Here is a 72,089-nt window from a genome sequence, read left to right as displayed (position 1 = left end):
GATAATGTAGATGGTACAATCTATCTTACAAATGAATAATTCTAAAACCTCCGAAAATTGGCACTGTTAGGATAAAATTGCCAAGATTCTTGGATTTTCTTCCACATGATGTTCTCTATATTCCCAACCTGCAAAGGAACTTGCTATATGTTGTGCACATTTGATACCAAAGCCACTGTATTCATATATTTGACGTAAAATTTTAAATAAGGAAGACTTCCAAGAACATATTCATTATTATAGGAGTGGAGGATGAAAGATTATTGACGTTGAAAGGGACATCTACTCATGAAAAATATTCTATATACCTTCCACACCATGATGAAGATACATTGTGATATAGTCTCTTATGGCATGCCAATTTGGCTAAATTAATTATTATAACTGTTTGTTTGCTGAAAATGAATGGTGTTTTTATTTTTCCTACTATTCCTAGGAAACTAAAGCAATGCAATATTTGTTTCCTTAGAAAACAAAGCAAACAACCTTTATATGATTCCACTTCTAGGCATGTAGGAAACTTCGATTGATACATTTTTATTTTTGTGGCCCCTTTCCCATTCTATATACTAATGGAAATAAATACATCATATCCTTTATTGATAATTACACCACAATGTGTTGTATATACTTGTTGAAAGATAAATCACATGCTTTTGGATCTTTTACAAATTTTCACATATGGATTGAAAATGAAGCACACTCACATATTAGCACTCTTTGTATTGGTAACATAGGAAAATATACATCTAATGAATTTGAAACTATCTTTTCCAACACGAGATTCAACATCAAACCACAATTTCATACAATTATCAATGGAATGGTGTAGTTAACAGCATGAAAGGGACTCCCTTAAATATGGTTTGCTCAATGATATTTTAAAAAAAATGAAATTTTTATGTTTTTGGATTAATGCCATGCTATGAGTAGTATATGTGAAAAATAGATGATGATTTCATGCTCTTGGGAGGAAGACTCCTTATGAAATGTGGTATGGACACATTCTTTTAGTGAAGCTTCTCAGGGTCTTTAGTTCAACTTGTTATGCCTTAATTCCAAAGGTGCAAGGAAACAAAGTTGATGCAAGGAGTCAGAAATGCTTCTTCTTCGGGTGCTGAGACTCAATCAAGGCCCTCTAACTAAAACTAAATTTATCATATAATTTCACAACAAGGAAAATAACATATTCATAATGCAACAATTATTTGACAATAGCATATAAATAAAATTTGATTTACAACATATTAAAGATGTAAAGAATTTGATTTGTATCACTTTACATAAATAAAAAAGAAAATGAAAGAATGTTTGATCCAATGGCTCAATTAAGGTGCTCCTATTAAGACTGTCTAACTAAATTTTCCACATTTCCAACTAAGAATGTCTATTTGGCTTCTTAGCTTAGGGAACCTCCATAGGGTTCCTAGCCCTCACAGCCTAAGTCCAACAACGACTATCGTAGTGTGTCAAAAAATAGGCCCAATACTCTCCAACCACAACAAAAGTCAATCTCAAAACCAATATCGTCAGTTCTCATTCCTTCCGTACTCCTCTAATTCCTTCCTCCAATGCCTAAAATAAAGATCAATGATTTCCTTATCCTCTCATCCTGCTTCCTTTTATGTCTCCCCCGCTCATCCACCTCGACCACCTATCATTAAGTCCATGAATACACCCCCATATTTTTAATTTAATGACCTTAACTTCCCCCCTATATCTTATCCAGAATTAAGTTTGAGGAAGCAACTTGTCAAACTCTGGGAAATGAAATAATAATAAAATAATAAATATTAATATTAAGTCATATCAGTAAAATTACATATTCACAAGAATCTAATAAATTTAATACTAATAAGTATATACCAATATAATTTAATAATTATAAAATAAGATTTTAAGGTTAATTAAACATTAATAAATATTAACCATTAATCAAGCTTAAGCATTTATTTAATCACCTAACATTTAAAGCTTTAGAATACTGGTGTATTCATGCAAGATATGGGTATGTAGCTAGCCTACACATACCTTGTATCTATAATAATAATATTTATTGGAATCAAGCACAAAAATTCAATAATTCAATACTTAGGTTAATAAGATAATGTAAGTTAATAATATTGATCCATATTTATGAAAGAATGAAATGAAATACAGATTCAAACCAAAGTCATAGAGAGACAACAAAAAAGAACTTCAATTAATAGATATCAATTGTTGAAAATTGTTTACGGGTCTAAGCATGGAATCGGTTTACACTTTTTAGGAAAGGGAGGGCTTGTTTAGGTGAAAAAAGGGAGTTCGATCGAGCCATTTTAAGCCCTTGTTCGAGCCATTTTTAAGCACTCGATTGAGGTGCTTGGGGGATAAGAAATAACTTGATCAAATGTTTAAAAAAACACTCCATTGAGCTCATGCGTAACGTTAGGTATAGGAGCTCGATCGAGCCGTAGAGCTTGATCAAGCCATGATTTCTTATTAAAAAAACCTAGCCACAGTCTACGCAGACCATTTTGTGCGGATTGCAAGAAAGAAGAAACTCGATAAAGGATTTCTAAGCTCAACCAAGATGGATGAGCTCACTCCAACTGCCCAACAATCTTACCAATATCCCATAGGCTCAAGACAAGGCAAGTTTCCTATCTTTTTTCTCTTTTATTTATTGCCAATGTCCCATAGGCTCAAGCCAAGGTAGGTTTCCTATCTTTTTGTCTCTTTTATTTATTCTTTCTTGCACAATATAATAAATTAATTTGAAATAAAAACCCATCATGCAGAAACTACAAAAAACAACCACGAAAACCACCATGAAAAGCACAAAAAAACAACCAAGAAAACCCTTGAAAACCATAAATAACCACCAAGAAAACCCTTGAAAACCACCAAAAAAATATTATGATTTTTTCTATTGTAAAAACGTTATCTTTTAATTATTCTAGGTTTTAAAGTTTTTCTTAGAAATTTAGTGAAATAATTTTTCATTTTTTTTTTGTTATTTAAAATGCATTTAAAAAATATGCCCAAAAAGATTCCAAAATAGAAAACAACCAATAAATAAATAAATTAGCAGCTTGAGATTGACATGATGAAAATGGTTGTTCATGGTGAATGTCTATTTATCAAATACACTTTTTTTAATTTAAATTAATTTATATTTTAAATATTTTTTTACTAATAAATACTGTAATTTATTTTAAAAAATTAATTGTACATAAATAAAATATTAATTAAATTAAAAGTCCAAAACCAGATTTTTTTGTTATTATATATATATATATATATATATATATATATATATATATATATATATATATATATATATATATATATATCAAAACATAGAGCGCTCTCTCTCTCTCTCTAACATAACATAGTTATATCGCTCTCTATAACATAACATAGTTCTATAACTATTTAACATAATTTGCTCTTCATAATAATATAAGATGAGTGATGCTCAACAACTTTTTAATGCTTGAGTTTATCTACAAAATGTGATTTTCCTTAAAATTTCCAATACTCATATTTGTAAAATTATTTTAATTTAATGATATGGAAACTATACATATCTTAGTTCCCATTCTTATTAAATTTATTAGCTGACTAATGATTTTGTAACTTACACTTCCTATATTAACAATAGATTTTATTTATTTATTTATTTAACTATATTTAACTTACACTTCCTATATATATATATATATATATATATATATATATTATATATCCAAGTTTCAACAATGTACCATTGATACATACATTAAATCCATGATGAAAAGTGCATTTAAAGTGAGTAAACACATTTTGACTCTTTTGTAATTTGCATTAAATTGTTTTATTATGTAGTGTGTTGTATCATAAACATTGTTAATGTGCTTGCACCTAGTACATGTCATGTGTCAAAGTCAAACATTATAAGAAATTGTCTTATGGAGTATTTGGTTGGCATGAAATTTTATTAGTTTTGCAAATAGGTTTATTTTAATTTTTTACATATATTTACATATTTATGCTCTATGAATAAAATGAATTATTTAGAAATGGAAAAAAGTGTGAAGTTAGATTTGATCATCTCTTTCAATTGTGTTTACATGAAACTCAATACCTTGGATGATAAATTATAAAAAAAAAGACTAAAATTTAGGACTTGAGGCTAGATTATTCTACTTGAGTTTAGAAATAGTTTTCTTGTCAATATTCTTTCTAAGTCAACATTTCTTTCTTGGATTAGATTATATGTATTATATATAATATTTTTTTTTATATGTAGTAGTTTAGTTAACATTTTTTTCTTGGGTTAGTTTATATATGTATTATAGGTAATATGTAGACAGCCCCAAGGGATAACTCAGTTGGTCGAGTTCCTGTTTCTAAGTAACTCACCTATCAAGAGGTCACGAGGTCAAATCTCCTCGATTCCCTTGGGGTTAGGCCTTGCTAGTTTTGCTGGCAGGTAGATGCCTTCAGGTTGATCTACCTGGATTTTCCCATGGATGTAGCAGCCGCTTAGTGTCTGTGAACCACCTTAAAAAAAGGTAATGTGCAAACACATCTCCTATATGCTCCCTAACCGCAGGGTTTCAGAGTGTGGGGGAATCTGGTATACATGGTCAATCTCATGATAGATCATGTAGCCCAACTAGAGTTTGTGTTCCACTCAGAGATCCTAGCTCCGACACCAGTCGGAGTGTCAAAGGCAGTGTTTCTGACTCTATGGATGATCGTGTTACATATAGTGGACCTTCTTAACCAGTTGTAGGTACACCTCCTACATTTTTAAATCCTCTTTAAATTTTATGTGTTTATGTCTTGAAATTGCCTTTAATTTTTAAATCGCCTTCAATTAATGTGTTTGAATTTAAATTTTATGTTATTATGCTTCTAGTTTGTTATATATGTTAAATTATGTTTACGATTTTCAAACCCCCAGCAGGGAAAAGTTGAGGATCACAGTGAAACATTGATCCCTCTATGGAACAATGTTATAGCTAATACCACAGTTGAGGATGTTAGGGCCCAACATAAATGGGTCACATGAGAGATAGGTAAAATATATGCTAGTTCACTTACTAGGCGTAGTTTGTCTTTGATGTTGGATAACATCAACAGGTTGATCGAGACATATCAAAGGGTGGGCCCACAAAGCCACCTCCTACATTCCATACATAGGATTAGGAGGCTGGAGGTTAGAGACCCACATACTTGGGAGGTGGTGAAAGATGCCACCAAGGACATTGATATTCGTGGGGAGTTTCTTGACATCCCTTCGAACTGTTATGCTAGACATGTCAGTCTGATTCTTCTCAAATATTTTAAGAATGTTGATGCGGCCCCTTTTGTTCATGATCGATTCATTGGAGCTTGAGGCCAGCTCCCCCACCATGACCAGGTCCCTATTTACTTTGCAAAGCATATATATGTGGAGTTCGTGCTACATATGAGGCCATATTATACCAACACTAAATTTGAGTTTTATGGACCTAGTATGATCATGCCATAGCTCATAGCGACCTTGCGCATGTAGTACCATGTTACGAACATAAATTGTATAAAATAAAAATAAAAATAAATAATGAAATGAGGATTATGTTAAATAGTCATTAGTTAAGTGAAAATGGATGTCTAAAAGATATGCCCGGTCATGAAAGGACACCTTCCTAGGTATATATGCGGGTCCTCATTGTAACATTCTACATCACTTATACATTTTTATATATAATAAATTATTATTACAAAATACCTCTCATGTATTTTACCTCTCACTGCACAATATGCCATTACGTTCACGTCCTGAATTCATGGAGTAGTTTAGTAAAATTCAAGAAGCATTTTAGTGTTTAGAAAAATCATATGCAGAAGTTAAAGCATGTCGAAGGGAAATCCATAATAAGGAAGATGATAGCGATGGTGTAACGAAACAAGGTGAAGCAGGAGAAGAAGATTTTGATCAGAATGATGATAATGAAAACAAATATGTAATAGATAATGATCCAGATGAACAATATCATAACAATGAGGAAAATGTTGAAGAAGACATTAATGATGATGAAGAGAAAAATTTTGAAGAAGATGACAAAATTGATGTTGCAAGTCATTGTAAAAATTTTGAGAGTGTAAAAGATTCTATGAATTACCTGAATGAAACAAGCCAACATAGAGAAGACGAGGATGAAGAGCAAATTGATGATAAGGAAATCGATGCAACAACATCTCTTTCTGATTCAAGCAAAACATGTGAAGGGAAGGAAGTGATGCTTATGGATACACCCACATCGACGGAAACTCTCATGAATTCAAGAGACAGACAAGATAAAAAGGACAATAAATCAACTACAATAGAGAAGGACTGGGATTTTTCAAATTGTATTAAAGAGAACAAATTTGTTTCAAATACCAGAGACACAAATGCAAATAATAAATTACAATTCAATGGACATAATTTCTCTACAGACGATGAAGCACTGCCTCCATATATGTATGATCCATCTTGGTCAAGTCCAGGAGGAAGTTTATTCAATCAAATTGGCTTTGAAAACCTATCTGACAATGAGCACGACCATTCTCAAAATCTCAAAGCATTGACATCATTGAGTACTCTTTTCAGAAAAAATTTCTAGTTAGTGAAATCTGTCAGATTGCACCATAGTGGGTGTTTGAATACAAAAGACTTGTGCAGGATAATAGTAGACAGGTTCGGCAGGCAACACATGACGCTATGGCTAATCTTGATTTTACTATTGGGAGAGGTCTTGCTCCACATTTGAGGTTTGTAATGGGTGCATCGTGGTTAGGTTAGTTTGACCCCTTCACAGGAATATCTGAAGCTGCAAAGCGGTCCTTCCAGGTGGCTTTTCCAGTCTAGGAGAAAAGATTAGAAGCTCTGATTTTATGTGGAAATGAGATTTTTCACTACGTGGATGAGAATTTGAAGCTTACGCCGCAAACAATATATGACAAAACAACTCCAATAGAAGAATTGGAAGAAATGCTTGAGCTTGTTGTGTCGTCCTCTTTTCTTGCATTAGCATCTATTCTTGATGTTTTTATTGGGACATATTTACAAAGGTCAGCATCTGAAAATGGAAGTTGTTCTGATGGTCTTGATCTAAAGAATGTTGCAAAGGCAAGATCTGGAGCTATCACAGTAGCAGAGAGGATTTGTCATACTCACAAATTCTATCAGGGAATTTTGAAGTCGCGAAGTTCTAGAGTTTGTAGTGCTGTCTCCCAAGTGTTGTTGAGTTTTGTGAAGTATGTTCCAGAAGTTTTTAGTGAAGGAGACATGAAGATTCCAACAAGTATTGTCCTTGGGTCATTTCAAGAAAAGGATCCAACCTGTCATTCTTCCATGTGGAATATGTTGTTGTTCTTTACAAGAAAGTTTCCAAAAGCATGGAGGGCTACTCCTCTTCAGAAAGTCATATTACCTCGACTATGGTGTTTTCTTAGATGTGTTTGCTATGGGTCACAACAAAAATCATATCCTTGCCTACTTCCTATGTTAATATATATGCCTCCTGGTACAAATTTAGCAGAACAATTCTTTATTGATTTCTTTCGAAGCCTTTGGGAAGGGAATTCTGTGTGTCTTAATTCACCAATTGATCAAATTGCTCTTTTTAGAGCCATGAAGGAATGTTTTATACTGACTGTAAATAATGCATCAAGATATGTCGAAGATGGGTATGCTCAAAATGGTGATTTGAGTGAGGCCTTTTCACTCTTCAATCAAATGCAACTCTTAGGTATAAAACCCAATTCGCTGACTGTGGTTAATTTATTGTCCACGCTAAGTTGTTTGGGACCTTAGAAATAGAGCAAGGGTATCCGTAGTGATGTAACATAATGTGGATTTGAGTCAAGTGTTTTTGTAGCGACTGCCATCATAAGCATATATGCCAAACATGGGAGAAAAAACTATTCAACCTGAGCTTTTCATAACATGTGTGAAAGAAATGTGCCCTCGTGGAATGTTAAGCTTGCAGATTTTGATGACCCCAATATTTTCTTCGACATGTCAATAAAAAATAAAAATAAAAATCGATGTCTTCATCACAGGTTATGTCCCCCGTTGACGTTGGGTCAAACGACGCGTTCCCCAGAGTCAAACGCTGGGTCATACGATGTGTTCCCTAGTGATAAGGTTCACATGTTTTGATATATATATGTGCGTCGGGCGTCAGTTCACATGTTTCTATATATATATATATATATATATATATATATATATATATATATATATATATATATATATATATATTCAAGCTTCCACCATTGTCCATGCTGCCGTCAACCACGCTGCTAGGCACATCATTCTCAGCTGACACCCTTTTCTCTGCCACGACGCTGACCTCTGCCTTGTCATATGTTTCGTTACCTCCAACAACCTAGTTCCTTTCCGCCGACGGGCTGACCATTTATGTTCAACTAGGCCAAATGTAATTTTTTTAATAGTGTAACAATCGCATCGCTTCAGTTCAATGGTTGTTGGTCATGAGTCAAGAGTTATAACAACATATATATAAGTTTCATAAGGTTACTATATAATTAATTATATAGTTAATCAAAATAATAATAATAATAATAATAATAATAATTTATTATATATATATATATATATATATATATATATATATATATATATATATATATATATATATATATATATATATATATATATGATTAAAAAAAATAGACATAAACCTGGGCTCAAGAGTAGAAATAATCTTAGACTCAAAACAAAATTACCAACGAATTATAGAAGCTAATCTACCAGTGACAATGAGTTTCCATATGCCTAGATGACAACCGTAAAGACAATTGTCAGCAATATAGATTTGAGGACAAAGCTTTTGAAGGAAGGGAAAATGTTACGAACATAAATTGTATAAAATAAAAATAAACACAAATAAATATAAATAAATAATTAAATGAGGGCTATGTTAAATAGGCATTAGTTAAGTGAAAAGGCATGTCTAAAAGACATCCCTGATCATGAAAGGACACCTTCCTAGGTATATATGTGGGTCCTCATTGTAACATTCTACATCACTTGTACATTTTTATATATAATCAATTATTATTGCAAAATACCTCTCGTGTATTTTATATTAAAGTCAACAAGCTATAGGTTTTGTTGCTTCACACCACCTCTGAGATTGTTTCCATGACCGTCTTAGAGTGTGGTATTGCCGATGGAGCTAGAGCAGGCATCATAACTTGATGCTGAGAGTAGGCTTATCATTGCAGATACAATGCATAGGACATTGGCCAATGTGCATGTTGCATTTCATGGAGAGATGAGCAGACCACCTTCGTTACCTCATGACCCACTAGTTCCATTATACGATGATTCATATCTTGAGAGTCTAGGGCGTGACCATCTTTTGTCATATGCACGTACATATCGTGATACCATCTGTGGCACTTGGAGGGTGCACGAAGTACGTGAAATAAACCAGGTACATATAAATGGAACATTTGAATCTTATTGTCAAATCATACACTATTTATATTAATAAGTTTGTATCAGATTGAATTTATATTAATAAGTTCATGATAACATGCATACACAACCCATCTACATGGATGAGCTTCTAAGGGCATTTGAGGGAGAAGTTGATTAGCTAGAGTAGCCTTCTCTAGTGCATGTTTCCATGGCTCAGTCTCCTCCACCTCCACGAAACATGGCTCAGTCTCCTCCACCTCCACCATGTGGAGTAGAGTCACTATATACAATCACATGGACCAACAGTTGAGGTAAACTTTTTTATTCCTAAGATCTCAACATTTTTTTTAAGTTACATGTATGCATGCTAATTAATTCATATATCAATTATGATTTGTATTTTCCATTGTATACACAAGACCAAATGCAGAGTGGTGTAAATGTCGTAGTTATGTGAATGCATGAATGGGATGTTGGGTATGAAGGGATTGACGATGCAAGTCCATCTACGCAGGCCCTAATCTTTGAGCCACGGGTAGGGGAGTACCAAACCCAGATTGATCAAACCCCCATCCCACCTAAATTCCATTTGCACTTAGTTGAGCCACAGACAGGGGAGAACCAAACCTAAATTGATCAGACCCCTATCCCACCTGACTTCCCCACCTGACTTCCATTTGCACTCAACTGAGCCACAAGCATGGGACTAATTAAATGCAAAGTTTGAACTCATTTATTTCCAAATTATTTATTTTGTAAAGTTAATGTTCTAATTAATTTGAATTTGAATGTGTTATATTGCAGTACCATATTATGGACATTTACTTTGCGTAGTAGAACTAACTGAAGATTTCTATAAGTGATACTTTCTAGAGTGGATCATAGATAATTTGCATATTTTCAGGGCCATTTCATAGGGCACATTCACATGTGATACAAACTTTGTGTATTTTCATACATGATTTTTTTTGGATGCATGAAAATTATTTCAGTTTATGGATGCTTATTATTTTAGTTTATGGATGTTCATGTAATGTAATTTGTATATATTTTCATATGGACAGTTTACTGATACATTCATTATTTTATTTTATGGATGTTTATTAATCTTGTTTATGGATGCTCATTAAATTTCATTTTATGGGCTATTAATTATTTCGCTAGTTTAAAAAAAATTCTATAGTATATTTTTGTTAAAAAATATAACAATTTTGATTTCTACTTGCATAGACTAAAAAAATAAGTACAATCTTACTATAATGAAAGTCACTTTGATACTTAAAATGAACTAAAATATATCATGTACATCAATTTAATATTGAACTTGTAGAAAGTGTCTTTTAGTGCAATCAATGTATGTTAATTGATCCATATTTTGGAGTTGCATTCAGAGTGGGCCCCACTAACATGGTTAGTGCATGAGGCCTAGATGTTAAATAATCAAAATAAAATTTATCTGGTGTAGGGCCCACTATGGGGATCATGGTTTTGGAGCCAGATTTTGTGTGAGTACTAGGGTGGGAATGGTCAGGTGGAATCATTGGCACAAGCCCATATTGTAATGGAGCCAGATGTTACATTTTTTGGTAAGAGAATTTTGATGTGGGCCAGGGGTAAGATCACCTCGTGAATGAAATGATTATCTGGGAATCTGAGAGTGCAGGAAGTCTACTAAGTGTAAAAATTTGGTGTGCACTAGATTTCTTCAAAACAAGATACAATGTGTTTTCACTGAAAACACAAAAGAATTAGCTTGGTGGGACCCACATTTCAGGCTGAGGTAGCAGGTGTCACATAGGCCAAGCAACACTATGTGGTAACCACGTGCATGGTGACGTGAACTATTGCTGATGTGGTGCCTCTAGGAGTGACATGTGGCAAGTTGAATCGACCCTATTGGATGGCTAAAGAGTCAATTTTTGGATGACTGGAACCATTAGGGGATTCCACGTGGTAGAACGACATCACCTTGATATCAACAAGAAGCAAAGGAGACATGTGACATTGCACTAGATGACTTGGCTACCGAGTGGCACCATGGGTCACACCACATCAAACGTGACAGAGGGCACGATGTTAAGTTTGGCATCCATAGATAGAGAAGTTTCTTTTTGCACCTTCTGTTTAGAGCTATGTTCTTTGGAATCACTTTGGGAAATGGACACAAACTAATGGAAAGCACTAAACGAGGAAATCCATGGTAATTAACATAGAATTTACCATCTCATTGTGTCGATGCAAAATGGAAATTACTTCTCACCTTGGCATGATAACTTTGGGTATGCTAATGTGGCAGATCCATGTTGGTGTAAAAGAGACGTGGTGGAGCTACATATACCACTTGGTAGTGCCATGTGGTGATACATGCTAATGTGGTAGGGATTAATGAGAAAATCTTCAAATGGGCATAACTTTCAACCCCGAAGTTTGATTGAGATAAAATTATATCATTGGAAAGCTCTTAATGAGCCAAACATGATGGTGGCATCGATTTTGAGTTCCGAGGAGGTTTAAAAAAGAATATTTTTGTGACCCCATATTCATAATAGACCTTAGAGATTGGGTTAATTTTAAAGTCAAACCTTCCACAACTCGAGAATGACCTAAGGGGGTGGGAGGGATTGTTACAAAGTAGTATCAAAGCATCTAGGTTCAACACTTGGGCTGGTGATCCAGTTGTATATTGGTGGCCACCTGCCTATTCCACTTGGACCCCCACCATTGTTTCTTTTAGCTTTTCAGTTTCCTTAATTGTAGCACAATTTACTACTTTTGGTAGTTTTTCGGGTCCTGAACTTCCAGAGCTGTTTTGAGGCCCTAAACGACGTTTTTTGGAAAATCACTAGTGGTAAATATAAAGTTTCAAGTTGATAATCACTATTAGAAGTTGTAGTCCTCAGATATATCTTTCTAATGAGGTATCATGTGCCTCAAACAGAGATCGTATGCCAAAGTTACAACCCCAGGAAATAGATGTACCAATTTACCCCACCGGGCCCATAGTTTGGCGTTTCATCTCCTAGGGTTAGGTTTTTGGATGTTTTGGGGTTTTCCATTGTTTCTCAACAATAAATAGGCTTTCAACCCTCATTGTAACACAGTTCAGAGGCATGTAGCCACCACATCTCTTCTAAGAGATATGCTACCATCGCCCGAGCTAGTCTTATTTCGATTCTGTTTGTAAGCATATTTCAGTATCTGATATTAATGAAATGAAGTGTTATTTTGGATGCATCTCTATATTTATGGTTATATTTGTAATTTTTTGCGTTCTTGTTTAAATTTGGATTAGTGGTATCAGAGCAATCTACTCTTTCTCGATCCTTCTTGCATGTCCCCAATGAGGTTGGGGTTTAAGGAGTTAGGGCTCGATCTGGTTGAACCTTTGCAAGATCAGCATTGCAAACCCCAATGGCCGCCCATGGGAGAAGAAAAAAAAGACGAGGGAGCAGGAGATCCTATCAAAATATTGCTCGAGGAGGCCCTCAAGAAACAAAGGAACACGATGATGGATAACTTTTCCCAGATCCTTCAACAATCGCCCACCAGCGACGCATCCACATCCAACAGCCACTCTGGAGGCACCACTCCTTTTAAGGTACAAGTAAAATTTGACATTCCCATATTTGAGGGCCAAATAGATGCAAACGTCTTAGATAACTAGTTAAATATGCTAGAAGGATATTTTTTCTGTTCATGATTTTTCCAGCCGGGAAAGGATTACTTTTGCTCTTCTCAAAGTTGCCCCCCATGTCAAGGACTGGTGGGAAACCTATTGTGAGCAAAAGGATGAAAGTACGCCCTCACTGTTTTCAGCCACACCCACTTGGAATTCATTTCGGGATGCCATTAAGGAGTAGTACTACCTTGTTGGGAGCTATGAGGATAAATACATAAAGTGGACCACGTTGCAGCAGGGAAGGGACCAAGACATGCTAGAGTTTACCAATGTTTTTAATACCCTTCGCATGAAGTTAGGTATCAAGGATTCTAAGAAACATTTGGTACTCAAGTACTGACTCCCTACACAGGTACATCCAGGATGAGATGGAGTTCCTAGACATCTCCTTGCTCAACACGACGTACTGACACGCTGTTAAGATCAAGCAGAAGCTTAAACAGAAAAGTGAGACTTTGGATCTGCAAATCCGAAGCAAGGGAAAGCTGCCACCAAATAATAGAACAAACGAAAAAGCCAAGGAGGGGTGGCCAAGACAACCTACTAAAGTGTCATGTCCCTTCTCAAACACATTAGTAACAGGGTGTTGCTACACAATTTTGCACATTTTTGACTAAGGAAGAGGACCCCACACTTTCAACTTTGGGACTTAGGGGCCAAATCGACTTTATTTAGCTGCTAGTGGAATGTGGGGGCCACCTACATAGGAGTTCGAATTAGCCATTCAATATGCTTGGAGGGAAAATCGAATGGGTGGATGGAGGGGCCCACATGAGGCTAAGGGGGCCCAAGGAGTTATGAATAGAGATCAACTCTCATTTTGTTTTCATTCTGAAAATTTGACAAACAAACTTACTCTTGTACACACTGTTGCTTAGCGAGTCTACCGGCTGTTTAGCCACGAGTCTTCTGCAAGGAAGATTCAACCTCTACTTCGAGGGACCATCCGTGCCCACCCTAGGGAGGTTGTTCCACAGAGATTGTAGGAGTTTCTAGCAGTGATTCATAGCTCAACCAACCACGCAGAGGAAGGGACTGCATGTTTTCTAGGCAGCGAGAAATACGCAGAGGCTGATTTAGCCACCCAAGAAGCCAAAAATCCAAAGTCAAAATCAGAGAAATTCCCTTCTGGGTTTTGTCCAAGGAGTCTAACGCTAAAAGGGCAGAATTTTCTAGGTAGTTTTTGGGCACTTTCCAGCAGGCCAAAAGTCAACAAATGTAGCTGGAGAGCAGCTCCCAAAAGGCTGAAAATCCAAAGTCAAAATCAAAGAAATTCCCTTCTAGGTTTTTTGGGTTTTGTCCAAGGAGTCTAAGGCTAAAAGGGCAGAATTTTCTGGGTTTTGGGCACTTTCTAGTAGGCCGAAAGTCAGCAGATGTAGCTGGAGAGAAGCTCCCAAAAGGCCGAAAGTCCAAAGTCAAAATCAGAGAAATTCCCTTCTAGGTTTTCTGGGTTTTGTCCAAGGAGTGTAAGGCTAAAAGGGTAAAATTTTCTGAGTAGTATTTGGGCACTTTCCAGCAGGCCGAAAGTGAGCAGATGTAGCTGGAGAGCAGCTCCTAAGAGGCCAAAAATCCAAAATTAAAATAAGAGAAATTTCCTTCTAGGTTTTTCTGGGTTGCGTCCAAGGAGTCTAAGGCTAAAATGACAAAATTTTCAGGGCAGGTTTTGGGCACTTTCCAGCAGGCCAAAGTCAATAGACCAACAATTTACTAGGACAACGCAAAGCATAGTAGAGCAATAGCTGAAAAACCATATTTCCAGCTATTCTACCACCTGGGTTTGGTCCAACTTGTCCTTGAGACAAGCCCAGGTGCACTAGTCCATTTATATATTGTACTCATGCTCTCATATTTCATAATATATGGCTCAGTAGTTCTAGTATTATAGTGTTTCATGGGTGGTGGCTAAATGTTTTTAATTTTCTACTGTTGCACTGTTTGTTTAATTGGTTTATCACTTAATTTCTTATTTAGGAACATTATAGTGGTATTAGAGCCATAATATTGGCTCATCCTGTGGGAAAGATTAGAATCAAACAACATGGCGGTCACCTGGAATGAGGTGGTGAGGATACAACAAATGATGATTGATGTTGGGAAGAAGTTGATTCATTCCTCAGTTGGGAATCCTAACATGATTGAAACTGATGTGGAGTTATTGGGGAGGAAATGGAGGGCATATCAATCATTGGGTCATGGCATTCAGGCATCCCTCTCTTTCTGGGAATTTTGTGAACTAAGGGGTATGCACAAACTAATGGAGATTCAGTGGGATTTTGTAGGGATGATGAGCAATATTAAGAAAAAATATGAAAGAGTAGTTGAAGGGGCCATGGTTGGAAAATAGATAGTTGAACATACACCCATTGATGAGGCGTCATCCATTGATGAGGTATTTGGGGTTTTGACCATTTTCTCAGGTGATAACAATACACCACAGGTCGGTGAGGTGCGGAAGACAACTCCACTGTTGTTGAGGAGTTGATAGGTACAGAGGCCTCTAGATCTATGACAAAGTTTCCAGACGATAGTTTCCTATAGCTGACTAGTGAGCATATCGTGCATATTGGGTTTTCTATGGAGGAGCAGTCGAAGGCTCATGTTGAGCCCGTGATGGAGGAGGATGTGCAACCATCCCCTGGGCTAGCCATTGATGAGGGGCAACATAGAGACCACACGTTGGGATTTCAACAAGTTCGCTTCAGAGGCACACTAACAGGATCTACAGCACTATCAACCCATCCTTACACATTGGATTGAGAGTGCAGACACTTTGGCACATGCAGGATACCATATGTTACAGGGTGGTATGATAGTAGGCAGTGGTACACAAGATTACATAGAGTCAGGTCGTAACTTTCAATGTTATATAGAGGGATGTGGCATGATGCATACAGACCCAATTCTAGGCCATAACACCCAGTGGTGTGCAAGGCTATGCAGCGAGGAGCAGTGGTCTGCAGAGGAGCATGGAGATACATGGTGGTATACCATAGCATGTCGGTTTACACTGTGGAGTAGGAGTGACTCGCATCGCATTGAGGACGTGCGGGGAGTGACAGGTACAGCAACACAGGAAGGACACAAGAGGGTACATGATGGTATAGTCGTATTCAGGGGTATCTAGTGGTGTACAGGGATAGGTTGTAGCATACAATGACATTTCATGGAGTTGAATGGTACTTGGTGGTATGCAATGACACATGATGTGGTGAAATGGGCTCTTGGAGATTTGCCTCCAAGGAGACTTATAGACATGGATAGTGGGTGTACCATTGGGCGAAACTCACCTAGGATCGATGAGGACATTGTCGAGAATTTGGGGACACCATGTTTAGTGGAGGAAGGGCCTCAAGGGAGTTATCAGCAGTTCCGAGGCAGAGAGAGGGTCATCCATAGGATTACTCTTGAGCATTCCGGCTACTCTTGATCATACTCTTTAGGACATACCCACCCATCATCCTCCAGTGTTGCTTACAATCGCAAAGAGTTTGGTTGTTTCACTTTGACACTCTCCATTCAGGCAACAGGGCATGGGGGACTCACCCTAGGCACTTGGATGAGACACCACATGTCATGGGCCGAGAGGAGACTCTCCAGTTGAGACACTTAGTAAGTGCACAAGTTGACGGTTACAGACTTAGGGATGGCATGGTTGATTGTCGAGGTAGCATATGTTCCACCCCTAGGTTCACACTTGGGGAGGTGACCGAGAGGGAGTTACATGGTGCTTTTTCAGTTAGACAACTTGAGGCGTTAGGGGAGCATGAGGTGCGGAGGACAATAGTTTGTGTTGGCAGGATGATGCCTAGGCTTCTGGCAGTACCTGAGCACATCATCAGGAGCTGGGATAGCATATCTCGTTGTGTGATTTGGCAGGCACAAAACAACTGGATATTTGCGGCATGGGTTCTTGATGCTCAGTGCCTACCTATTGGATACCTACAGGAGGCAGAGATGGGGCACAAAGGGGTCCCAACAACTAGCAGCATATCACAACAACAGACAGAGAGGATTGGGGTTTGTGGACCTCCAATATGGTTATGGACCTCCAATATGGTTATGGGATCCAGGGATCCAATGGATTGGTGGGATACTCCACTCCTCAGTGAGCATGGTCGAGATAACAAGTGGACTGATTCATTCACAGGCAGACACATGGGCGATCACCGAAGTCCTCACTATAGGACAAGGCAGATTGTTGCTCAGGATTTGGGCTAGCCATGGAGTGATAGGCGCTCACATTGTTGAGTCACTTTGGCAATATTGGCCTAGCCTCGACTATCGCATAGATTATGGCCGAGAATTATGGGAGAGGAGGTTATGGTACGAGCATGCTAGGTAGTCATTCATGACCAGAGTGTCACGATGTCAATGGGATATGTTCCTTCTACAATGGGCACAGGATTCTCGCATAATAGGGTTGAGCAGTTCAACTACCCGTAGAGGTGAGCTGATCTCTACATGGGAGGGTCATGCAGATCTTCCATTTGGTTATAGTGATTCATTGATGGTGTGGGGAAATTCATTGGTGTGGCAGGGTGATCGATAGGAGGATATCAGGGGAGGCCAAGGTAGATGAGGGTTCAATTTCACCAGGATTGGATTGAATATTCAGGAGTTTATCTTGTAGTGCATGAGATGGACTATTCGGTAGAGCAGCTTCATGAAGATTTGGGCAGAGTTTTACTTCGTTAGGATGCTCTACTTATTGGGGATAGAAACATGGGTTCTAATGCCCATATCTGGCAGGATATTGAGTGGAGCAAGGGGGGATTCACGTTGATCAGGTTGGCTTGGGATATTGGTATTGAGGGACTCCTTCACTATAGGATAGTACAATGATCAGGGAGGATCCAATGGCACATTTGGGACCCTGGTGAATTTTGCAGTGATAGTGGGGGTCCATAGTCAGAGAGGGTGTTTGTTCAGGCATGGCTTGAGGGCAAGAAATGTTTGGTGCATTGGAAGAACTTGCCAGATGAGGATGTGACTTGGGAGGGTGAGCATATTTTGGAGCACTTAGCTTTTATGTTGCTTGAGGGCAAGCAACATTTGGGAGGCGAGCACTATCATGTCCCTTCTCAAACACATTAGTAACAGGGTGCTGCTACACAATTTTGCACATTTTTTACTAAGGAAGAGGGCCCCACACTTTCGACTTAGGGGCTTAGGGCTAAATCGACTTTATTTAGCTACTAGTGGAATGTGGGGGCCACCCACATAGGAGTTCGAATTAGCCATTTGATATGCTTAGAGGGAAAATCGAATGGGTGGATGGAGGGGATCACATGATGCTAAGGGGGCCCAAGGAGTTATAAAGAGAGATCAACTCTCATTTTTTTTTTCATTTTGAATATTTGACAAACAAACTACTCTTGTACGCTCAGTTGCTTAGCGGGTCTACCAGTTTTTTAGCCACGAGTCTTCTGCAGGGAAGATTCAACCTCTACTTCGAGGGACCATCGGTGCCCACCCTAGGGAGGATGTTCCACAGAGATTGCAGGAGCTTCCAACAGTGATTCATAGCTCAGCCAGCCACATAGAGGAAGGGACTGTGTGTTTTATGGGTAGCCAAAAATACGCAGAGGTTGATTTAGCCACCCAAGAGGCCGAAAATCCAAATTCAAAATCAGAGAAATTTCCTTCTGGATTTTCTTGGGTTTTGTCCAAGGAGTCTAAGGATTAAAGGACATAATTTTTTGGGTAGTTTTTGGGCACTTTCCAGGAGGCCAAAAGTCAATAGATGTAGCTGGAGAGCAGCTCCCAAAAAGCCGAAAATCCAAAGTCAAAATCAGAGAAATTTCCTTCTGGGTTTTTCTGGGTTTTGTCCAAGGAGTTTATGGCTAAAAGGGAGGAATTTTCTGGGTAGTTTTTGGGCACTTCCCAGCAAGTCGAAAGTCAGCAAATGTAGTTAGAGAGCAGCTCCCAAAAGGGCAAAAGTCCAAAGTCAAAATCAAATAAATTACCTTCTGGGTTTTTATGGGTTTTGTCCAAGGAGTCTAAGGCTAAAAAAGTGGAATTTCTAGGCAGGTTTTGGTCACTTTCTAGCAGGCCAAAATTGAGTAGATGTAGCTGGAGAGCAGCTCCCAACAGGCCAAAAATCCAAAGTCAAAATCAGAGAAATTCACTTCTGGGTTTTTCTGGGTTTTGTCCAAGGAGTCTAAGGCTAGAAAGGTAGAATTTTCTGGGTAGTTTTTAGGCATTTTCCAGTAGGACGAAGTCAGCATATCAATAGTTTACCAGGACAACGCAAAGCATAGTAGAGCAACAGCTGAACAACCATCTTTCCAGCTATTCTACCACTTGGGTTTGGTCCAGCTTGTCCTTCAAACAAGCCCAGGTGCACTAATCCATTTATATTTTATACTCATGCTCTCATCTTTCATAATATATGGCTCAATAATTCTAGTATTACAGTGTTTCATGGGTGGTTGCTAAATGTTTTTAGTTTTCCACTATTGCACTGTTTGTTTAATTTCTTTATCACTTAAATTCCTATTTAGGAACATTACTTAAAGACGCAAACAAAGAACAACACCGCGAAACTGAAGAAGGACACAGGAAAGTGGTGTGAGTTCCATAAGAGCTCCACTCACAACACAAGTGATTGTCGGGCCGAGTAGTCACTAGTGGCCGATCTAAAGGCTTTTGAATGCGATGCATGTTCCGACTCTGAGTCAGAACCTAACAAGGGGAATGACAAAGGGAAGAAAATTATTGATCCAGAAGGAGGAACCCAAATATCCAAAGGAGGAGGAGTGCCTCTTCCACTCCCACATGTGGGTAAAGGGTTCCCCGCTATAGTTCATTGTCGACAGCGAAAGCCAAAAGAACCTCATTTCAATAGAGGTCGTGAAGTGGATAGGCTTACCGAACACAACACACCCACAACCGTATACCATTGGGTGGCTTCACCAAGGACGAGATCTCTGCGTCAACCAATAGTGTAACCTTCCATACAACATCAAGCCCTTCACAGATGAAGTATTATGTGACATTGCTCCTCTTGATATTTGTGATGTATTATAAGGCCAACCATACTTGTGGAAGCGACATGCTATGTATGAGTCAAGGCCTCGTGCTGTTATGTTTTCCTTGGGAAATAATTTGTACAGGATACTAGAGGTAGCACCACTTACCTCCATCTCTTTGGTTACTGTAAAACAATGCAATAAACTCATTTCCAAAACGGGGATTTTTTTTCTTTCCTAATGATACACCCTTAGGGAAAGAAGAAGACGGTGGCCATGACCTCTAGATAGGGCCCCTCCGCACAACAACAACAGATGGACAAGGTCATGAAGGAGTACGAGGGCATCTTCACCTCCCCTGCAGGGGTGCCTCTACACTGTCAGGTCAAGCACTTCATCGATCTGACCCCAGATGCGTCATTGTCCAATGGACCAATCTATCGACGCTCTATTATGGAGAACAAAGAAATCAAGAGGTAGATTCAAGAGCTGCTGAAAAAAGGTCACATTCGGCCGAGTTCATCGCCCTGTGGGAGCCGATCGTATTGGTAGTGAAGATGTTGAAATATGGAAACTAGAATATTCCAATTTAATTTGTCCTTGAATTAAATTGTGAATTAAAATCAAATTTAGTCTTAACAGCTACTTGGAAATAATTAATTAATTTATTTTAAATTAATAAGTTGGAGAAATTCAAGTTAGAAGTCTTTCTGAAGTCATGCAAGAGTTATCCCTTAAATTAAGGAGATAAGATTGAGTTATATTTGAGTTGTAATTAGTTAACTCAGTTTACTGAGTTAAGTCCAATTAAATTAGTTCCAATCTGTCTGAGGAACTAATAGTGAGTTAACAGTCAGTTGATGCATTAATGCACTCAACTAGTGCTACTCTGGTTAACTGAAGATTCCCTCATTAGAAACTCATGCATGTATATTCTGAGAAAGACCCAGTTGAGATTAATGTTCAAGGACAGTGTACTATTAGTTGCATGTGTTTTCTCATGGAGAACATGCATGCATGCAGTCAAGGATTTATCCTTGAGGATTGCACAGTTTTGAAGAGAGGTTTTCCACTTGGTAATAGGAAAATCATCCACAAGGAATAGCGCAAGGAAATAGGAGCTTGGAGGGCAGAGAGGAAGGATGGAGAGAAGCCAATATTGCTTGTGAGCATCTATGAGGATTGTACTGAGAGATAGCTAGATGTGAGAGCTAAGGCTTTGTATAATTCCTATGTATTTCCACCATGTATGATAATACAATAGTGTGGGGTTTTTAGCTGAGGCTTTCCCCAAAGTATTTTCATGGTTATTGTGCCATTGATTCTTCTTCTTCTGGTTATATTGTTCAGCTCGATCTCTAAGCTTCTGCAAATTGATAGTAGAATTAGGTTATAGTATTCTGCTTTAATTTATATTGCATTATCGAGTTAACCTACCATCAAATTTTCTACATGGTATCAGAGCTAGATTGTAGAAATTATTCTACATGGTATCGGAGCTGTGAACAGTATACTGAGAAGAGAATTCGAAGTTTGAAGTTCGGGGTTGCAGGTGCAAATCAAATTCATATCATACTTCAAGGTTGGCCAATGGCGTTCTATGGCTTGAGACTCGAGTATGCCTTGGAAGGTAGCTCAAATTACATAGCATGGAAAGATAGAATGGATGTTGTATTAGAAGACAACGACTTGAAGGAATTCATTGATCAAGAAATCCCAAAGCCAACTTCAACTAATGCACAAGAGTTGGCTGAGTGGAATAAGTGTGTGGCGAAGGCGAGACAAATCATCCTTGAGGGAGTTCGAGACCATATTATCTCGAGTCTCCATGGGAAGGATACTCCATTTTCAATGTGGAAGACATTGAAGGACCTATACCAGAACAATAGCGACCAGAGGAAATTGGCGCTCAAGGATAAGATTCAAAGAATCAAGATGGAGAAGGGCGATACTATTTCCACATATCTAAACAAGCTCACCACCTGCAGAGATGAGCTTGGCAGTGTGGAAATAACTACTGCCGATGATGATATGGTGAGCCTCGCTCTCCTTGGCCTTCCAAAGAGTTGGAATAGCTACCAAGACTTTGTGAATGGAAGGGAGAAACTGCCGGATTGGGAACGACTATGGTCGGATCTTATGCAGGAGGAGATCAGGAGGAGCACACGAGATGGTTCTTCATCCAAGAATGATGATGAAGAAAATCTAGCCTTAGCAAGTAAGGCAAGGAAAGGGAAGGGGAAGGCTTCCCATTTCAAATCAAATTCTTCTCATGGAGGGAAGAAGGGTGACATGTCTAAAGTAATATGCTTTAATTGTCACAAGATGGGACATTATGCGACTAATTTCCCATCAAAGAAGTCCAAGAAGGGATCCTTGGAAGGATTGGAAGGTGAGGCATTAGCCTCTCAGTTCGAAATGGACTTTATCCTCATCACATGCATGGTGTCATCGATGATGGGTTGTGTCTGGTATCTTGACAGTGGAACTTCAATCCACATGACCGGTGATAAAAATTTATTCAGTGCCTTGGAGGAGAAAGACCTCAAGATGCACATAGAGATGGGTGACGATGGAAGGTATAGTGTTTCAGGAGTGGGCACGGTTGCTTTTCAGAGGGAGCATGGAGCTCCTCTCACCTTGATAGATGTGATGTATGTGCCTGGACTGAAGAAGAACTTGGTATCGGTCGCGATGTTGGAGGACAAAGGCTACGATGTTGTCTTCAGTAAAGGAAAGGCGTTCCTAAGACACATAGACATGGGTCAGACCAAGAGGATATGGATTCGGGTGAAGAATCTCTATAAACTAGAGGTAGATGATTGTGCAGCATTGAGTACGAAAGCAGAATTGGTGCAAATCCAAGACATTGGCGAGTTGTGGCACAAGCGGTTGGGCCATTTGGATCACGGGGCTTTGAAGATAATGCAACAGATATCTACAGGACTTCCCAAAGGTAAACTTAGGCAAGTTGACACATGCAAAGGTTGTACCTTGGGAAATTACACCAAGTCTTCCTTTCATGATCGAGACAGTTGAGCAGAGGCTATCTTAGAGCGAGTTCATATTGATTTGTGTGGACCATTCTCGATGACATCCACAGCGAGGAAAAGGTATTATGTGATTTTCACTGATGACTATTATCGTAAACGCTGGATTTATTTCATCTAGAAGAAGGACCAAACTTTCACAAAGCTTTGGTCGAGAAAGAGTTAGGGAAGAAGATCAAGGCCTTGAGAAGTGACAACAGTGGAGAATTTGTCTCTCAAGAGTTTAAGGACTTTTGTGCAGTGGAAGGAATTAAACGAGAGTTGACGACACCTCATAATCCATAACAGAATGGGGTGGCCGAGATGAAGAACAGAACTATTGTAGGGGCAGCATGGGCAATGCTGCATGACAAAGGCCTACCACTTCACTTGTGGGCTGAGGCATGCATCACAGTGGTCTATTTGCAGAATAGAAGCCTGCATCACATACTTGGGATGAAGACACCAGAGGAAGCTTTCTTCGGTAAGAGACAAGATGTGGGTCACTTCAGGATCTTTGGCTCAGCGGTATATTGCCATGTGACAAAGGATGCATGGAAGAAGCTTGAGCCGACAGCAGAATTGGGGATATTTGTGGGGTACACTGATACACCACACAACTATCGGGTGCACTTGCCTACCAGTCAGAGAGATGATTAGCTGTGAGAGCTAAGGCTTTGTATAATTCCTATGTATTTCCACCATGTATGATAATACAATAGTGTGGGGTTTTTAGCTGAGGCTTTCCCCAAAGTATTTTCATGTGTATTGTGCCATTAATTCTTCTTCTTCTAGTTATATTGTTCAGCTCGATCTTTAAGCTTCCGCAAATTGATAGTAGAAGTAGGTTATAATATTCTTCTTTGATTTATATTGCATTATCGGGTTAAGCTACCATCAGATTTTCTATAGAAGAAGGATGGGACTTGGAGACTCTATATTGACTATCGGGCACTGAACAAGATCACTATTCAGAATAGGTACCTGATCCCATGGATTGATGAACTTCTGGACCAACTCAAAGGGGGAAAATATTTCAGCAAGATTGACTTGAAGTCTAGATATCTCCAGGTACCAATCGAACCCTGCGATGTGTGGAAGACTGCCTTCAAAGCCAAGGAGGGCCTTTTCGAATGGATGGTTATGCCTTTCAGGTTGACGAATGCTCCTGCAACCTTCATGAGGATGATGGATGACATATTGCGGTCATTCACTAACTCATTTGTAGTGGTATACTTGGATGACATCCTGATCTTCAACCGAAGTTGGGAAGAGCACCTCCACCACATCCGACAGGTTCTCCAAACACTGTGGCAACACAAGTTGTGTGCCAATTTAGAGAAATGAAATTTTGGCATGACCCAAGTTCAGTATCATTATGATGAATGAGGGGTGCATGTGGATCCAGTCAAGAACCAAGTCATTCGAGATTGGCCAACCCCAACCACTCTGACAGAGCTCCACAACTTTCTGGGTCTTTCTAATTTATACTGCAGGTTCGTGTTACGGTTCTCTCATATCACTTTGCCCTTGAGTCAAGTCACCAGGGGAGGAGCGAAAGAAAAATTCTTTTGGTTTGAATCTCAACAGAAGGCGTTCGTAGAGTTGAAACATCGTCTCTGATCTGCACCAGTGCTCACATTACCAGACTCGCAACAACCATTTGAGATCAAGACCGATGCCTCTAACTATGTTATTGGGGCAATCCTTACTCAACAAGGGCATCCCGTGGCGTATCCATTAAGGGAATTTTGAGGCCTAAAATGGGCCTCCTAAGAAAAATGTACAACCAAAATAAACTTTATATGAACCAATAGGATTCGATATGATGATGTTAACCATGGGGGATGATTCACCATTTTTGGAGTTAAAAAGTAAAAAGATTAAAAAATAATAAAATAATAAAACTACTTTTTCAACTCGTATTTTCAACTTATCTCCCTAAGGTTTTACTCAAATTAAAAGTAGGAGTACTCATTGGAAACAAAATTTAATTCCTCATCCAATGAGTACCAATGCTAGATACTTTCGATGGACCCTGCTACACGAAAAATGAGAAATACATGAAAAAACATGATTGCAATCACATTTTTCATGTCTTTTTCATTTTTCATGTAGTAGGGTCCATCGAAAGTATGCAACACGGGTACTCCTTGGATGAGGAATCAAATTTTTTATCCAACGAGTGTTTCCACTTGAAATTTGAGTAAACCCATAAGGAGATAAGTTGAAAATATGAGCTGAAAAAAAGGTTTTTCTTTTTTCCCTCTAAAAGTTGATGATGTAATCTAATCTTATTTTATTATTTCCGCTATTATTTTATAATTTCCTTAGGAGGCCCATTTTAAACCTCAAAATTCTCGTAATAACAGTGAGACACTTTCAGACACAGTCCGGAAGTATCCCACTTATGACAAAGAGATGTATTCCTTTGTGTAGGCCTGTCGACAATGGAAGCATTACATTTTAGGGAAGGAAATGGTCATCCACATAGACCACCGATCCCTGTAGTTCATACAGATGCAAGGGAAGTTGCAGAATGATCGTCATCTGAAGTGGTCCACATACCTACAACAATTCCATTTGAATATAAAGTACAACAAGGGCAACATCAATAATGTTGCAGACTGCCTTAATCGACCACTGATCATGTCATTAACCACCGTACTCAACTCTTGTGGGCACAATACTTCTAATTGGCCACTTCTCTACAAAAGTGACCCAAAATTCGGCCACACATATCAAATGCTTTTGGAGGGTCAACAAGTTCCAGATTTTCACTTCCAGGATGCATTGTTATGCCACCTGGGATGCCTTTGTGTTCCTTCAAGAGAGCGTGGCAAGATGATTTGGGAAGCGCACTACAGTCGGATCTCTGGGAATTTAGGGGTCGAGAAAATATTGGCAGTACTGAAGAAGTATTTATGTTGGCTAAATCTTCGACAAGATGTCAGGAAGTACATCAGATCCTACACTGGCTACGCCATTTCCAAACTGACCATTAAGAAGCAAGGCCTCTATACTCTGCTGCCTACCCCTATTCGACCTTGGGAATCCATCTCCATGGATTATATGTCATGCCTTCCTTCTACTAAGCATGGTAACGACTGTGTTTTTGTGGTCGTCAACAGATTCTCGAAGATTGCCATTGTGGAGGCATGAAAAAAGAATATCACAGCAGAAGCCATTGCTAAACTCTTCTTTGAACAAGTGTGGGTACACTTTCAGACCCCAAATTCTATCATCTTAGATCGGGACATCAGGTTCCTCAGTAAATTTTGGTCTAGTCTCTGGTCGATGTTGGACACCAAGCTCTCTAAGTCCACAACTTTCCATCCCCAAATTGATGGCTAGAAAAAGGTCATCAATAGGATGATCATACACATTCTAAGCATGTACAACTCAAAGCATCCAAGAACATGGGATGAGAGCCTCCCTTATGTCCAACACAACTATAACCGGGCTCTCCACAACTCGACTGGCCATAACCCTTTTCAGGTGGGCCCAGGATTCCATCCATTATGTCCCATTGATGTCACCATACCATTTGCAGCTAATCAGGAAGATTACACTCATGTCCAGTTCGAATCTGATAAGGTAAACGACTTCATTGAGCACATTCAGCACATCTGCCAATAGGTCCATGACATATTGGACAGAGCCAATGTTAAGTATGAGTAGCGACATGATCAACATCGGGTGTGTTATCACCCTAAAATCTTTGCTTCTAAACTTTGGAAAGTTCGCCTTGTTTCTAGTCATAGTCTTATAATAGGTTTTGAATCATCTCATATCAATAGTGTCATTCTCTTTTCCAAATAAAGTTTGACAACCTCATTCCATGTCCTAGAAACCTCACCATGTGTTTAGATGTCATATCTCACATCATTTTGAAAAAAATTTGAAATTAGCTACGAATCCACGTTTTCATAGCGCAGACAGTGTAAAAATCCTGTTTTGCGCTATGAAATCACTAAACTAGGAGTTTTCGTAGCGCGCTACGAAACCCCTGAAAAAGCCTGTTTCAGCATAAAAGACTCTGTTTTCTGCTTTTACTAGTCAACTTCCAGAAGGGTTCCTGAGCAGCTGAGAATTCAATTTTGAAAACTGAAATATTATTTTCTTCCTAACATACTGAACTACAAAAAACTCTTTCAATTTCTTCGAATTCGTTCTGAGGTGGGAGGAATTTATGGTTAAACTTGCATTACGAAACTGCTGAAAGTCAAGCTTTGTCTTCTGGTTTTAGCACTCTTTTTCAAGATCAGTTTCTGGTCACAGGAAAAGGTATTTTGGAATTTTTAAGGAGGTTTCTCTTCATCAACTCTCTAGCTACAATAACCTATCTCAATTTCTTCATAAGTCCTTTCAGTTGGGAGATAATAAGCTTTCTTTAAAACCCTAATTTCAGAGAACAGATTTTTCCTGTTTTACATGTGTTTTTCAAGGACAGATTCTGGACAGTTGGAGAAGTGTTTTAAAAAAAAAAGGAGAGGATTTTGTTATAGACAGCATGGAATACAAAAACCTCCTTCAGTTTCATAAAATATGTCATGGATGAGAAGATAAAGGCTCTGTCCCACGTTCCAATTTTCAACGATCCTAAACCTAAAAACAGGGAAACATGTTCCCTAATTTCTAGGGTTTATCATCAGCAATAAGGTGACAACGTGGGAGGCTTCATCAAATTCGACCTCATGAGGTTACAACTGTCAAAGAATGCATTCAATGTTTAGTTAACGTAGTTTAGTCATAACAAGGAGTTGTACTCCTAATTGTATTAGGACTCTAGGATTGCTAGTTAGCTGTCATTTGTATTTAATAGTTTGTTTTATGGTTAGAATAGGTGTCACTCATAGCAAATTCAAATTCTCTTGATGAGGGATGAGGGAATCCATATTTTAAATGCTATATATGAAGCAAGAGGTTGAATTAGCAAGGGGTTGGGGGGACTTTTTGGCTCAGCTGCTACTCTATGTGCAGACTGTGTATATTTTTAACCTAATGCAGAATTTCTACTTAGACAACTCGAGATTCATGAAGATTTCTTGTATGTTCTTATTTTGATGGCATCTTCCAATACTTACATTGCAGTGGTGTTTACTTATGATACTCAGAACTCATCAATGATGCTCTGACTTCCTTCATAGATAAACTAACTATGTTTCACTGTTTTATATTTGCATTTCTGCACTTGAAATCTATAATGCCTTGACTTCCATGCTAGGTAGAATGTTTTGGCTTCACTACTCAGGATTCAAAGAGAGTTTTTAATGTCCTATTGTCTCATAGCTTTCCTCTTTCACTTACTTACATTGGTATGAATACATGTTACTTAGAACTCATCAATGATGCTCTAACTTCCTTCATGTATTTATAAACTGTGTTTCCTTGCATTGTATCTTTGTTTTGTTGATGTATAAAAACTATCTATGCCCTGACTTCATGTTAAGCTAATCTTGTTGTGGTACTGAAACATACTTTGACTCCATAGCCCAATGGTAGCCAACCTTCATCTTTCAACCTATAAACATATACAATCACAAACCATAGAGTTAGCCATCTATCCATATCTTTAATCAAAATCATTAACCCTTTGAGAGAGCCCTCTCAGGCTGAGGAGGCTAAGCCTTAGCTAAAAGATTGGTTTGAAATAGTTACACTGAGATAGTCTGATCAGCAGCCTATCAAGGTCCTATTTTGGTGATAACATTTTGGTGCGTCTACTAGGAGTCTGAAGATTATTCATTCCCGAAATCAAGAAAGATGAACTTCTAAAGGTAGCAGGAGCTCAGAAAGTTTTCGAGGCCGCAATCTACCTTGGCGACTCCACACAACAAATAAAAAATTGGAAGGTGACTCCACTGCTAGAAGATCAATAGCTTGATGAAGTTTCAAGATGAGTTCCATTGCAAGAATGAATGCCAGGTATTCCCCTATGAATCAGTCTCATATCACTGGTTTTCCAAATCCTATGCCAAAGGTTGATTGGTTAGATGATCTTCCAATATTCAAAGATGAAAAGAAAGACAATGCTACTCTTCATTTGGTTGCTCTTCATTTGGTTAGGTTCCATATGCGTGTATGCAGTCTTAAGGTTTAGTTCCCTGAAGATTGTCTCATGAAGATGTTTATGACCACTTTAGAAGGAAAAGCATGGTCTTGGTATAAAAGCTTGGAAAATGGTTCATTATATTCTCTTGTTGATTTCCATGATGTATTCTATGACATGTATAAAGAGTGTCATCCCTCCTTATTGTTGGTCAAAGATTGTTGTAAACATTCTGTGAGTTTTATTCAATATTTGGAGGATTGTTATGATGATGATGAATTCATGGATGAATAAATTTTAGAAGCTCTTCATAACAATACATTTCAACACCAAGAAGAAAGGATAACATCCAATGAAATGCAGCATGAAAATCAGCAGGGGTTTACTTATGAAAATCATATTACATCCTCCGAGATTAATGTAGATATGCAACAGACTTGTCAGTCTTTAGATCATAATGAAGATGAAAATAATTGCAAACACCAGGAATAAATACTGGAAGAAATTTTTTATAACCCTCAGGCAGAGGAAAAGGTTGATCATTTATGTAATTCCTTGCAATAGATTACTTCAAAGAATGATCATAATAGTGAGGAAAATTACATTGTCTATGGGAATCATGCAGAAATGCAGTTGGATAGCATATCAAAGGAATTTTGTGTGGTTGAGAATCAGTTGTCTGAAGATATAGAATGTTATGATGATCATCAAAATAACCATGTCCTCTTTGACCCTATAAATGAATACATGGCAAAGTTTTGCACATCAGTATTTCATTTTCATTTGCATTATGAAGGTCATATACATTATAAGTTGATTTGGTCATCTCACTATCATGGTTATTTTGAGGTTGAATGCAGTCAAGAGATTCAAGTATCAGATCAGATCGATGACTGGCTTCATTGGAAATTTCATGTTCCTTGAGCTACAAGTGGAGATTGCAGCTGATAGGGTAGGTAGGAATGTGCAAATAAGCTCAGGGTAGGTTGGCTGAGCATCTATTTCAGTAGCTGCAATTTGAATTCTTCTTACATAAATCTTTAAAGGCTTGAAGAGCAGATTGGGCAGAAGTTCAAAGTTTTATTCTAAAGGATGGATAGCGGCACTGGAGCTACAGGTTCTTAGTGTACCACAAGGGCACACTATCCCTAGTGGAGCCATTGTTATCACCCTAAAATCTTTGCTTCTAAACTTTGGAAAGTTCACCTTGTTTCTAGTCATAGTCTTATAATAGGTTTTGAATCATCTCATATCAATAGTGTCATTCTCTTTTCCAAATAAAGTTTGACAGCCTCATTCCATGTCCTAGAAGCCTCACCGTGTGTTTAGATGTCATATCTCACATCATTTTGAAGAAATTTTGAAATTAGCTACGAATCCACGTTTTCGTAGCGCAGACAGTGTACAAGCCTATTTTGCGCTACGAAATCACTAAACTAGGAGTTTTCAAACCCCTGAAAAAGCCTGTTTCAGCATAAAAGACTCTGTTTTCTGCTTTTACTAGTCAACTTCCAGAAGGGTTCCTGAGCAGCTGAGAACTAAATTTTCAAAACTGAAAGAGGCTTTTCTTTCTAAAATACTGAAATACAAAAACCTCTTTCAGTTTCTTTCAATTCGTTCTGAGATGGAAGGAATTTATGGTTAAACGTGCGCTACGAAACTGCTGAAAGTCAAGCTTTGTCTTCTGGTTTTAGCAGTCTTTTTCGAGATCAGTTTCTGGTCACAGGAAAACGTATTTTGGAATTTTGAAGGATTTTTATCTTCATAAACTCTCCAGATACAATAACCTATCTCAATTTCTTCATAAGTGCTTTCAGTTGGGAGATACTAATCTTTCTTTGAAACCCTAATTTCAGAGAACGGATTTTTCTTGTTTTACACGTGTTTTTCAAGGACAAATTCTGGACAGCTGGAGAAGTTTTTTAAAAAACCAAGAGAATTTTTTGTTATAGACAACATGGAATACAAAAACCTCCTTCAGTTTCATAAAATATTTCATGGATGAGAAGATAAAGGCTCTCTCCCACGTGCCAATTTTCAAGGATCCTAAACCTAAAAACAGGGAAACATGTTCCCTAATTTCTAGGGTTTATCATCGGCAGTAAGGTGACAACGTTGGAGGCTTCATCAAATTCAACCTCATGAGATTTCAGCTGTCAAAGAATGCATTCAATGTTTAGTTAAGGTAGTTTAGTCATAACAAGGAGTTGTACTCCTAATTGTATTAGGACTCTAGGACTGCTAGTTCGCTGTCATTTGTATTTAATAGTTTGTTTTATGGTTAGAATAGGTGTCACTCATAGAAAATTCGAATTCTCTTGATGAGGGATGAGGGAATCCATATTGTAAATGCTATATATGAAGCAAGAGGTTGAATTAGCAAGGGGTTGGAGACTTTTTGGCTCAGCTGCTGCTCTATGTGCAGACTGTGTATATTTTTAACCTAATGTAGAATTTCTACTTAGACAACTCAAGATTCATGAAGAGTTCTTGTATGTTCTTGTTTTGATGGAATCTTCCAATACTTACATTGCAGTGGTGTTTACTTATGATACTTAGAACTCATCAATGATGCTCTGACTTCCTTCATAGATAAACTAACTGTGTTTCACTGTTTTATATTTGCATTTCTGCACTTGAACTCTATAATGCCTTGACTTCCATGCTAGGTAGAATGTTTTGGCTTCACTACTCAGGATTCAAAGAGAGTTTTTAATGTCCTATTGTCTCATGGCTTTCCTCTTTCACTTACTTGCAGTGGTATGAATACATGTTACTTAGAACTCATCAATGATGCTCTAACTTCCTTCATGTATTTATAAACTGTGTTTCCTTGCATTGTATTTTTGTTTTGTTGATGTATAAAAACTCTCTATGCCCTAACTTCATGTTAAGCTGATCTTGCTGTGGTACTTAAACATACTTTGACTCCATAGCCCAATGGTAGCCAGCCTTCATATTTCAACCTATAAACATATACAATCACAAACTATAGAGTTAGCCATCTATCCATATCTTTAATCAAAATCATTAACCCTTTGAGAGAGCCCTCTCAGGCTGAGGAGGCTAAGCCTTAGCTAAAAGATTGGTTTGAAATAGTTACACTGAGATAGTCTGATCAGCAGCCTATCAGGGTCCTATTTTGGTGATCACAGGGTGCCACACAAGTTACAGGTGGGTGACAAAGTTTGGATACATTTTCATAAGGAGAGCCTCATTGGGCCCCACCGCAAGCTTCACCCATTCCGATATGGGCCATACACCATCACCAAGGCAGTAGGGGACAACTCCTTCGAGCTTAGTATTCCAACATTCCTTGGTATGTGCCAGTGTTCAATGTGGACTCCCTTCGGCCCTACTTTCCACTATTGTTGGACACATCCGACATTGCAGAACATGGAAAATTTTAGGGGCGAATGTTCGCCCTTTGGGGGAATTAAGGGGTTTTAAATTTTTAGTGAGTGAATATTTTCTATCATAGTACATTTTTACAAATCACCTCAAATAGCCCACCTTATTTTAAGGGAGAGGGTAAAAAAGGTAAATTTAGCCCTTGAAATTAGGAGTTACAACCTTCCATTCGCCCTAATTTTCAAGAATAGGTTTTATTTAAGTGAATCCTATGGGCCAAATACCATATTTATAAAAGAGGTATGGTAAATTAATAAAAAAATAAATAAATGAGAGGTATGGTAAATAAATAAAACATTTTTTATATTTACTCCATAAGTCACCTTATATACATGCAAGGGTGTAAACAAATAAAAATATAAGTAAAGTGGAGGTATGGTAAATAAATAAAACGTCTTTTATACTTACTCAAAAGGTATGGTAAATAAATAAAAATATAAATAAACTAGACATATGGTAAATAAATAAAACCTCTTTTTATATTTAGTCCATAACCCTCGTTCTATTTATGAAGGCTCAAAAAAGAGGTTTTATTTAAGTGAATCCTATGGGCCAAATACCATATTTGTAAAAGAGGTATGGTAAATTAATAAAAATATAAATAAACGAGAGGTATGGTAAACAAATAAAACATTTTTTTATATTTACTTCATAAGTCACCTTATATTTACGAACACTCAAAAAATACGTGAAACCTATGGGCAAAATACTATGGGACAAATACCATGGGCTAGATTATTATTAATACCATGCAAAAAAACATTATTAACCTAATAAAAATAAAAATGGCACATGGTATTGACCCATGGTTTCACCAAAATGACACATGGTATTGACCCATGATATTCACCTGGAATGTAGCCTATTTAAATGGGGGAATTAAACCAGCATAGATCCATCTTTACTCTGGATCTAATAACCCCCAAGAGGTATCAAATATCGTGATATGCAAACTAGCATAGAGTGAAAAAGTATTTGATCCCTCTCGGGGCTTGGTGGATCAAGAGTAAAAATGGATGTTGTAATTTAATGTATGTTAAACATTTTAGCTTGGTTAAAATAAAAAATAAAATAAAAATCAACTATTAATTTTATTAACCTTTTATCAATTACTAATAGTAATTTTTAAGCTCCAGGTTTATGATAACCCATGGTATTGACCCATGGTAATACCATGGTATTCATGTGAGCATAGACTATTTAAAGGGGAAATTCTATCATCTTAGATCCATCTTAATTATGGGTCTACCAATTGCTCAGAGGGATAAATAGATTTCATCCCCCTAAGAGTGGTAGATGTGGAGTTAAGATGGATATAGGTTGGTTTTTATGATAATGAAAATATTAAATATACTTAGGAAATTATATTGTAAAAACATCTTAAGGTGAATGGTTAAAACATAGACATTGGACAAGTATATTTGTATACTTCTATTTTAAACTGAAACAAATCTAGGGCTAAAAGGAATGGATTGATTGCACTAGTCATCCTTCTATAACTTTCCAACATAGGCTGGAGTAAACGGATTGATTGCACTAGTCATCCTTCTATAACTTTCCAACATAGGTTGGAGTAAACAGTTTGTAATTTGGGTAATTTTTCTAACTGCAAACAGGAACATACTTGTGTATTGGTAGGGTGGTTACGAGGCCCCTAGAAGTGATGAATTTGAATTTTTCTTGGTTTTATATATAGTATTAGGTTTTGTCTCATGCTTTTTGTGAATGACACGGGAGAATTTTATCCTACACCCACTAGGTTATCGATATGTAATTTCGGTAATTTTGATTTCAAAAGATATTTTAAAGAAATGCAATGATTTCATTTGTGTATTCAATAAACACAATATTCTAATGGAATTTTGCATTTGTGGTTTACCTATACAGATTCCATGGAGAAGTAGTAGTGGTGTGACATCAATTGTCCTCAAGTAGAGGCTTTAGTTTTACTCTTTTCTGGAAGTGTCATGGGTCCCGAAATGTTTTTTTTTCAATATTGTTTTATATATAATGTCTGCCAGACCCACCTAACAACAATTTATTCTACGGTAACTTGACATTTATAAGGGTTGTCATGCTACGTACTCTCATATATCTACACCCTCGAATTCAGTCCCATGGTTTGATTTCATTTGGCTGATGTGTAAATACCGTATCGCCTCCCACACAGGGTTAACTGATCAACCGAACCTACAAGAGATTGCCATGAATCTCAATCGTCCATTTGTGTATATTTGATAGATGTCCTCAAATTTTCATTGCATAATTGATTAATCTGGTTGTATGGTTTGTGTGCATTTACTGTCTGTCCCGCTTGGCACATGGTGTGGGCAGACAACAGCTATCTCCTCGGGATCATCCTAGCATCTACGGCTATGCGGCTTGGACGTCGATCCAACGGCTGTGATGTGGATCTATCGGTTTACCCTACCCTCATGCCAACAGCCAGTCTCATTTTCGTGTGGAAAGCTCTGGAGAGTTTCTCCTACCCCCGTTTCGTCTACAGGCTTGTTCTGTTCGGTTCCAGAGTTTTGTTTGCTGAGGTGATGGTGCATGGAGGTTCTGAAGCTTCGCTTGGTCATCGAGCTGCAATACCAGGTACAGCAAGAGGGTTCCCTAATGCAACTTACTCTATTTCATTCAAAGGTGATAACTGGTTCATGCATACTAATCACAGCTTAACCTATGGCCATATTTCACAGGTATCTCCGGCCAGTACTGTTGGCGGTCGGCGCTGGATGGTGAAGCATTCTTCGGCCTCACTGCCTGCCCCGAAATCTCCAGTATGCAACAAAAATTGTTCTCTTGTTGAAGCTTTTTTCTTGTTAAGAGTTCATAGGCTGGCTAAGTCTAGGTCTTTACTTTGATACTCAGATTTCCATGGCTGGTGTTATCACTTAAGAATTCTAATTTGAAAACCGCTCACATTAGTTTGATGGTAAAAGAATTCGGTGCTAGTCTAAGTTTGATTTTTGTTTTTAGAGTCTTGAGTCAACTATGTATTCTCATTCATCACCGGTCATTCTCATTCATCCCCGTCTCATAGCCATGTGTCAGTTTTGTTCAAAAGCTACTATGTGTCACAAAGCTCTTTAGGTTATTTCGTAGCTTATGAAATAATTTTGAAGTGTTTCCGCAGTGCATAAAGCCTTTTTGTAGTTTCGCAGCGCAACATGTTTTAGGCTGCGCTACGAAATTGAGGATTTGTTCGAATCCATAACCAATATTTCACAGCTGTCTCCTATGGATTCTGTGGGAATATCTGACTCGACATGTCACAGTGCTGGATCTTATCATCAATATACAAATAATACTATTGTGTTTCATTCTCAAGGTTTTTCCTATAATCCCGCTACATTGGCCGAAGTTCTGGTATCCAGTGGAGGTCAATATCCTAGCATGCCTATTGTACAGAGTTCTGCTTCCCTCCAGAAATCTGCATCTAGTGAAAATCTCACAGGGGAACATACATCAGGTTACCTAAATTTTCTGTCATCAGATTACCAAAGAGGAGCTATACATGGTAGTATCTTTGATGAAAATCCAGAATACATCAGGCAATGGCTGCAAGAGTTGGAGAGAGAACTTTTTAGTGATATTGATGAAGCAAGTATCATTAGCCCCGCTCAAAGCACATATATTGACAGGGAATGGGCAGACACAATAGAAAACCTCCTGTATAAGGATTCCCCTATGCATTCTCTGATGGAGAGCAAAACCTTGAAGGATTATTCTAATGGAAGCATAGATTATCCCAGTGTTGCAAATATCTCTGATTCATGTTCTGTTTCACAAACTAATTCTTTGCAACAAGAAGCATATGCATCAACTAGTCACCGGCAAGATAATGTTCATACAGGAAGCTCTTCCAAACAGCTGTTAGTTCAATGTGCAACTGCAATATCTAAAGGTAAAGAAGAAATGGCATCACATATAATCACAAAATTGAGAGAGACAGTCTCAATTCAAGGAGACTCAAATTCGATGGAATTTCTCGGTGAAATTTATGCAAGAGGTTCTGGAGTTGAGAGGAATTTTACCAAGGCACTAGAGTGGTTCAAGGCTGCCTCTAGGCGAAAGCGTTTTTCTGCATATAATGGCATTGGCTATTTGTATATGAAGGAACATGGAGTAGAAGAAAAAAAAAATTATACAAAGGCAAGAGAATTCTTCAAAAAGGCAGAAATAAATTTATGGCTGTGAAAAGTTATTGTCTCCCACCAGATGTTTATGCCCTGAAATCGATGAGGAATTCAATGTAGGTGTGTATTGCTGAGTTATATATACACTGGGTCTCTTGAAGGTAATATATCCGGTGAACGCCTCGCAGGAAAATCTCTGGGAGTTGCAAAAACTGAAAATTGGACCGGATGGGTGCATTATCTCATATAATCTGTGTAAGAAATTTAATTCTGAAGCACGTGAGGATGCAACCGCCACTGATAGAGCGTGGCTATAACAGTCGGTATATGTGTGAGGAAGCGAAGGGCACCTTTTTGGACAGGTCTCAAGTCACAGACAGAGTCATTTCTGTCATTAAGGCATCTCAGAAGGTCGATCCTGCCAAGGTTTCTATGGCTGCTGATTTTCAAAAGGATTTGGGATTAGATAGTTTAGACACTGTTGAGCTTGTAATGGCTCTCGAGGAAGAGTTCGCTTTTGAGATTCCAGATAATGAAGCTGATAAAATCAGCTGAAAATGACGACCCCAATGGTCATGGGCATTACAATCTAGGAGTGTTGTACTTTAAAGGACTGGGTGTGAAGAAAGACATTAAAGTAGCTTCCAGGTATTTTATAACAACAGCTAATGCTGGTCAACCAAAGGCCTTCTATCAATTAGCAAAAATGTTCCAGAAAGGGATTGGTCTGAAAAAAGATTTTAAGATGGCCACTACATTCTATAAGCTTGTTGCAGAGAGAGGACCTTGGGGATCCTTGTTGCGATGGGCATTAGAGTGTTCCTTGAAAGGGCAAACAGGCAGAGCTCTGCTCGAGAGTTGCTGAGCTTGGATATGAGGTTGCACAGAGTAATGCTGCATGGATTCTTGATAAGTTTGGGGAATATGATATATGCATAGGAAAGTCAGGTTTCTGCAGTGATGTTGAACGACATCAACGTGCACACACCCTTTGGTGGCATGCATCAGAGCAGGGTAATGAGCACGCGGCACTTTAAATTGGGGACGCCTATTATTATGGATGAGGAACATGTGGTTCCAACACATATGTTTCGTAAAGTCATTAGCATTACAAAGTCTCATTGTAAACTTGGGCTTACAGCTACACTTGTCCGAGAGGATGAGCGCATTACTGATTTGAACTTCTTGATTGGGCCCAAGCTATATGAAGCCAATTGGTTGGATTTGATGGAGGGAAGAGTTCAGATGTTTGTGTCTCAGGTTGTCATAGCAATAATATTAGGAATTAAATTTGGAGCAAATGGAAACAACTCGCAGTTTGAGCATTTTTATAGAGGACAATCAGGGCGGTGCCGACATTACACAAAGTCAGAAGCTTGTCCTATATGGGAGCATCGGTGCTCACCGTGCTATTCTAGCTGCTAGATCACCTGTCTTTGAAAATATGTTTGCTCATGACTTGAAGGAAAAGGAATCATCGACAATTAATATCGATGACATATCTATTGATGCATGCAAGGCTGTTTTGAGCTATATATATATGGATGTCTTACTCCTAATGAGTTTTACACACACAGGTTGGCTCTGCTTCGAGCAGCAGATAAATATGACATCGGTGATTTGAAGGATGCATGTAAAGAAAACCTGCTCAGCGATATCAACTGTAAAAATGTCCTTGACAGGCTCCAAGATGCATCATTGTATCGGTTGCCAAAGTCTTTTAGAAGTCTGGATGTTTGAAAAAGTATTGCGAATGTTTCCAAGCAAATATTTTATGCTCAGAAAATTGCAAATGCATGGATTGTAAGAACTATGAAGCCAGAGAGAGGAATTGCGGGCACGGTTTCCTGGTATACCTGGAGATTTGGTTAACTCTTTCTTGTATGTTGCAGAAGAGGTTAGAGGTATTCTTGCACAGCTGGGTTATGCGAAGTTGGAGGATATTATTGGAAGAACAGATTTGCTAAGACCAAGGCGCATATCCCTCATGAAGAATCAACAACTGGATCTCAGTTATCTGCTTTCTAGTGTTGGACGACCAAAATGGAGCAGCACATCAAGGACCGACAAACAGGGGCCTATGTTTCAGGGTAACGGAAAAGATGTGTCATTGAAGATCAAACATGAAGCATTAAAGGTCCATCACAGCCACCGCCAGAAGGGAACCAGATGTCAAAGAACGAAATTGATTGTAGACCAAGACTGTCACGGTGTTAGAATCCTAGTTGATTTAGATCTCTAAAAACTCCAGTCAACAGTCAGTTGTATTTATTAGTTAGTTAAATAGTTGATAAGTGTCATTAGAGGTAGTTATCGAATTCCCCTCATGCTGGAGGAGGAAATTCGATCAGTTAGAATAAAAACTCTATATATAGCTGAAACAGCAATGTAATGAGGGTTGGAAATTTTATAACAGAGTACTGTTTTGGCTTATGTAAAAACAGAATTCCAGTAATATAATTTGGCTGCTTTTCTTCTCAGGATTCATGAAGGATTTCTATGTTCAGAATGTATGATTTTATCTTTTCCTTAATGTCTTTTACAGTTGCATAGGTGTACAATCACTCAGAATTCACTGATTGTGCTCTGATTTCCTGTGTGCATTTATGAGCTGTGGTTCCATATGTGTTGTGTTCTGAATGTTCAAATGCTAAGTGCCCTGACTTCTATGTAAAGGCAGTATCATTGTTTACTGAAGTGTGATTGACTCCATAGGCCCAATGGAAACTTGTTTAATGTTTTTCCAGCATCCATATTTATCACAGATATATCACAAAGAGTTAGCCATCTTATCTTAAGTAAAAATCATTAACCCTTTTAGAGAGAGCCCTCTCAGGTTGAGGAGGCTAAGCCTCAACCTAAAGTAGGTCGGAAATAGTTACTTGAAGTCTTCCTGGTCAGCAGCCTTCCAGGGCCTGATTTTGAGATAACAGCTGGCATGACCCACTGGGGTGACCCAGTTTGGGTCTCGGTGTCTATTCCTGTTAAGAATGTCTACTATGTGTAATTTATTATCATGTATCAGAATCTTAGGGAAGAAATGGCTGTTGAATTCCTCATTTTGTTTGATGAGCCATTCGGGCAAATATGTAAATTTTCTACCGATACCAGTAAGCTCCTTTTCAGAGTTTCTGGGTGGCCTCTTAATATGTTGTATATTTGGTTCTACTGTTCAACGGTTTATAGGATTTACTGTTATCAGTTGATGGGGCTCAACTGGCTATATTTATTAATCTCATGGGATGGAACTTATCGTTATCACCATATGTTTCTTTCATGGTTTATGTTCTGTTCCTATTACTCAGTTGTTACTGTTATTGCCGCATTTTTGAACGTAGCAATGGAAATGAGTTAACTTCATTTCCCAAGAATGTTATGATCGTGCTGTTAGCAGGAAATTCTGTCTGTTTTAGTGCTCTACAGTCTGTCGTGTTTTTATGACAATTGCATAATTATCGTATGAATGCTATTGTACATTACAAATGTCGATTTATGGTATAAATGTCTATTCACAGTTGAATGTACTTAGCTGTTTGTTTTATATGTATATTGAGAAGAGGATCGTCCTCGGTCAAGACCCGAGCTTCATCTCAACGCTACACGATTGAGATGTTGTCTCTAGTCAATCATAAAATCCTCTTTCGGGGTTATCTTTGTCTGTCTGGCGCTTTCATGACCAATGCCTAGAGGTTTCCGTTACTCTTCCTGTAGCTAAACCCTTCAGGTGGTATCTCCAAGCTAACCCTCGTCGCTTCCTCACAGGAATGTCCGCTTCCCGGAGCAGAAGATTCTACTTCATGTCTGGACTGTCCGATGAACTATAACTAGGGTTATTGTTGTTTCACCCTCGTCCCACAACATTGAGGTTTGGGGTAACTTTTCTTACTTCCCCGTTCCCTAATTTCAACACTAAATCTTGCCTGTTTCCTGAGCGATGTATCTGGTAAATGCCAGGAGGGTCTTTGTTATAATTGTAGGGTGATACCCTCGTGTATAGCCGCTCATATGTGCATTAGTCCAACATCTAACGGGCCGCCTTACTGTTTTTACAATACCACCCACCCATAGGGTTTCAGGTATCCCTCATTGCTATGCTTTCTTATGTCGCTCTACAGGGGATTTCTCTAGATGTCTGACAGGTGACGTTTTATTGAACCTCTTAAGAACTTACCGCTTCATATTATAGAATCGGCAAAGAAGATACTTTCAATACAATTTCCATAACATAAATTTTACCGTTAAGATCTTTCATCACGCAGGACTCATAGTAAAGACATTTCAATACAATTCCCATCACATATAACTTACTGTGAAGATAGTTCAATATAGTTTACATCACATAAACTTACTGTGCAAATATTTCAATATAGTTTCCATAACAGTGTACAGTGAAATAATTCTATATGTCTCTTTTCCTACACAAACCACATGCAGCATGATTAAGGGTATATTCTTTTTCCACTTACCTATAATGCTTGTAACTTACGAATGCTCCAGAAGCTGGACCCCTCCATTCCTCCACTTATGATTCACCTCCCAACCTTGAGATTCATCTTTCGAGACCAAAATCTCCCCCCTAGCTCTTGCCGGACCACAGCCCTCAGCAAGTTTCTCAAAACAGCGAGCAGGCTATCTGGTCATTACCAAACTTAGCCACCAAAATACCTCTGTATTTTCTTTTCTTTTTCATCGCCTTTACTACCTGTCCCTACAGTGCAGCCTAACCTCTTCCTCCCCTTTCCCCCAGGAAACCTTCCCGGTTAGGGGAGGTGGTTAGGGTTGCAGTTCATGCAACTATTTTTCTCCAACTTCCCCCTCAAAAGTTGCCAGCATTTTTAAGAGACCATTTTCTAATTATAAAAAAAAATAATCATAATAATAATAATAATAATAATGCTGTTAAATTCCCAAAACACTTAATAATGTCATATTTAGTTTAACCATAGTAATTTTAAATATTACATCCTTCCTGGGGCATTACATCTCCCCCTCCTGAAATTGGACATCGTCCCGATGTCTGCTGACTAAGAACAGCTCTGGGTAAGCCTTTCTCATGAGCTCTTCATCTTCCCAAGTGGCCTCGTCAGGCCCAAAGTGCTACCATTGCACTTTAATTTGGGTAATAGCTCGCTTCCGCAGCTGTACTTCTCTCCGGTCGAGAATGCTCAGCGGCTCGACCAGGATTTCACCTTCCGGTTCGACCTGCAACATACAAAGTTCTAAATCAGTTCTTATAAAGGAAACCTTTTAGACTGGTCTATTAGATCTAATCCTCACCTGTATATCTTGCCATCGGATTACATGTTTAGGGTCATAAACGTATTTTTTTAATACAGAGACATGGAAAACATTATGGACCCGGATGTGACTTGGCAGGGCGAGCTGGTAAGCCACCGACCCGATTCTTGCCAAGACCTGAAATGGCCCACAATATCGGGGTGCCAATTTGGCACATCCGCCCCACTGCAATGTACTCTTTCTGGCCTGGATCTTCACATAAACATGATCACCGACTTGGTATTCTTTGAACCTCCTTTTCCAGTCAGCAAAGTTCTTTTGCCGATCTTGAGCAGCCTTTAAATTAGCGCGTACCCTTTTTACCATATTCTCCATTTCCTTGAGCATTTCTGGCCCTAGTCTTAATTTGTCTTCAGGTCCACTCCAGCTTGAGGGTGTGCAGCACTTCCGTCCATATAGGACCTCAAAAGGATTCATTTTTGTCGAAGTATGATACCCGTTGTTGTATGCAAATTCAACCAGGTGCAAATACTCCTCCCACTGCGTTGGTTGCAGCATTACATAAGCTCTCAACATGTCTTCTACCACTTGGTTCACTCGCTCTGTTTGTCCGTCTGTCTGGGGGTGATACGCTGTATTGAAGTTTAGCTGAGTCCCCAATTCCGCAAATAATGTCCTCCAAAAGGCCGACGTGAATTTCACGTCACGATCTGATATTATCGTCTTCGGGAGTCCATGTAATTTGAACACGTTCTGCATAAAAATATGAGCGATCTGTGCAGCCCTGTAGGTGGATTGCACAAGTATAAAATGTGCGGCTTTACTCAACTTGTCTACCACCACCATCATAGAATCATGATTCTTCTTTGTTCTAGGCAGCCCGGTGATGAAATCCATAGAAATGGTTTCCCATTTCCATTCCAGAATGGGTAATGGTTGCAGTAGCCCCGCTGGATGCTGATGTTCTGCCTTAATTTGTTGACACTCTAAGAACCGTGCTAAATACTCAGCCACATTCCTCTTCATTCCCGGCCAATAGTAATTCTTCCGAATTGCAGTAATCATTTTTTGGTAACCTGGGTGTCCAGAATAATGACTGATGTGGAATTCATCCAAAATTAGATTTTTAATGCTATTTTGATCAGGTACATATAGCCTTTTCTTGTAGTACAACACTCCCGCATCATCTATCTCATATCCTTGCTTATTCTTCTCACTGGTAGACTGTTGTACTTGTTGTTTTATTTGTTGATATTCAACATCTTGTTCCGTTGCCTTTTTTACCATTTCTTCGAAGGGGCTTTTCCATTCGCTGAAAGAAATTTCATACAAACATTGCACGTTTCGGCTTAAGGCATCTGCCACTCGATTTTCCTTCCCTTTCAAATGTCTGATTTCAAAGTCAAAACTGCTTAGGAAGTCCACCCACCACGCTTGCTGGGCATTTAAAGTGGGTTGGCTGAATAATTGGTCAGACTGTGGTGGTCAGTCAATAACAGAAATTTTCTGCCCATAAGATAATGCTGCCACATCTTCAAAGCGTGTATAACGGTAGCCAACTCTAAGTCGTAAGCGGAATATTTCTACTTATGCTCCTTGAGTTTCCTGGACTCATACGCAATCACTTTCCCCTCTTGCATCAACACACCTCCCACGCCCTCCTTGCTTGCGTCAGTACACACCACATAGTCCTTATTAGGATCCGCTATGCTTAAAATGGGTGCTGTGGTGAGTAGATGTTTTAACTACTCAAAGCTCCTTTGACATTCTGGGGTCCATTTGAATACTCTCCCCTTTTTCTGTAAAGAGGTGATAGGGTACGCTACTTTAGAGAAGCCTTCCACAAATCGTCTGTAATATCCGGCTAACCCCATAAAGGACCTGATATCTACTACATCTTTCGGTACGGGCCATTCCATGATGGTTCGTATCTTCTCTGGGTCCACCGCAATCCCTTCCTTTGTGATTATATGACCCAGATACTGGATTTCTTCCTTGAAGAAGTCGCACTTACTGAACTTAGCATATAACCGGTGTTCTCGGAGAGTTTGCAGCACCAATCTGAGGTGTTCCTTGTGCTCTTCCATAGTGCGGGAATATATCAGTATATCATCAATAAATATCAGTACAAATCTATCCAGATATCGATGGAATATGCTGTTCATCAAGCACATGAAAGTTGCAGGGGCGTTAGTTAACCCAAAGGGTAACACCACAAATTCGTAATGGCCATACCTTGTCTTAAAAGTTGTTTTAGCTATGTCTTCCTCCTTAATCCTAATCTGATGGTAACCTGATCGCAAGTCGATCTTAGAGAACACTGTTACACCTTTCACTTGATCAAAAAGTTCATCAATCCGTGGTAGAGGATACTTGTTTTTGATTGTCAGCTTGTTCAGCTGATGATAATCTATACACATGCGAAGGGTTCCGTCTTTTTTCTTGACGAATAGTACCGGGGCTCCCCACGGAGACACACTGGGGCGAATATAATCTTTTTCTAGCAGTTCTTGTAACTGCATTTTTAATTCTGTCAGCTCAAGTACACTCATTCTATAGGGTGCTCTTGACACAGGTGCTGCCCCTGGTACCAATTCTATGGTAAAGTCTATATCCCTCTTAGGCGGCAGTCTGGGAATCTCATCTGGAAACACATCCTCAAATTCTTGTATTACAGGGATGTTATCTAGTGTGGTTGTTTTATCCTTTGAATCAGCATAACCCACTTGGATGGCATAAATCTGACACCCCTTTCTGATGCATTTTGCTAGCTGGGATGTAGTTATTGGTCGAACCTGCGCTGGTCGCTTAATTCCTTGCATCTCTTGCCTAAATCCATGTTCATCCCGATAGTAAATAATCTTTGTCTTGCAGTCAACCAATGACCAATGCTTTTCTAACCCGTCCATACCGATCAGAATGTCATATGAGCCAAGGGGAAGCACATTTAGATCAGCCATTACTGGCTGTCCTGCTATTGTGAAAGAGCAGTCATTGACTTTTGCCAATACTCGCCTCTTGGCCCCTGTAGCCAGTTGTACTAGCCATGGATTTTTGAATTTAACAGATTGCAATTTACAATGTTCCACTATCTTTGGACTAATGTAGCTTAGGGTGGCCCTAGGGTCAATTAAAACAGCTCCAGTAAGCTCTGAGATTTTACCTTCAAATTCGACCATGGTCAGCTGGTACTCCCCCTGGCGATCATCCAGGGCCGCATTAATCCTTGGTACGCTTCGTCCTACATCGCCGATTGTCGATGTTTCATGGATTTGGGATAACTGTTCGGTCCCCTTACGCTGCAGACAGTTTTTGACGTAATGAGGCCCTCCACAGCCCCAACACTGTACTGGGGGCCTCGCTGCCCCTTCACTGTCCAATCTTGTAGACTGCTCGCTCACTCTAGACTCACTGGCTAGCTTGAATTTGGATGAACTTCTCGGTTCCATTCTATTGTTCTGTCCCTTACCGTTTCCCTTGCTTCCACCACTGCGATTCCCTTTGCTGTTTCCGGCTGGCTTATGGCCTCTTTTTTCATTCCATCTCCTGCCAGAAGCTTCTCCTTTCTATTTGTTCTGCTAGTAGCAGATTCTGGCTTTACGAATAGCCTCGTCCATCATCTTCGGATTGTCAAACTCAATCGTTTCCCACATATACAGTGGCAAACTGCTAACAAACCTTTGCACCTTAGCCTTCTCCTCTCTAATATACGGCACATAACGAAGCAAGGAAGTAAAACGGGTAATAAACTCGTCCATGGTTTTCTATCCCAACCGCAAGTCATGGAACTCTCTTGCCTTTTCATCGTAGAAGCGCTTGGTCAGATATCTTTCTTTGAAGTACCTTTGGAAATTTTCCCAAGTTATGGTCTGCTCGGTCGCTCCTTTCACAATCTTAACTTCCTCCCACCACAGGGTAGCTTTTCCCTGTAGTTGGAAAATGGCCAGCCGGGCCTTAAGGTTATGATCGTACTCGTATATCTGAAAATATTTGTTCATATTAATTAACCATGCTTCAGTTGCTTCTTCCTGTTCCCCATCAAAGTGCGGTGGTTTAATCTTACGAAACTCTCCTTGCAACTCTATCCGTTGCCTTTTTGAAGTCTGTTGTTCAGATGCATTATCAGATCGTTCCTCCCTCTCTTCCGACCTTTCAGGATCCATATGATGGTCTCGTTCTTTCGACATCCTCTGCTGCTCTATACTAGGATTAGCTGGTGGTTGGTTTTGTTTGTCAGATAAACTTTTTAGAATTCGTTCTTGTTCCATTGTTAGTCGTGCATTATCTTCCCGTAACCTGGCCATTTCGTTTTTCAATTCCTGCATCGTCTCCAAAATAGCCATGTTTGTATTTCAAGCCTCCTCACCGAGCTGTACCCATAACTCGGGGTTGCTCTCAGGTCCAGGTGCAGGTCCCTGGTGTTGGAAATAATACTGAGAGGGGGGGGGTGAATCAGTATTATCAGATCAATAAAACTTTTTCAATTTCATATTCAGAAACATATACGCTACTTCAGTTCAGTGAACCTGCGTGTACACGCTGCTGTGTCTAAAGCAACTAGCGTATATCCAGAAATCTTATGATTCAGTTAACTTATCTTCAGTAAATGCATCAGAATATTATTAACCATTTTAACAGTAAACAGGTGCAGTATAACAGAACAGATCATCACACAAAAGAAACCACACACATGAACACCAAGATATAAGGTGGAAACCCAATGTGGGTGAAAACCACCTGCTGCAAGTTGTCTCTATCTTTCTTTAATCAGAAACTTCAGTTTACAATCTTTTGTACTGGTGTAGCCTTATACCAGTACGCAGGCTACAACCTGCAGAAGGCTACAACCTTCTCTCGTTTTCCAGACTCTCCTGGAAGGGAGCTCCAACCCCCTTTGCTCTTGTACTAGCTAAGATACTAGTACGTAGGTGCTGGCCTACAATCTTCTTTCCTTCAGGTACCACTTTTCATCAATTTTCAGACTGGATACTCCTGAAGCACAACATTACAATCTGAAGACCACGATTCATTCACAAATCATTGAAGCACAAAACAACCAATACTAGCATCATCAATCTTTGAATCACTGAACCACTGAAACCCTGTCAACACCCAGTCACTAGAACACAGAGCAGACTACAGAACTCTACAATAACAGTCAGACCCAACTGCAACCCCAAAGATTAAGCTTCAAAAGATATACGCTACTTCAATGAAACAAACCCGCGTATACATGCACTTTTACCGAAGCCAACATGCGTACAGATCTAAAAGTATTTTCTTAAAACTTTGCAGCTGTACCAGACATCAGTGATACCCAGAACATAACATTGCGTCAGTATGCAGATCTAAAAATACGCATAATCAACCATATAAAGATAGTTCATTTCAAACAATTTGATCCCAATCTATCCTTAGATCTAGTCTTCCATCAACCGGTGTGATCTCTCCTTAGCTCAGATCAAGCAATGTATCATCAACCCAGAACCTGTATACTAGATCTCTTTCTTCATTAGATATTCAAGACATTTCGATACAATTGCCTAATGATCTTCTTCTCCTTATATAGCCTTAGGCCTTTCTCAATACCATGGGCCAAAACCATAGTAATCCAAAACCATCAACTTCAAAACTAGGGATCAACACATCTGTCGAGATACCTTGGTCCAAAAACATAGGCTCAAGTACCGAGGACTAACTACCATGGACCAAAGGGAAGCTTCTCGACATGTACACTCTTTTCTGTTCATGAAACTGCGTGTATACGCGACTTCGTATATAGTGAGACTGCGTATCCGCGACTTAGTATATAGTGTACCGGCGTGTATACGCAACTTGAGCTTAATGAACCTGCGTATATGAAATTTCTCTTCATTCTTGAAGTCTGGACTGAGATCTGTCTTCAAAGAGAGTTGCCATCAAGGACAACACCTGTACCGTAGCGCCACACCTGTGCCAAAATGCCAACACCTGGCCCATTGCATACTTGCGGGAAGCACTGTTCGCTCTTCTCATGCTGTGAGTCTTCCGGTTCCTGGTTTTGTCCTTAACATTGATAAGATGACAACAAGAAAGAAACAAAAATTAGCACACCAACTGCATTCTGTGAATTGCACAATAAAATAAAATTGTATGTATCAGTTTTTTTTTTGACTCACTTCCCATTCCCAGAGGCCTCAGTTTTGTAACTGGGCTCTGATACCACTTGTCATGGGTCCCGAAATGTTTTTTTTTTAATATTGTTTTATATATAATGTCTGCCAGACCCACCTAACAACAATTTATTCTACGGTAACTTGACATTTATAAGGGTTGTCATGCTACGTACTCTCATATATCTACACCCTCGAATTCAGTCCCATGGTTTAATTTCATTTGGCTGATGTGTAAAGACCGTATCACCTCCCACACAGGGTTAACTAATCAACCAGAACTACAGGAGATTGCCATGAATCTCAATCGTCCATTTGTGTATATTCGACAGATGTCCTCAAATTGTCATTGCATAATTGATTAATCCGGTTGTATGGTTTGTGTGCATTTACTGTCTGTCCCGCCTGGCACATGGCGTGGGCAGACAACAGCTATCTCCTCGGGATCATCCTAGCATCTACGGCTATGCGGCTTGGACGTCGATCCAACGGCTGTAATGAGGATCCATCGGTTTACCCTACCCTCGTGCCAACAGCCAGTCTCATTTTCGTGTGGAAGGCTCTGGAGAGTTGCTCCTTCCCCCGTTTCGTCTACAGGCTTGTTCTGTTCGGTTCCAGAGTTTTGTTTTGCTAAGGTGAGGGTGCATGGGAGGATTCTGAAGCTTCGCTTGGTCATCGAGCTACAATACCAGGTACAGTAAGAGGGTTTCCTAATGCAACTTACTATATTTCATTCAAAGGTGATAACTGGTTCATGCATACTAATCACAACTTAACCTATGGCCATGTTTCACAGGTATCTCCGTCCAGTACTGTTGGCAGTCGGTGCTGGACGGTGAAGCATTCTTCGGCCTCACTGCCTGCCCCGAAATCTGCGGTATGCAACAAAAATTGTTCGCTTGTTGAAGCTTTTTGCTTGTTAAGAGTTCAAAGGCTGGCTAAGTCTCGGTCTTTGCTTTGTTACTCAGATTTCCGTGGCTCGCATGACCCACTGGAGTGACCCAGTTTGGGTCTCGGCGTCTATTCCTGTTAAGACTGTCTACTATGTGTAATTTATTATCATGTATCAGAATCTTAGGGAAGAAATGGCTGTTGAATTCCTCATTTTGTTTTATTGAGCCATTCGGCCAAGTATGTAAATTTTCTGCCGATACCAGTAAGCTCCTTTTCAGAGTTTCTAGGCGGCCTCTTAATATGTTGTATATTTGGTTCTACCGTTCAACAGTTTACAGGATTTACTATTATCAGTTGATGGGACTCAACTGGCTATATTTATTAATCTCATGGGATGGATCTTATGATTATCACCATATGTTTCTTTCATGGTTTATGTTATGTTCCTATTACTCAGCTGTTACTGTTATTGCCGCATTTTTGTAACGTAGCAATGGAAATGAGTTAACTTCGTTTCCTAGGAATGTTATGATCGTGCTGTTAGTAGGAAATTCTGTCTGTTTTGTGCTCTACAGTCTGTCGTGTTTTTCTGACAATTGCATAATTATCGTATCAATGCTATTGTACATTACAAATTTTGATTTATGGTATAAATGTTCATTCACAGTTGAATGTCCTTAGCTGTTTGTTTTATATGTATATTGAGAAGAGGATTGTCCTCGGTCAAGACCCGAGCTTCATCTCAGTGCTACACGATTGAGACGTTGTCTCTAGTTAATCATAAAATCCTCTTTCGGGGTTATCTCTGTCTGTCTGGCGTTTTCGTGACCAATGCCTTGAGGTTTCCGTTACTCTTCGTGTAGCTAAACCCTTCAGGTGGTCTCTCCAAGCTAACCCTCGCCGCTTCCTCACAGGAATGTCCACTTCTCGGAGCAGAAGATTCTACTTCATGTCTGGACTATCCGATGAACTATAACTAAGGTTATTGTTGTTTCACCCTCATCCCACAGCATTGAGGTTTGGGGTAACTTTTCTTACTTCCCCGTTCCCTAATTTCAACACTAAATCTTGTCTGTTTCCCGAGCGATGTATCTGGTAAATGCCAGGAGGGTCTTTGTTATAATTGCAGGATGATACCCTCGTGTATAGCCGCTCATGTGTGCATTAGTCCAACATCTAACGGACCGCCTTACTATTTTTACAACACCACCCACCCATAGGGTTTCAGGTATCCCTCATTGCTATGGTTTCTTATGTCACTCTACAGGGGATTTCTCTAGATCTCTAACAGGTTACGTTTTATTGAACCTCTTAAGAACTTACCGCTTCATATTATAGAATTAGCAAAGAAGATACTTTCAATACAATTTCCATAACATAAATTTTACAGTGAAGATCTTTCATCAGGCAGGACTCATAGTAAAGACATTTCAATACAGTTCCCATCACATATAACTTACTGTGAAGATAGTTCAATACAATTTACATCACATAAACTTACTGTGCAGATATTTCAATACAGTTTCCATAACAGTGTACAGTGAAATAATTCTATATGTCTCTTTTCTTACACAAACCACATGCAGCATGATTAAGGGTATATTCTTTTTCCACTTACCTGTAATGCTTGTAACTTACGAATGCTCCAGAAGCTGGACCCCTCCGTTCCTCCACTTTTGATTCACCTCCCAACCTTGAGATTCGTCTTTCGAGACCAGAATCTCCCCCCTAGCTCTTGCCGGACCACAGCCCTCAGCAAGTTGCTCAAAACAGCGAGCAGGCTATCTGGTCATTACCAGACTTAGCCACCAGAATACCTCTGTCTTTTCTTTTCTTTTTCCTCGCCTTTACTGCCTGTCCCTACAGCGCAGACTAACCTCTTCCTCCCCTTTCCCCCAGGAAACCTTCCCGGTTAGGGGAGGCGGTTAGGGTTGCAGTTCATGCAACTGTTTTTCTCCAACTTCCCCCTCAGAAGTTGCCAGCATTTTTAAGAGACCATTTTCTCATTATAAAAAATAATAATAATAATGCTGTTAAATTCCCAAAACACTTAATAATGTCATATTCAGTTTAACAATAGTAATTTTAAATATTACATCCTTCCTGGGGCATTACAGGGAGCAAATACTTTCTTCCAACATTTTTGAGTTCCATGAAAAATTTGAAAGTCCTAATAGTATTCAATTATGGGTTCAAGAGAGACATAGTATTCAATTAATGGTTAAAGAGATCCACACTGAATGATCTATCGACTTTATATTCACTTAGTTTAAGACCATTCACTTGGAGAGGCTGCATGTGCCCCCACTTCAAGAGCATAGTAAAGTCATGTAGAACTTAGAGAAGCTATCTTTAAGCTTTTAGTGAAGATTCGAAAAATGTCTGGGTTCAATAACACCCAATTGAGCATTAAGCTTCCAATAATGCTAGATTTTAACCTGGAGCACTTTTGTGATTTGGAGGAGATGCCCCCTCATATTTGTGACACATCTTCAGTTGTGAATTGGACTATTACTAATTGTCATTTCCTTCGAAAGTTACCTGATGACTTGGGGAACCTCAACTCTTTAACAATGTTAAGGAAGGAAAGAAAGTACATTATGCTAAGTTCTCTTATGCTTTTCAAGTTTTTCTTGGATATCTACAACGTTTCAAGTAGGAAAGTACATTCTATTAATGAAAATTTGTCTTGATAGAAAGGCCCAATTTCAAATTCTAATGCTTTCAAAAAACATTGTATAGCTGTAATGTTTCTAAAAGGAAAGCATATTTTTTCAATTTAAGTATCATGATCCCATATTCCAAATTATTTTTCAGTAACCCATTAGGCTTTGTAGCTTTGAATAAATCCATGTCTTTTGGTAAGATCCTCTTCCAAATTAGAACGCAGTTTCCTTTTGGCAATAACCACATACAATGTCTTGATTTTGTTATTGAGAAAATAGAGGTTGTGAAACAAGCCTGTGCCATACAAGGACTTGATTCATTGATTATGTATCAATTATGGCTCTTGATGTAACAATGTCTTGATTTTGTTGCTTGAAAATAGAGGTTATGCTTTACTATTTCACAGAATTTCTTACAATCTTTCCATAAGTATTGATTTGTAATCTCAGTCACTGAGGGATGACAGTAATGACAAAGGTAATATTCCATTGTTTGAAGTTCCCCTCTTACTAAATATTTAAATATATCACCACAATTTAACTGTTAGTTAAAGGAATTGTATTTGATTTGTAAACAATTCATTGCTTGATTTATAGATTTTGATTTTTTCCCCTTTTTATTTTTTTCTCAGATTTGGTATGAGATATCTTCCAAGATTTGGGTTCCCTAGTTTCCCCACCATAGCTATGAGGTTCAGATGCTATCATTAAATATTCTCAGAACGTTACAACTTTTCTAGTAATTGTGCTTTGAAACATTGTTGTTGCTTTTCCATGGTGTTAATGAAAATAAGCACTGCAACTAGTGCCATTATTTATATTAAGTGCCGAAATCTAGGTGGTCTTATAATGATGGAGTGATTGTTTTCTAGCTACTAAGGCCATATGCATTTTTATCTCTTATGTTGTCCTCAGATATTCAAATTCAGAATAAGAATTGAGGTCTCGTTTCCACTGTAGATTGCAGTCAGTTTCTTGAACATAATATATAGTAGATTATCTTTTACTAATCAACTGTGGATGTGATCCCTCGCAGGAAAGGAAATTCAAAGTGACTTTGATTTCACATTGATTTGTCAAAACATCCACATAGGAAAGGAGATTCAAAGTGACACTGATTTCACACTGATTTGTCAAAATGGAGGCAAGAGAAAAGGAAACTTTGTATTCAACTATGCTCTTAATTTCATATGTACATGCATAGACATATGTAATATTTTCCATTCCACTACATTCTTTACAACTTGTAAATAAATAACTGAGAAGAATTCATTGCACTACTTGTTATTCTTTATTAATCAGTGGTTAAGATTTTGATATTGAATTGGCTAAGATTTTTCTTCCTTCTATGAAATTGTGTGTTCTACAATGCTTCTTTTCCATTCACTATGTATAGCATATAAAGTGTGTCTAATGGAGTAGGAAAATTGGAAAGTCTTGTGATCCTTGAACTATGTTACAAGGCAGAAACCCAACGGGGCAGGGTAGGTGCATCCCCAAAAAGGGGTCACAAATACCAAAGTTGGTATTGGCTAGTGCCTTGAGCTAGAAAATTTCCTTTACCCTTGTATTAACAGTGAATTTGGAGAGGATTCTAATATTATATTTATAAGATTTATATCAGTTAAGATTGATGAATAAAATTCATGAGACATGAGCTAGGATGTCCTTGCAAGGTGGTTGTTGATTATTGGAAGCTATGATGGCCATTATGTCAGGCCAGGTGGTCGCACTCCCTTGATCGTGAGCACGATTGTGATCAAGATGGAAGACTTCATAGTCTAGATTGATTGTTTAGCAGTGATAGTTAGTGGGCTCATTCACAAAAGCTTCTATTTCACTAATCCTTTTATAGAGTTGTCAGATTCAATTTGCAAAGGTTTTAATTACACTATAGAGTTGAGTTCTGAGAGAGTTGTGATTCACAGTGTTAAGTATAGCAGCTATGACACTTGAATGAAGACAAGCATAGTAGAGGTATCAAACTCTGTTATAAACTTACCTGCATATTATAAGGGACTTGGTTGGCTTTTTTATAATTTTATAAACAAGTTCCATGTCGTGGAAATGTGAAAAAAAAACAGTGATATTGCCACCATGTGGCTCTTGCCATATATGGTTTTATACTTTTTCAAAAAATTCTCTAAGAGTTCACAATGCTAAGATTCACTAGGAATTTACAAAGTTTTATTATTTAGTGAAAGGCTCGCCAAGATCTTACAAGATTTTATAATTGAGTAAAATATTCGCCATGCCTGGTGAGAGATTTTCCAAAAAATTATATATACATATTATATTATTGATAAAATCGCATTCCATTTTTCCTATATACCATGGAGATTTGCCCATTTATTATACATATAAATTTTGGGGGGGGGTTCTTAAAATTTTCCTTGTTGCAGAACAAACTCACACCAACAGAGTTAAACCCAGTCTGCATGGAACAAGCTACAATTGATCGGATCATGGAAACATAGATCAAGAACACCCGACAGCAAAGGATCCAACTATATTGAGTTGTCAAAGCAGGCCAACTCCTTCACCAGGGCAAGTGGCTCACTAGGGACCAAGTTCAACAAAAGTTTCCTCATCTCATGGAGGAACCCAATGCAATGGGGACCATTTCTTCCTAAGGGGGTTGGAATGATCCAGGTGGATGTTGGTGGCCACCCGCCTATTCCACTTGGACCCCCACCATTGTTTCTTTCACTTTTTCAGTTTCCTTAATTGTAGCATAGTTTACTATTTTTGGCAGGTTTTTGGGTCTTGAACTTCTGGAGCCATTTTGAGGCCCTGAATGACGTTTCTTTTGGAAAATCACCATGGCTCTTCATTTTCAGCGGTTGTATTCCTCGAATATACCTTTCTAAGGAGGTATCTTGTGCATAAAATGGAGATCGTATGCCAAAGTTACGACCCCGGGAAGTTGATGTACCAATTTACCCCAACGGGGCCCATAGTTTGGTGTTTCATCTCCTAGGGTTAGGTTTTTGGATGTTTCAGAGTTTTCCATTGTTTCTCAACAATAAATAGGCCTTCAAGCCTCATTGTAACATAGTTCAGAGGCATGTAGCCACCACATCTCTTCTCAGAGATAAGCTACCATCGCCCGAGCTAGTCTTATTTCCATTCTGTTTGTAAGCATATTTCGGTATCTGATTTTAATGAAATGAAGTGTTATTTCTGTTGCATCTCTATATTTATGGTTATATCTATAATTTGTGGTTCCTGTTTAAATTCAGATCAACTGGATGGGCTTAAGAATAGATGAAATGAAAGTTTAAGGTTAACACTGAGCTTGAGGAGGCTTGCATGAAAATAATTAAAATCCATTTTAATGAGTAAATTGTCAATTTTCTTATACAATTTGTTATAAAGGTTAACATATGATTTGAAACTTGTAAAGGCTGTGGTTGCTAATTTTTGTAAAATGTTGATTTTAAACCTGCTAAGTGGTATGGGTATAAACATGTTGATATGCTATTTTAATTTCTTGGAATGTGTGACTAACATGGGTTCTAGATGTGTGAATTGCAATAGATCAACAATATGCTTCATATCAACATGCATAGTATTGGAAAGACAAGGTAATTAGCCAATCCATTCATGCTTGATATGACTAATAATTATGTGTGTATGACAAGACATAAGAAGATATAATTGCATTAAGAAATAAAAGGGTGGAAAATAGTATGGTACAACACAACATGGGCCAAGTCCACCATGAGAAAAAAAGAAGAAGGAAAAATCCCCCTGATAGAAAAAAAATCATCAAAAAGTTGAAAGCTGAGTTGAAGAATTGTAAGGAAGAAAATAAAAGGCTCATTAGAAGACAAGAAGAGAAAGAAAGGATGAACACAATGTTGCTACAAAACTTATCATACATGGAAGGGTTGTTACAATATGCATCAACCTTTGGAGATATAGAGTAATGTCATGTCGATAAGGTCAGAGGGAAATCTCATAAGGTAGGAGAGAAAAGAAAGCCAATTTCATGTTGAAATTGTGGAGGGGGACACCCGAGAAGAGACTGCCCAAACAAGCAGTAAAGGAAGAAAAAATTAGGAAAACTTTAGGAACCTGAATTAGTAACCTATAATGCAGAAAGAGATGAGGGAACATCCCCTCAAGCTCTTTGAAATATTTAAAAGTCCCTTCTTGAACTATTTAGAGGGATACTAGAATTTTGAGGTTGTTCTCAACCTTGGAAACGATTCCAACTAAAATTTTGTGTATATATTAATGGTGGAAACACTAAACACTGTAACTCAAAGGATTGAGCTTGTTGAGAACTAATGGATGATGTGAAAAGGAATGTTTTACATGCCATTGTTGTTATTTTTTACCACGGTTTTTCTTGTTTCTTTTGTTTGTTGACTTTGAGCATGGCCATGCTACTTTGTAATGTTTTCATGTGTTTTTATTGTGGTCTTTCTCTAATTTTTAATTCTTTCTTCTTTCCTTTTTTTTCGAGGTTTGTTCTTAGCTGGTTGTTGGATATGAGAAAGGAAAGAAAAGGAACCTATAAGAGCTAAATAAAACCCAAATGGAAGTGAAAGACCATGATTAAATCATGTACATCATAAGAATAAAAGTGGAAGGTGGAAGAAGGTGGAAAAACAACTACATGGACCTATATAGGTCCACATGAACAAAATAGACAGTGATATGAAAGCTATGAAAATAACATAAAAACGAAGCTTTCCTAACCTTTATATTGTCTAACATATGTATGCACCATATTTCATGAATATGTTAATGATGAAATTTATGTGTATGATTCCATTTCATTTAAGAAGTCACTTGTTGAGAATCATTCTAGTGGAAGGATTATTAATTAATGTTCTTAAAAATATGATGACAATGTGAATGGTATGTTCAAGATAACATGATGAGGTTATCCACTAATATTCCCTGTCATGTAAGGGATCCATCAAGTAAGTGTTGAAGAATCAACTCTTGTTGTTATTATTATGCTCAGTTGTTTATCACTTTTATGTGACCATGTTTATATTGTGTTTATGACAAGGAAATGTTGAATATTGTATCAATGAGTATACTGACAACTAACTGGAGTCCTTGGTCAAGTCATGAGGCACATACACTATTGAGTGCTAGCTTGGGGCTGAGAAACCACTCAGTTCTTACAATTTTGGATATTACCACCACTAAAGTGGTAGCAAACCATTTATATGCCTACTAAACAATAATACATGACTTATTGGAGGTGTGATGATAATGGAGGTGTAATGGTAAATATGATTAATGTTGATGGAAGTATACCTTGATGGTACTTCCCACACTCAATGGGAGGTGAGTGAGGTGTGGAGGGGGGAGGGGGTTGGGGGGGGGGGGGGGGGGGGGGGGGGGGGGCGGGTTGGTGTTGGCTTAAGGGGGCTTGGACCCAAGTTTAGAGTTAGTTGCGCTAACCAACAAACCCTACACTACTGGTCCTTTCGACAAAAACCCGCGTAGCATAGGCTGTAGTCTCACCTGAGGCAATATTGGGGGATGCTAGAACTAGGTTTCTGCATCCAAAGGACTATGTGATGTGTTTATGTTACTTTTAGGGCTTTATTCCGACCTTCACGAACCCTAACCCTTAAAACCTGAAAATTACAGTAACTAACAATTAACAGATTCAAACCCTTCGTCAATTGTTCTAAACATTCATAACATCATGTAATTAAACATATCTACCCCTTTCGTGCATCTATTAAGTATGTTTCATGATAAATTGCAGTAAACAAAGTGAATACACAATAAATTCATAAGTAAATAATAACACATAGATACATAGATAGTGTTCCAAAAAAACCTTTATTATGCTCAAATCTTCTATTATAGACTCTTCCAACCTTGCGCACACAGCTACAGGGGCCTGCGAAATTAGTTGCAGAATTACCAAGGTCTCCGCGCACATAGCTGCAGGAGCCTTCCCCTTTGCCTAAGTACAGAAAACAAAATTATCTTACTTAGGTCATTCACACATAGATAGATTCTCCATTCTCTATCATGATTCTCTATGAATCCTTTTTATATCATTCTCTATCATGATTCTCTATGAATCCTTTTTATATCATTCTCTATTATAATACCATGGTCCATAAACCATGATTGGGTCACAAAACAACTTAACTCCTAACCAACTAAGGGGATTTGACATTCCTAAATCCCCTTTGAATCCTATTGACCTGTGCACTCCATTCCTCAAAATGTAGAGACTTTACAATAATAACAAAACTTTTTACAAAATTGACCCCAGGGTACCCTATCCCAACAGGCCCCCAACACAAAGTTGTGACTTGTCCCGAGTCACTCTACTGGTGTTGCCTCAATTTTTCCCTGCAAACTACTGAACTCTGTCATCAATGCTTGAAGATATGTCGTTCCCTATGCAGTGGCCTAATGTACTTCTTCAAACAATTTATCTGTAGTTGGACCTTCAACTGCAAGGCCCATGGTTCTTTGTGTCTGCTGCATAGCCTTCAGCTTGCTCTGCACCATCTGTGTCAACTGACTTGCCTCATCTGCCTAGGGTTGCGTCCTTGAGGATATGATTGATGCCTTCCGACGCAACTCATCGATCTTAGTCTGGATGAACTTCCCCTCCTGCAATCGGGTGAACCTTTGCACTAGTGCTAAGGTCTGCGCTGTAGCTCTGATCTTGTCGAACTACCTTTTCTTTTCTCGGATATCTGCTTCGATTTTCTGCAAGGTTGGATCCTCCTACAACAAGGTCCATAGTTCCATGGCATGTTCAAACAACTGGGTGCAATCCTTGACTGCAGCTTCTAGTGTAGTCATGTCTTCTTTAATAGCAGCCTTGCGCTGCTCTCTGACTTCCGGAGGAGTGGTTGGCTGCAGCTTAAGTTGAAGCTCAGATATTTGCAGCTACAGCTAAAAAAAACATTATGAATCTCCTCCTTTAACTCTTTTACCGTGACAGCTAACTTCTTGATCTTCTCTACGGAGGTCGCTTCTGATGGGATCTGGAGCTCGGGAATCTCATTACAAACCTATGTTATTGCTGCTTCTAGTTGCTGACTACGCGTAATGACTTCTTCATGTTCCTTAAGTGCATGCGCCTTTTTCTTGAACATCTGTTGGTTATTGGTATTTATTTCACTGATGACCAGTAATGCTCATTTTTCCCGAACCTTGATCTCATCTGATACTCCTTGATGCAGCTCGTGTAGTGTCTGAATATGGAGCGCCACCAAGTTTAGACTCAAATTATTTAGATGCACTAGGCACGCCTTGTCTTATGAAGTCTCGACATGTAGTGATCTCTATGGTAACTGTACTACGCAGAAGTCTAGTGATCTCTACTGCTAAGCCTAACCCACTCTTTTTCTTTAGGTTCGCTTGTCCAACGCTCACTTGAATAACCCATGTTTGGACCTGCAATTCTCTCACACCCTATTGCACCTTGTCCAGTGATTGATGGTACTGGTCCTCAATGTCATTCCAAATAGACTTTGTTACACTGTGGATCACATCTCCGATCTCATTCAAGTCCCCCTCCATGAGGACCAAAGGTGTCGTGCTCGCATATTTGTCAGACTTTTTCTTCTTGCACAGTCTCATGGAGCTCTTCTTCTGTCTCTTTTTGACAATGAAGGGGGACTCCAAGCTTGCGCCCCGTTCCTCTTCACCTCTGTCTCGACCTCTTCATTGGTGCGCTCTGTTTCAAATTCTTCGAGGTCAATAGTGGCCTACGACGTGGTGGCAAATTTCTCCTTTGGCACTTTTGTCTCTTTGGCAAAGAACTTCTCTTTCAGTGCATCCCTCTCCTTGGAAGAAGCCCCCTTCTTCTATGTGGCCTTTTCCTTCACAAAATCCTTATATGCTTCCTTCTTCTTCTCTTTCACTGTTGCTGTCATAGATGTGGTTTTCTCTGCGTCTCCTTCGGTAGCCTTACTGGTACTTGTGCCTACATCAGATGGGGTGAGCCAATCGCTTGGTCATTTGTTGAAAACCCCCATAATATTGTCTTCGGAAACCAAGTATGGTAACTTGTGCCATGTGCTCTTGGCATCTTTCTTCGCGTGGATAGACAAATTATGAAAATCTGCCTTGAAATCAACAACATTCGCATACTGGGCATGCAAGCTTGGTGATAACCGTGACCGTTGGTTAATCACCATCCTTAATTCCGATTAAAACAAGACCCAAAATATTTTTTGTCTCCATAATGCGCTCAGGGTCCTTTGTTTCCCATAGCGAGGCGAATTTCATGGTCTCGCATAGGTCTGAATCATGCTACAAGAATTGGATTTTCTCCGGCGTTCTCCTTGCCACTAGCGTGATCAAGAGAAGCAACCACACGTAGTGGAACGCCTTGCTGTCATCTTGGGCTTCACGAAAATCTTCCAAAATATCATGGCATAAATACTTAGCCCAATTATATTGGACTCCCTTGGTGCATTGTGCAACCAGATATACTACTGGCACTAACACTTCATCAGTGTTACATTTCCTCATGATCTTCCCGACCAATATTTGTGCAGCAAACTGTACCGCTCCATATGAGATGGAACTAATCGCATAGTTGTGTGACTTCACCAACCCGAAGTCGCTCTTCATTTGATATGCCAAATTGTTCTCCTGCAATGTTCCTACGAAAGCATCCGCAGGGTCTACTCCTTGATATGGCAACAATGTTACCCAATGAATCAACATATCAATGATTGGGATGGGCCCTCCTAACCAAAGGCACCCATCATGAACCAACATTAATAATTGATGCACACAGATAGTTTTAATGCTGTTGTGGCTAAAATGTGGCACCCATAACATGTTTAACAACCTCGCTCACTCAACTCCGGCTACCCACTACATTGTTTCAGTTCGTGTAACATCTGACTCCTCATAGTATACCTTCTTCAGGTATTTGCTCGGTTCCAACTACGGGAACTTCACATGATCCTCCAGGTCCCAGTCCTCCATCTTTAAATATGGTATTCAGGTCAATAGATTTCCCTCAAAGGGTACGTTCTCTGGCAACAATGGTGTGGAGACCATGAATTTCGTTGAATCTCAATCTTTAGGAACCTTGGCGGTGCATTTCCTTGGTGGTATATAAGGCGGCAACCAAGTAATTGGCACTGCTTCATCAACATCAATTTCTTCAATCCCCATGGTGAGCTCTTCTTCCTCTAAGTCCAAGGGTTCTGTCAGCTGTTTGGTTCTATCCATCTTCTCCTTTTGTCTAACCTCTGTTGGATTTTTGTGCGGCGATTGTCACACCGGTGCTTGCCGGGGCTTCTTCTACATCTTTTCTCCTGCCGCGAAGGCAAATGGTTTAGGCCTCGGCAACCTAGGCACTATGGTAGGCAAGGTTTTAGGCATAGGTTGGGTTCGATTAGGTCAATTTGTAATCATTCTCTCCAGGAATATTTCGCATTGCCAATCAGTTAAATTCTTGAATCCTTGTTGTGAAATCTTCTCTCGAAGTATTTTCAAATCCTTTGCATACATGCAACAATTCTCTTAGCGCAAACTAAAGCGAAAAAGCTTAAAGCAATTTCTTAGGAAAAAAAGGGTTCAAATGTGGAGTGGGATGTTGTATTTATAGCCCCATTTGAATTCAAATCCATTCGTTCCCTCTAGATTCCTATCATTAATGTGCTTTTGGCAGCAAATTTCCAAATATATGCTCCTTAAATGCTCTCCCCTGCTCCCTTCAACAGAAAAATCGCCATCCAATCATCTATAGTGCTTCCAATGGTGAATTTTTGGCAGGCTGCACGGGACCCACAATTCTAGTGCAGCTCCTTTGTCATAGCTCTCCTTTGTGCCTTCCCTCAATTCATCGCACAACCGATTGACTTTGCCAAACTATCCTTCTGGAAGTGTAGTTTATAGTCTTGCACTCCCTTGCAACTTCCTAGAGTACTAAGACTATTCTACATTCATATATTCATTGCACAAGGGTGGGTTCACCCCTATACAACTTTAACTGACTCCCATTGATCCTTCTTGGAAACATCTTCTCGTTCAGCTTCACGAGCTGAACTGTGCCTCCATCCGTAATCTCCTTGACAATATATGGCCCCAACCAATGCATCTGGAACTTCCCTAGAAATTTTGTGAACTTGATATCATAAAAAAACACTAAATCTCCAATTTTAAAGGTGTGTTGTTTAATGTGGCGATCATGCCATGCTTTTTCGTGAGCCTTCTACACCTGCTGATGAAAACCAACCAAGAAGCGATCTTCCTCCAACTCAACTATCTGCGCGAGGCGTTCTTTTGTGGTATCCCGATCGGCCATCTCTTTGATTGCAGCAATCCACAAACTTGACACAATGTACTCCATCGACATTATGGCTTCTTGTCCATAAACCAATCTAAACGACGTCTATCGAGTCAATTTTATATGGGTAGTTCTATACGCCCATAAAACATCTGGTATGAGAACATCCCTATCATTCTGATTTGCATTAAAAATATTCATCAAAGCATTCTCTAGGATTTTATTAAAGGCTTCCACTGTTCCATTTGCTTGAGGATGATACGACATACTTTTCTAATGATACATCTGGAATTCTTCAAGCAAGGCAACAATTGTTTCATTCAAGAAGTGTGAACCCCTATCGCTCATCAAAATTTTAGGGCAGCCAAACCGAGACAAAATGTATTCAAAAATGAACTTCACAACTATGGTCGTGCTACAATCCTTCACGGGCTATGCCTCAACCCACCTGGTCAAGTATTCGATCGCTGTAATGATGTATCTTGCTCCTATATTCTTTCCTAGTGGTTGAATTGGTCCCACGAAGTCTATTGCCCACTTATCGAATTCCTGTAATGACACTTGTGGGTTCAGAGGCAATTCATCCCTTCACGATGACCTCCCCATTCTTTGACAGACATCACATGCCCTGCAATAATCCTTGGAATCCTTATGCACAATTAGCCACCATAGCCTGACTCGTAAGATCTTATGCGCAGTTTCTCTTCCCGCATAATGTCCTCCCGCAACCCCTCCATGTGCTTCAGCAAGGATACTTTGTCGTTCATAATCTGGGACATACCTACGCAACACTTCATCCGATCCCATTTTATATAAGTTCCCTGCAATAACAGAAAAATCTACAGCCCTGACCACCAATTCTTTCTTTTGCTGCATCATATACCCTTCAGGAGTTGTACCCATAGACAAGAACTAGATTATGTCTGCAAAATGTTCTTCTGCAACGCACACAACAAAGAGCTGACATTAGGCAATCCTTCATCCAGATTTGTAGGTTCATCACCATTCTCAATCTACGAGAGGTGATCTGGTCCAACATTTAATCACCCTGGCTTCATAACTACTTCAAAGTCATATTATTGAAAGAGCAACAACCATCTACAAATTCACCCCCCCCACAAACATAGGCTTGTTGACCAGGTACTTCAAAGCGAAATGATCTGTGTACATTTTGTAGTGCACACCCAACAAATAGTGCATGAACTTCTAGAGCACATACACCATCGCCAATCCTTCGCGCTCTGTGGTTGAATAATTCTTTTTTTCCTTAGATAACTTTCTTCTTGCAAACGCTATCGGGTGGTTAATATCACCTACGCCTGGTTGGGTTAGCACAACTCCTAATGTTATGCAGGATGCATCTACATGTACATGGAATTCTTTCTTCCAGTCAGGGAACACTAGAATAGGTGTTGTGACCATTTTTTCCTTTAATACATCCAAACTCTTCTGGCAATCATCATCCCAGCAAAACATCACATCCTTCTTCAGTGATATCTCCATGGGTGCAATGATATGCACACATGCTTCGATGAACTTCCTATAATATCTTGTATTTCCCAATGTCACACACAACTGTTTGAAATTCCTTGGAGGCTCTAAATTGATAATTACTGCAGTTTTGGTAGTGTCTACCATTAACCCTTGCTGACAAAAAATATGGCCCAAGAGTATCCCATATGGTATGCAGAATATGCACTTCTTCAGATTAAGGGATATCTAATACTTTCGACAAGTATCCAACATGAGGCGAAGACTGGAAACATGCTTCTTTACTAACCCAAACATTGTCCAATCATCAAAGTAAACCTCCAAAAACTTATGAATAAATTCTTTGAAAGCTGTGACTACCACCCTAGAAAAGATTGCAGGGAATTCTTAAGTCCAAAGGGCATAACTGTATATTGAAAACAACCCCATTCTGTAGCGAAGGTAGTCTTACTCTGATCCTTTGGCGCGATCTTGATCTGATGATACCCTAAGAACCCATTGGTAAATGAATAGGCTTCCTAACCTCCAACATTCTCCAATACTTCATATATGAACGACGTAAGAAATGGATCATGGACAAAAGCATCATTCAACTTTCTTAAATCTACATAGGTCTGAATTTCGCACTTTGTCTTCTTTTCCTGAACCACCATAGGACTAACCCAGTCTGATTCCTTGACAGGCTCAATAATCCCGGCTGCAAGCATCTTATCCAATTCTTCGCACAATTTTTCCTTATACTTAGGATTCAACTGGTATGGGCGCTACTTTATGGCTTCACATATGGATTCAGAGTGATCTTCATAACACCTAGATCACCTACTATTCTCTTTAGATCAGAGAACTTTGTGGGAAACAAGATCTGATACTCTTGCAATAACTCCGCGACTTTGTCCACTATGTCCTCATCCCAGTAATCACCTATATTTGTGAACTTCGGCTGCGCTTCCAACCCAATGTTCACCTACTTAGTCTTCAAGGGCTTTGAGATGTCAGGGACTTCTACCTTAGGCCCCACAACTTCGCGTTGTCCTTCTGACTCAGGAATACTGATGTTCCTAGGATCTTCCTCACCTTCCTCTGTGGTCACATTGTAGCATTCCAGAGCATGGCGCAGCTGCGTACTCCAGTCTGGTTGTACCCACGTGACAAGTTCTTTAGGAATTCTGAATATTGTAGCCTTGATCTCCTGTAACGCTTCATCAATACACTCAAATCCATCCTCAAAACTGAAAGTTAATAAAAAATTTCCTTCAGAACATCCCACTCTGTGGTTCCATGTCGTAAATATGTTTCTAGATACCAGTTCACCATAATCATATACAAAGTGTGGGAGAATATGTGAACCCATTCTGGTTGTGGTTTTTCTCCCCATGCTTTTTTCCATCGAGCCAGATGCTCACGCACATCATCCTTTCCTGTATATTTCTCTAAAATTCAGGTATTGGCATACCCAAACCGTAGTTTCATCATCCATCGATACTCCTTCTAGTCTGAAAAGTTGTTCTTACGTGTGCCCCACCATCTGGAAGGCATAGCTCTCAATGCGATGTCTAATGCTTGGAATTTATGTTCCTCCAGTACATCTCTTTCAAATTTATCTAGAAATAAATTGACATCTTCTAAACCATCATAATATGGTAAGCTGTGTACCTTAGTCAATATACATCGAAGTGACTTAGTAAGCCTGTTGCTTCATAGCGTCGATACCTCATGTAATATGTTCTTCCAGTGCTCAAGCTCCTCATTTGAATCTGAATTGCAGGAGTTGTCCTTCTCCCAAGTAATTCACCCATCCGTCGTAGGGTTGATCCAATCCTCATCCTGCACAGTAAGCTTATAGATTTGTTCAATATCATCCTCCTCATAATAATCTCAGGTTGGTTCAGTATATCGCACACCTTCGACCGGATCCAATGGAACAATAAACCTAAGTTCCTTCTTCTCAAATGTCATGCTGCACTTCTTGAGGTTGATGACTGCATTCATATCAAATGCCCAATCAATGCCAAGCAATGGCGGGTATGGATTACTGTTCTCCACAATTTTTATCGCTTCAAAATCGACTATGGTGCACGCCCCTTCAATATACATAGTTACTTCATGTAGCCGCCCCATGGGAATAATCTTTTGCTAGTTCGCCATTCGCAGCTCGATCGAGGACCACTGTAGTGTTGAATTTCCCATTCTTTCCCATGTTTGTTTCGGCAAGACATTTGCATCAAATCCTAAATCAAGGATCACTTGGTCCATTTCAAATTCACCAATCTGGGTAGTCAATCTCATTTCTTGACCAATCCTTTTCTTACCTTTGTCCACCTTATGCACTTCGCGCTATTCCAACGGTGGCTTACCCTTGCCAACACAATTATCTATAAGCTCTTACAATCCCTCTACTAATTTTTGGTCCCTTAGGAGTTTCATGCAGGTCTGTAAGAAAGATGTCAACAATGAAGGGTTTTTTTCTTACATAGTACTGATTTCTTCAGGCTTCTCCATGCATGTACTCTGAGTCCTTGATGTATAAACTCCTACATTCACAAAGCTCCTCTTTGCCTCCATAAAAGTTTCCTTCTCTTTATTCAAATCAAATCCAGCCTCATTGTCAATAGCCTTACATACCCAGAAATTTTCCTTTGGTTGTTTCTCTTTATCCTCCCTAGTAGCTATAGCACTCCGCGTAATAATATTAACACCGGATCCATCTTTGTGTGATTTTGATCTCATCATCTGGATGTTCTGAGTAGGCTGCTGAGTTTTGGTCTTATTTTCTTGCATTTTTGCAATGAGCACGGGACAATCTTATATAACATGATCAAACTATCGGCGATACTGATCAGAGGGGTGCATTGGATTCTGACAATCTCATGCAAAGTGACTTGGTTCTCCACAATTGTAACAAATGATCTGGCCACAACCTCTTCCATCTCCTCCCCATCGTCCTCTTCCTCGTCCTTGGAATCATCCTCACACTGCAATTGCACCTTGATCCTGCTAAGGACGAGCCTTCGTCTGTACTCTATACGTTGGTGTAATGTCCATCATTAATTCATAACTTCAATAGTTGCGCTCATCGTGACTTACATACTTATAGAAATTGAAAAACATTTGCTGGGGAGTCTGCATGAACTTCTGTAACAAATGGAAATTGTCCATCATATGTTTTCCTATGATTTGGTAGATAACACACCATGGTAACACACTTGTACTCGTCCCAGTGGTATTTGTTGGCTTCAGGGGGACAAGACCTCCCCCAACTAGATAATTCTGATACATCGGGCAATGATCCTTGTCGTGACCATGGTCTTTGAATTTTAAACACCATACTTCTACGTGGGTCTCATTCTGGACTTATTTTCCCTTTTAAGACTCTGCAACTCCATATGCAGGCTAGCCAACTGTGACTGAATCTGTTGTACTCCCAGATTCGTATCCTGAATAAGTGAGGCTTCCAACTTCATAGCAATCTCCAGATCCTCAACCTGCATTCCAATCTTCTGTTGTAACAGTGGCAATCTCAAATGGGGTACTAGTGAAGCAATATATTGATCCTTGTGTTGTTCATCCATGATTTGCATATTATCATGTTGTAGCTAAAATTCCAACCTTTGATCGAAATCCCACGCAGACTCATTTACCTTCTGCTTAATTTCCTTAACCTCAGTTACAGACTGAACCTGAGATTTAGCCTTTTTAAATTCATTATTTAGCAGATCCTTCGTATCTTTCAATGTCGTGGCTGGATGAGTCGTACAATACTTAATTTACCAGCTTAGCTCTCTATCTTGCAATGATATGACCAATCATACTTTCTTCAAATCATCATCTGTTATCTACTGTAAATTCCACACAACATTTGCTATAAACCAAAATTGTTCAAGGTCTTATGTCCACAGACCCTTGAATATGGGCATCTTCATAGCATTCACCATATTGAATTTTGGAGGTGGAGGTGGAGGCGGAGGTGTAGGTGTAGGTGTGTGAGGTGGAGGTGATGACGAAGGTGTAGGTGTAGGTGTGTCAGGTGGAGGTGATGGCGGAGGTGGAGTGGATGGATGTGGTATTTGCATGATACCCTGATTTACGTCTACAGTGCACCTTGAGACGTCTTCAAACTATTACTTTCTTCATCACTATTAGACGCACCCAACAAAGGACTATACTCAGCACCTGAATCGAGATATATTATGAATGAATTTCCACTTTGCGTAGCTCCTGTCAAGTCTCATCTAAATAAAAATTCAATGGAATAACCCATTTCTCACACAATAGCATTTTAATCAAAGTTTTCAGGGACTTCGAATACTTACCTCTTTGTCCTTTGAAAAACCAGCGTTCAGCTTTACTATAACTGACAGATGTATCAATCACAAACTCAGTAATGAATCCACCCAAAATACTATCGATCCAATAATTAACAACCCTCGTGATCTTGTTTTCTAAACCATCTAGGCGCCTCACTAACTCTAGAGTCCACACAATAGGGTTATCCAATTCCCAGTACCTTGACTGTCCGTTAATTTAGCCAACCATTCGTGTAACTTGCACGGAAAAGAGAGAAGAAAATTTCATGTTCTTTTGTATACAAGTGTCTATTCAACCATTCTTCCTTCGACAAGCACAAATTCTTGTTTTCCTGGGCTGCAAACTCGTGTATCTTCCGATCTATCCACTTCTCGATCTCTTTCTTAGTCGGTACTCACTTATGGATCATCACATATTCCTAAAATATATCCTGGTCCCAGCAACAGATCCATTTGTTGGCTTAAGTGGGCTTGGACCTAGTTTCAGAGTTAGTTGCATTAACCAACAAACCCTACACTACCGGACCTTTTGGCAACAACCCGCATAGCGCAAGATGTACTCTTACCCGTGGAAGTATTGGGGAATGCTAGAACCAGGTTTTTGCATCCAAAAGACTATGTGATGTGTTTCTATTACTTTTAAGGCTTTATTCCGACCTTCGTGAACCCTAACCCTTAAAACCCAGAAATTATAGTAACTAACACTTAACAGATTCAAACCCTATGCCGATTGTTCTAAACATTCATAACATCATGTAATTAAACATATCTACCCCTTTCGCGCATCTATTAAGTATGTTTCATGATAAATTGCAGTAAATAGAGCGAATACACAGTAAATTTAGAAGTAAATAATAATACATAGATAACACTTCAAAACAACCTTTATTATGCTAGATCTTTTATTACATACTCTTCCAACCCTGCACACACAACTGTAGGGGCCTGCACACTCAGCTGCAGACTTACCAAGGTCTCCGCGCACATAACTATAGGCACCTTCCCCTTTGCCTAAGTACAAAAAACATACTTCTCTTACTTAGATCATTCACACATAGATAGATTCTTCATTCTCTATCATGACTCTCTATGACTCCTTTTTATATCATTCTCTATTACAATACCATGGTCCACGAACCATGGGTGGGTCACAAAACACCTTAAATTCTAACCAACTAAGGGGCTTTGAACTTCCTAAATCCCCCTTTGATTCATATCAACTTGCGCGCTTCGCTCCTCAAAATGCGGAGACTTTACAATAATAACATAACTTTTTACAAAATCGACCCCAGGGGACCCTGTCCCAATAGGGGGGTGCCCATTAGGACATGTATGAAAAGACAACATGGAGTAGTATATCCACCTTTGAGTACTTCTACAAAAATAAGAAAGGATATAATGTGTTTTCACTACAAAACAGAAAGGACTTAGCTTGGTGGGACCCACAACCCTAGATGAGGAGGTGAGTGTTATATTGGTCGAGCAAGGATACATGGTCACCATGTGCATGGTGATGTGGAATATTGTTGTGTTGGGAATCATGATTGTCGTTAGACCAAAACCTGCAGGTGTTAGCCAATTATCGCATCGCTAGAGATAAGGATCCAGGAGAGGTGGTTAGTCTATGTCATGAAACACTTGGGGAGCATTGGTTTATCCAATGTCCAACAATCTCCCCCCCCCCCCAACGTGAGTAGGGTGTGTATCGAAATCATGACCTACGCTCTGATACCACTTGTTGGGAATCACAATTGGCGTTAAACCAAAACCCACAGGTGTTAATCAATGACCGCATCACCAGAGATAAGGACCCACGAGAGGCGGTTAGTCCATGTCGCGAAACACTTGGGGAGAATTGGTTTACCTAATGTCCAACATGTTGACATGGAGTCTTTGTGGTGTGACATGTGGCATGTTGAATCAACCCTGTCGGATGGCCAAAGAGTTGATTTTTGGACGATACATGGCATTGTTAGACGATTCACATGGTAGGATGAAATCACCTTGATATCAACATGACATGAATAAGGAGTGAAGGAGACAAGTGACATCGATGCTAGGTGGAGAAATGAGTCATACCACGTTAGAGGTGATAAAGGGTGTGACTTTAAGTTTCACATCCATAGATGAAGAATTTTTTGTTCATGCCTTTTGTTTAGCACTAAGTTCTTTGACAACGCTTCAAAAAATGGGCGCGGAATAACAAATTGCACTAGATGGGGAACTCCCAATAACTAAAGTAAAATTTACTATCTCGATGTGACAGTTCAGAATGGTAATTACTTCTCGCCTTGACACGATGGCACAATGGTGTTGGGCATGCTGACGTGGTGGAAGCCACTTTGGTCTATGATTGATGTGGCAAAGCCACATATGCCACTTGGTAGCGCCACGTGGTGGTACATGGTGATGTGGCAGGGATTAGTGAGAAAATATTCAAATGGGCATAAATTTCAATCCTGAAGTTGAATTGAGATGAAAATTGTATTATCAAAAAGCTCTCCATGGGACAAGCATGATAGTGGCATCGACTTTGAGTTTCAAAAAGGTGGAAAAAGAGAATTTTTGTGAACCCGTTTTCATAATAGATATTGACGATTGGATTAATTTTAAAGTAACACCTTCCACAACCTGAGAATAACTCAAGGGAGTGGGAAAAGGTGTTACATAAGACCCAAGGAAAATTAAACTTTGAATAAATCAAGGTCTCTCATTTTTTAAAAGTTAATTAAATGTGTAATTACATATTCAATCAAAAAACAATCAAAATAAGATCTCCTTACCCAAACAAGAAGCACGCAAACATTGTTTCTGCTTAACTATCTCCTTCCCAACAATATTCTCAAGTTTTTCCATTCAGAATTTTTAAGCTCTTCTATTTATCAATTCGGATTTCTCATTTAGTGGCCTTCAATGATTAATAGAACCTGACTATTGTACCACGAGTATGGAATTTATATCTAATTTAACTATATTTATTTCACGCCTTCGCATTCCATTCCCATAAAAGTTTCTTAACACTGTTTTGAAGTTGATGCTGGGAAATTTCAAAATAAAGAAATTGTCCTAGTGAAGAAAATAATGAATCCTAAAACAAAATTGATGTCTCCCATTTGAACACTAGTCTATTATATTAAGAATGAGATATTACTTACTGAAACTTATCACACCTTTAAAAAACAATCATAAATTTTAAAATAAAGTACTAGGAATGAAAAAAAAACAGTGTCATTAAATTTTCGTTGATAAATGGAATGAATAAATTAAAAATGATAGGAAAGTGATCACAACCATGGTAGGAATTTCAAATTTGAAACACCCATCAGTTTCTCTAACTGCAATGTAAGTTTTGATGATTTTAACAAAGAACAGACGAATTTTCTAGCTGTGTTTGAGGCACTGAGGGGAAACTAGAGGGGCAAATCACACCGTGAAAGAAAAATAAAATTCCATTCCTAATCACAACCGTTCATCTCTATTTCCAAATTCCAAGGTTGGGAGGCGATGAATAACAAACGAGCACTTATCTTAACCTTCAGATCTCACAAAAATGAACGTTTAGGTTTTTTGGTGGTTTTCACATCAACCAAAAGCAGCCTCCCCATTCCTTCTATAATTGTGGTTAGACGATTTTGGTTGGACGATTTTGGAGGTTGTCCTAATTGTGTCCCTTTGTCCTCTTTGCACGCCTTCGGGGCAGGTGGAGGAAAGGTTAGTCCCTATGGAGATCGGTGCAGTTCCCAGCATTACTATATAAGAGTCCCTTATTGGGGGGGGAGGTTTCCATTGCACATCGTGTCAAAGAGCCTATTCTACTGGGTTATTACCCTTGAGGTAACACACGCTCTTCGAATGGTTGAAGATTGGATGCCTTCTTCGCATTGACAGAGTTCACATATACTACACTATTGTATGGACTATTACATATTGCACTTTATGGAAAACTAGTAGTCTGCACAATGAGAAAGTGCTTGTATGGTATTGGTATTTTTTATGCTGTCAGGTGTTTGAATGTATAACTGGATTCAGCCCTACAAAACATGTGAGACATTTGTGAAGAATTCACACATCACATTTATAATTCCAATAACTTCCAACAAATTTTTAAGAAAATTTAATCAGAAAATATACCAGAAAAACCTCTTAACCGTTGAATAGTTAGAATACTGCAGGTTCTTTGCTCTTGCAGGAGCAATGAAATTTGGAGGGGACTTAAAGATGGTGTGTATTTAACTAGAGTAATAGAGCCACTCAAACTGGTTTGTTACTTAACATTGATATGTAGATTTTATAATGACTACGTTTGTTTCTTTCTTGCAAGAACCATTGATAGTTTGATTTTGCTAAC

At 39.0% G+C, this 72,089-nt stretch overlaps 1 protein-coding gene and 1 pseudogene across 1 annotated transcript; one reads left to right on the top strand and one right to left on the bottom strand.

Annotated features, from left to right (window-relative positions):
* The first annotated feature begins 36,777 nt into the window (after positions 1 to 36,777).
* LOC149159356 (acyl carrier protein 2, mitochondrial pseudogene) lies at positions 36,778 to 37,290 on the top strand (annotated as a pseudogene).
* Positions 37,291 to 41,070: 3,780 nt separating this feature from the next.
* LOC149159355 (uncharacterized) lies at positions 41,071 to 46,316 on the bottom strand. Its single transcript, XM_089434265.1, has 6 exons — positions 46,037 to 46,316; positions 45,443 to 45,564; positions 44,310 to 45,272; positions 42,037 to 43,449; positions 41,925 to 41,937; positions 41,071 to 41,150 (listed from the first exon to the last, which is right to left on the bottom strand). Exons 1-6 carry the CDS (start codon positions 46,314 to 46,316, stop codon positions 41,071 to 41,073), a joined length of 2,871 nt encoding a protein of 956 aa, XP_089290391.1.
* Between the last annotated feature and the right edge of the window lie 25,773 nt (positions 46,317 to 72,089).

Source organism: Pinus tabuliformis, chromosome 5_2, assembly GCF_031772625.1.
Source record: "Pinus tabuliformis cultivar Carrire ecotype Pingquan chromosome 5_2, CPIR1, whole genome shotgun sequence".
Classification (NCBI taxonomy): Eukaryota; Viridiplantae; Streptophyta; class Pinopsida; order Pinales; family Pinaceae; genus Pinus; species Pinus tabuliformis.
Note: the sequence above shows the minus strand (reverse complement) of the source record. Positions and strands in the feature narration are given on the sequence as shown.

Excerpts from the sequence above, each read along its gene's own strand:
- LOC149159355 (XM_089434265.1), bottom strand. The coding sequence starts at position 46,316 with ATGGCTATTTTGGAGACGATGCAGGAATTGAAAAACGAAATGGCCAGG. Across the intron at positions 45,565-46,036 it reads AGAGTTGCAAGGAGAGTTTC|AATCTGCTACTAGCAGAACA; the intron begins GTAAGATTAAAC and ends TCGTAAAGCCAG. Across the intron at positions 43,450-44,309 it reads TTGATGAACTTTTTGATCAA|TCTGACCAATTATTCAGCCA; the intron begins GTGAAAGGTGTA and ends TGACCACCACAG.